At 34.9% G+C, this 72,089-nt stretch overlaps 1 protein-coding gene and 1 non-coding gene across 39 annotated transcripts; one reads left to right on the top strand and one right to left on the bottom strand.

Moving 5' to 3' along the window:
• Positions 1-24,374: 24,374 nt before the first annotated feature.
• Positions 24,375-29,032, bottom strand: LOC107888715 (protein transport protein SEC24-1). 38 transcript variants are annotated; one of them, XR_005901599.1, is made up of 8 exons: positions 28,698-29,032; positions 28,455-28,568; positions 27,419-28,301; positions 27,178-27,350; positions 26,895-26,969; positions 26,624-26,734; positions 25,392-25,491; positions 24,375-24,703 (listed from the first exon to the last, which is right to left on the bottom strand). XR_005901599.1 is itself a non-coding variant. In XM_016812901.2 (7 exons), the coding sequence occupies exons 1-5, from the start codon at positions 28,979-28,981 to the stop codon at positions 26,678-26,680; spliced, it is 696 nt and encodes a 231-aa protein (XP_016668390.2). In that variant the 5' UTR covers positions 28,982-29,032; the 3' UTR covers positions 24,375-24,581; positions 25,392-25,491; positions 26,624-26,677. The 38 variants fall into 38 exon arrangements, 16 of the variants coding, with proteins under 16 accessions (XP_016668390.2, XP_016668389.2, XP_016668388.2 ...); XR_001681464.2 differs by having other exon boundaries at positions 24,375-24,581; positions 25,392-25,484; XR_005901595.1 differs by having other exon boundaries at positions 25,392-25,484; positions 27,419-28,568.
• A 30,690-nt stretch (positions 29,033-59,722) lies between these two features.
• On the top strand, positions 59,723-59,829 carry LOC121207414 (small nucleolar RNA R71). The gene has a single exon (XR_005902505.1). It is a non-coding gene; the product is annotated as a small nucleolar RNA R71 (small nucleolar RNA).
• The last annotated feature ends 12,260 nt before the right edge of the window (positions 59,830-72,089 follow it).

Here is a 72,089-nt window from a genome sequence, read left to right as displayed (position 1 = left end):
GTGCCCCACAATGTTATGAAGATGATTTTATCCATGTCTTCAGGATGCATCTTTATCTGATTGTATCCCGAGAAACCATCCATAAAGGAGAACAACGAATATCTCGCTGTGTTGTCCACCAAAGTATCGATGTGTGGTAAAGGAAAGTTGTCCTTTGGACTAGCTTTATTCAGATCTCTGTAATCAACACACATTCGTACCTTCCCATCCTTCTTAGGAACAGGCACAATGTTAGCCACCCATTCTGAATACTTAACCTCTTGTAAGAATCCAGCATCAAACTACTTTTTGACTTCATCTTTTATTTTCAGCACAATATCAGGCCTCATCCTCCGCAATTTCTGTTGGACTGGCTTGCAATCTTGTCTTATGGGGAGACGATGTACCACAATATCAGTATTCAAACCTGACATATCCTCATATGACCATGCAAAGATATATTTGAATTCCCATAGTAGCTCAACAAGGCTTTGTCTCGTTTCCCTAGCAATACGTATGCCAATTTTCACCTCCTTCCCTTCCTCCAGGGCTACATTCTCTATTGCCTCTTTCTTACGGGATAGGATTTGTTTCTCCTCTTGTTTCACCATTCTCAACAGATCTGGAGACATATCATAATCCCTGTCATCTTTAAAATCTTGAAGTTCTTCTAAACACATGTCTTGCTTAAAAGAGAATCTAGGATTCATAGTATAAGTGCTCATGTCATTGATATCTAGAGGCCTGCGGGGTACGAAAGAATATACAAAGAATAAATGAATTTTTGGAAAGTTTTTTTTATATATGTTATGAATGAAATGAAAGAATGTGAAGGTCAAAAGAATATTGAACGGTATAAAAGAAAATTCACTTGAATTGATAACAAAAATTATGTTTTATTAAAATTTAAATATCTGAACATGAGCCTATTTTACAAATGAAATCTTACTACTCCTAGGCTTTAGAGCAATAAGAGTGTTCTGAAAATTACTATGAAGAATCTTTGAAAACTACAGGATGTTCCTTTGCAACCCAATTGTTCAAAGAGCTTCCCGGTTCGTAAGGGCAAATGCCCTTAAGGTTTCCTTGTCCAAATTCTTCATCATGCACCGCATTAATGTAAAAGCTTCCTTCTTCAAGCAACCCTCCTTTAGGGTGAATTATCCCACCTGATACAAAAGTTTGGGATATATGGGGGTACGTCATCGATTCCCACTCTACTTCCTTTCCACTTAAACGCGCCATTCTCCATCCTTGACGCGTTTCCATTTCCCTCTTCCTTTGTTTTTGATCTAACCTAAAACCCAAACCAAAACAGTCCCTCTTCTCTTTTAACTCCGGAATTTGAAACCTTCCTTGAAGATATCTTCCCAATCCTTTTCCTGGCAAGGCTACTTTCCCCATTGTCATTTGCAGACCCATCCTTGTAGTTCTAGATATCTTGGGCACCGGCACTTCATTCCCCTCTGAAATGAATGTTGCGTTGACGAATTCTAATGAACGGAAGGAGCATTCAATTGCCTCCTTGTTTGCTTCTACATAAGGTGCACTACTGGTAACCGCCGCTATAATGTCCTCCTCCACATTTATAGTGACCAACTGCCCATCAGCTACTAACTTCAATTTTTGGTGCAAAGATGAGGGCACCGCTCCTGCCGAGTGTATCCAAGGTCTCCCTAACAAGCAATTGTAAAAGGGCTTGATGTCCATCATTAGATAGTCTACCTCATAAGTATTTGGCCCTATCATCAAAAGAATATCGATTCTTCCCATGACCTTCTTTTCCTTGCCATCAAATGCTCTCACTACATTATGGCATGTTTTCATGTGAGAACTATCTATGGGCAATCTGTTCAATGTCGATAATGGCAAGACATTTAAAGCTGATCCATTATCAATAAGCACACTTGGCAGTGTATACCCCTTACAACGAGTGGTGATGTGTAAAGTTTTAGCTGATCCCATGCCACCAGGTGGGATTTCATCATCATTAAAATAGATTAAATTGTCAGCACTTATGTTATTAACCAATCGATCCAACTTGTTGACGGATATATCATTAGTAACATAAGTCTCATTGAGCACCTTCATTAATGCTTCCCAATGTGCCTCTGAACTTAGAAGCAAAGCCAATACTGATATATGAGCTGGTTGTTTACGCAACTGTTCAACCATGCTGTGCTCACTGTGTTTCAAGAATTTCAAAAATTCTCTAGCTTCTTCTTCCTCCACTAGCTCGTTAACCACTGTCTCGGTCCCTTTTCCTTTGTTTAAAGCTTTTGCTTTTGCAGGTTCAACTTTGACGCCTTCTACATCGTAGCGCTTCCCACTACGTATTGAAGAACCCTCACCTTGAGCTTCCTTGGAAGCACTAGCTATATCCTCCTTCTCCGGCATTGACACATGGCAGTTATAATTCTAGTGTACTCTCTTGTTATCCTTATAAGGAAAGAAACAGGTTTATTAATGATGACTTTCGGTACGGTTGGTATTTCAACTTCATTACTTCCCGGTAAAGAAATAATGATCCTCGGCCGGTTTTGGTTCTTCGGTGCACCTTCTAATGTGCATATATGTCTCTCATTTGAGCTAGCTTCATAAAATTCTAGCTCTTTGTTGTCCATAAGGCTTTGTACCCATGCCTTAAACTCGCCGCATTCCTGGATCTCATGCCCCTCTTCAGCATGGAACTCACAGTAGTCCCTTGCTCCTTTATTCCTCTCTTTAGAGATTACCATCTCTCTTTTCACCATTTCTTCCCAAATCATTTTCATCGGCGTTCTCACCTCGGACACGCCCTCTTTAATCCTTCTCATACCTGTATCCCCAACTGCATTTACCCCTTGATCACCATGATTTAGCAACGGGTTCTCTGTACTAGGGGTGTCGTCAAATTTTACAACCCCCCATCTTGATTAGTCTTTCTACTGCCTTCTTAAAACCAGTGCAATTTTCAATTGAATGCCCCGATATCCCCGCATGGTACTCACATTTGGCGTTTGCATCATACCATTTGGGATATGGGGGTTGTAACTGTTTCAAATGACAAGGGGCTATTACATGCGCATTGAATAAACTTTGATAAAGCTCCCGATACATCACTGGGATAGGCATAAATGAGACCTTTTCAGAATTCTGTCTCGAACCAGATCCCTGCTTTTGAGAATATTATTGCCCAACCGTAGCTACTCTGGGCTGACTAACTGTAACCGCTTTTGAATTATAACTACTCGTATTATTCACCCTTCCTTCTTGAGGCCGATCTTTTAGTAGCTTCCCCCTCTATCTTGCCACCTCTTATGACGTTCTCAATCATTTCTCCTGCCATAACTATATCGGCAAAACTCTTGGTGGTACTTCCAATCATGTGGGTAATGAATAGGGCTTTTAAAGTGTTGATGAACAGCATAGTAGTCTCTTTCTCCAAGAGCGGTGGTTGAACTTGCATGGCAACCTCTCTCCACCTCTGGGCATATTGCTTAAAACTTTCATTAGGCTTCTTTACCATGTTTTGCAAGGTAATTCTATCAGGAATCATGTCAGTCACATGATTATATTACTGCATAAAAGCTTGCGCTAAGTCTCTCCAAGAACTGATCCTTACGCGACTTAGTTGATTATACCACCTAGCCGCGGCCCCAACCAAACTATCCTAAAAATAATGGATCAATAATTGATCATTGTTTACATAACCAGTCATCCGTCTACAAAACATGGTAATATGGGCTTCTGGGCAAGTAGTCCCATTGTACTTCTCGAATTCCGGCATTTTGAACTTATGGGGAAGCACCAAATTTGGGACTAAACTCAAGTCCTTAGCATCCATTCCCTGTCGATTATCAGGGTTTTCTAGTGCCCTAAATTTCTCCTCTAACCATCTACAACGTTCCTCTAATTGCCTTGATGATTTGAGTCTCATTTCTTCCCTCTCAGCTACATCTAGATCGGGGATAACCGGATTGGCAAGATTGTCTCCAAGATTGAATCCCGACCCAGTTTGAAATTTCAGGGGTATTCTAGCATCGATTTGACCCTGTTGAGCCCTTATTGTGACAGATGGCCTTTGGGGATATGCCTCAGGTTGGGTCTGTACGTGAGGTAGAGTGAAACCAGGAGGATGATCCTCGTTATCCTCTTCAGTGGTAGTCATAGGGGCTTTTCCTTTATCTGTTGTTCCCCTCAACAGCTGAGCCATCTCAGCCATCATATTCCTTTGAGCCTCTAACATTTGATCCTTCGTCTCTTTTTGGATTTTTGCCAATTGCTCCGGTAACTGCTCTTGCATTTCTTTCTGAATCTGCTCAAGTCTTTGATCCATATTCTTTGACTTAGCGCGTGTACCGTAAGGATATGTTGCTTCCAGATTTTCTTTCTCTTACTCTCTTTTTTACCTATTAATTTTAACTAATTAGGGTCTTTCTATAAACTTGAATGCATATGATGTGATGAGATGCAAATGCATGAATGCTAAAAGATATCGATTCTGATTCAGTTTCTTTTTAGAAAATGTTATTTAAGAAACAAAAATATTTACACAAAATGGGTTACAAATATGCCTTTGCCCTCAGGCCCAAGGTTTTAACCTTATCCAACAACAAAGCTAACTCTAGACCTCTATCTAACACTAACTCATATTTTATACTTAATACATTAGCTTGTGCAGCTAGGTCTTGTAAGTGATCAGCAACTTCTCGAATCTAGACTATAGCTTCTCCCATGAGATAATCCCTATCTCCAACTTGATCCTGAAGATGGTGAAGTTCTCCCTTCCACTATTCTTCTCTTGCCTCGAGCTACTCAATCCGTAGTTCACAATCCAGTAGTGCTGCTTCCAACCCTCCAATATTGTGCTTCATTTCCTCAATCTTATCCAAGCTTGCCTTTAACTCGATCGCAGAGTTACGACTTCGGTGACGATGAAGAGATCGTCCAAGTTCAGCCACCTTAGTTTTTAATCCTTGATTTTCCTTCTCTAGGGCCTGATTACGTGATTGCATCTCTTGGAACTTCTTCTCCCAATACTCAGCTTTGGCTCTTTCTTCTTGAACCTCTTGTTGCCACTGCTCTGAAGATTTCCCCAATCCAGTTCTCTTCAATGATAGCTATGTCTTCTTACACTGTGTCTTCAAATCATCTCAGTCTTCCTCAATCTTCCTCTTTTCTTTCCTTACCTTTTCGACCTCGATTTTCTGAACGTCAACGTCTAAGCTTAGATACATCTTTTCCTCCTCGAGCCTCTCTATCTTTTTTCCAAGCTCCAAACTCTTCCTTTCGAACTCTTGCTTTATGACCTCCAACTCTGATGGAATCACTTGTAAATTCTCCTCCATTGATCGAGCAGCCTCCAAACTTGGTCTAAGGATGTTATCATTGACCCTCTTACCAAACCACCCTTTGTATTCAAGAGTTGACGTCGGACCTTTAGTCAAAATCTTCACGCAGCAAACCTTCTTCCAAGCCTCAAAAATTTCTCGCATATTCTTCTTATAGTGATCCCCTATATATGAGAAGTCACTCTGAGCTAGCCCTTGTGTTGCCGGTATAAACTGCTCTGCCTTGTATTGCCTTAGAAAAAGTAATAGTGTATAACCAACAACTCCCCAAATTCCAGGAAGAGGTACCCAATCAAAGCTTCCGCACCGATAAAGAATTTCGCCAGGGGTCATCCAAGGCGCTTTCCACATAACATCTTCTTCTCGGAGGTTCTGAAGTATTTCTATCCACCTTTCCTCTGTAATGTCATCCTTCCTTGGTGTAGCTGTTGTTTCCTTTAGCGGAGAATAGTCTTTGAAGAACACTCGGCAAGAAACTTTATCTACCTTCCAAAAATGACTGTGGAACCAAACTAACAACAGCTGTGCACATCCAATAAATCTACCTTCACCAGCTCTCCGACATGCACTCAAGGATCTAAACGTCTCGGCTAGGATTGTAGGCACAGGTGTGTTTTGTTTACTAACTCGATTGAATAAATCTACAACTGCCTCATCTATGTGCCTCATAGCTTTTGGGAAAATCATCAATCCATACATACTTAAGGCCAAGACATCAACTTTCTTCTTCACATCTGGGTGTGTCAATATCAAATGCCTCAAACTTGCCCACGGAATGCATTTGCTATCACCCTTTCGTTGGATTCGAGCTGCGGCCCACTGTTCACTCACCCCTGTAATCGTCATTAATTTCTTCACGAAAGTTGGGGGATTAGCAGCCTTAACATAAGCTTTGTTACCCTGAATTTTTGGGTAGTGAAGCAAGGTCGTATACTCCTCCAAAGTAGGTACTAAGTCTACCTCTCCAAATGTAAAACAACTATAAGCAGGGTTCCAGAACTATACCATAGCTTGAAACAGATGCTTATTCACCTTGATGTTTAGAAAATAGGGAAGATCTCCATAATTCTGATAGAAAAGCTGCTTAGCCTCGTCATCCCATTGAGCCCAAATGTCTCTCAACTCTTGAAACTCATTCTGTGTCAAATTAATACGAGTGAAGTTCCATAACTCTAAGGTATACCCCTCGGTAATACTATCTCTTTTCTCTAACTGGGTTTTCTCTGACCAGGTACAGACAGAGGCATTGTCCTCCACTTTATCAAGATATTCGTTCCCCATTACAAAACTTTCTAACCCAGAAATCGAACTGTGAATCGATACCTTTGAATGTTGAATGACATGCAATGATAGCAAAACAAAATAAATTAGTATCGTATAAAAGTATAACAAACAAACACTTATAAGGGTACTTTACTAAAAGTTATCACCATAACCCCTAGGGTAAGCGCTTAAAGTTCGCTATATGAGTTTCAGTTCTAAAGCGAGGGTACCTGAACCAGCAGATTCCTCAGTCCTCACCCATTATAGGCTCATATAAACCAAGTTCAGTTCAGGGGGACACATTTCCCTATGGCCATACGGAGATGAAAATCTCACGACAACATAGGTACAGTATCCCGGAAGCAATCCACTAGCTCATACGGAGGTGAAAACCTCACGAAAGCGTAGCTTCTCACTCCCACTTAAAGGTGCGACCACAGAGGTCATGCAAATGCAATGCGCGAAATCAAAGTAACAAACATGTGCAGCAAACACATGTAAAATGATCAATAATTTAAAATTTTCCAAACTTTTGACATTAAGACACAAAAAATCAATTTCCTGGCTTGACTCTCTTATAGGTCCCTAGCGGAGTCGCCAAGCTGTTGAAACCTCCTTAAAAACGAGTTTTTTTTAAAAAAATGAAAATGGGAGTCGCCACCAATCTTTTAAAGTGTGATTGGATCACTTTATAAAACGTTTTGGTCTACGAAATTACGAGAAAATAGGTTCGGGAGTCGGTTACGCACGAGGAAGGATTAGCACCCTCGAACGCCCAAAATTGGTACCAAATTGAATAATTTTATCTTAATGTCAAAAGTTTGAAAGAATTTAGAAATAAGATCTCTTTTAAAACCGTAATAATTTGAATTAAAAAAGAATCAAGATTCTTTTGCTTCAAAAGAATATAAACATCATATCCAGCATGATTGGACACGATATTTTTAAACTTGCATAACTAAAATCATCTTGTGATTTTCAAAACTTATTTAGAAGGATCTTTTAGGTATTTAGACAAATGGGAAATCGCAACCCAGCATGTTAGGGCGCTATTTCCCGAATTTCTAACTACCAAAAAAACATTGCCTTATCCTTTTTAAAATCTTTTGGATTGAATAAAAAAAATATTCTTTAAAGTGATGATGCATTTAACACATTACAAAGGATCAATATTTAAATAAATTAACCTACATAATACCTTCTTGAACATTCCATGCAAATATAATATAAAAACAATGAATAATGGCATAAATTACATAATATACGTTATCATTTTATGCATATGTAATCATAAATAACACAAATGTACATGCATTATCGTTACATACAAGATACAACATAGTGCATAATGAATACAACAAATACAAATTGCAATATATATGATAATATTTTATGCAATTGTAACTTAAATTAACATAAATAATTAATTTCGTGCGAATATGTAAAACAATAACATGAAATAACAAATAATCTATGAAAATTTAACCTACTAAACAATATCAAAATAAAAGAAAACAAAAATAAATAAGCAAATTGTAAATATATAAAATAGAAATCAAATAAAATAAAAAATAAAGATATTTAAAAATATTTAGAATAATATAAAAATAATAAAGGAGAACTTTTTTTAAAAAAATGATTAATAAACCATATTATAGGATATAATAACTTAATATGTTAACAAAATAATGTACTAAATATCAATATTACACATATTTATTTAATAATAAAATAAAAAACATATGTAATTAATGAGTGATAAAATAATATATATTTTATAATAAAATAAAAGTGATGTAAGAGATAATATATGGTAAAATATAACATATAATAAAATTCATAAACGAAATATATAATAATATAAGCAATATGATAAGTAATATATAAAATAATATATATAATAAAATGTAGGTAATACAATATCTAATAATATATAATAATATAATAAATAATATACAAAGAAAAATAATATATACATTTTTATATAACCAATGTTTATAAAAATATGTAGTATTTAGAATAAATTGAATTTATAAAAAATTTAATTTAATTTAAAATTTTAGGGTTAATTACGAGCAAATGAAAATATTTGGGCCAAATTAAAAGGCGCGTTAAACCAGAGAGACTCACTGGGCAATTAGCCCTTTATCCCAAAAAACGACGTTGTTCCTCAGAATAGATTTTAATGGACATTGGGACTAAATTGGCATACACATAAAAAGTTAGGGCCAATTTAAAATAAAAATAAAAATGAAATTAAAAATTTCTGAAAAATGAAGGGATCAATTGGGCAATTTGCCCATTTACCAAAAACACGCGGATCCTTCCTCGGGTCATGGGTCAACACGCGGATCCTCTACTTTATCGGTGCCGTTTTAGTGCTTATTAAATTAAGCAAAACGACGACGTTTTTGTAATGCTATATATGTCAAAATCTAAGCCAAAATTCATTACAATGGGTTTTAAAAAAAAAAGTTTTGAAATTCTCTGAAAGGGAGAAGAAAGGAGTCCCCGGCTTCGGCCTCCGGCCACTGAGCAGCACATGCCCACGCACCACACGCGCCATCACACACGGTGGTCAGAGGGTTAAAAACCCTCTGTAACACCCTGAATTTGGGCCTAGAAGTTTCCGGCCTTGAGCATGGGAGCGGTTGAAGGCAGCTTATAATATTTTGTTGTGCGTGTAAATTTCATTAATGAAGGCTTGTTTTAGTGGTTAAGTGTGCTGAGAAGTGTTGGAGAAGTCTTGGGTTCAAATCTGGACTCTAGCAAAAAATTTGGTTTAAGGTGAATCAAACCCTGGGTGTAGTAGGTAGGCCTTAAGAATATTGTTGGAGAAATTGTGACACAAAAAGCCTTGTGGCTTAGTGGCAAGTAGCGTGTGGAGCATTTAAGGGGAGGCATGAGTTCGAATCCCATGGCAAGCAAAGAGCATTTATTTTGCTAACAGGGGGCGGCAAGAGTTGGTGTTGAATTTAAACTCTAATGATGGAGGGATCCCACATCGGGAAGCTAACATAAGAGTGGACGCGAAACTGGCTTTAAATGGAGAGAACCATGAGGAGAGTAAAGGTACCTTTCTTGGCTGATCCCTTTCGCTTTACGGCGTGCTCGTTTGGGTTGGGCATCGGCTAAGAGTGCTCGGAGCGCGGATTAACTTCAGTCTCCTATCAGGTGTGTATTTTCTCACTACTCTAGCTGTAGGATGGCTACTTCGGGCCGCGATGGGCCGAAAGGGGTCATGTGGGCCTAAGGGGCCTACGGGCCCAATTGGATAAGTTGTTTGATTGTGTAGTAAATATTGGACTAGGCTAGGTGAATCTCATATCTGTGGCTAGATTTGGGCTAAAAGGGCCACACAAGCGTGTGGGCCCATTTGGGCTGAGAATAGGCTTTAGGGCCATTCGTATTGTTATTCCTGTTTAGAATACTTTACCAAATTACCAAAATACCCCTGATTTGTAAAATTACCAAAATACCTCTAGTTTGTAAAATTACCAAAATACCCCTGGTTTGTAAAATTATCAAAATACCCCTGGTTTGTGAAATTACCGAAATACCACTAGTTTGTGAAATTACCGAAATACCCTTAATTTGTAAAATTACCGAAATACCCCTGATTTACAAAATTACAAAAATACCCTTGACTTTCTAAAAATTATAGAAATACCATTTGTTTACAAAATTATTGAAATGCCCTCGATTTGTAGAATTACCATTTTACCCTCAATTTATAGAATTATCGTTTCACCCTCGATTTACAAAATTACCGTTTTACCCTCGATTTAAAAAATTACCATTTTACCCTCGATTTACAAAATTAGCGTTTTACCCTCAATTTACAAAATTACCATTTTACCCTCGATTATGAAATTACTAAAATACCCCTGTATGATAGAATTACCAAAATACCCCTAGTTTGTAAAATTACCAAAATACCCCTAGTTTGTAAAATTACTGAAATACCCATGTAGGGTAGAATTATCAAAATACCCCTATAGGGTAGAATTACCGAAATACCCCTGTAGGGTAGAATTACTAAATACCCCTATAGGGTGGAATTACCGAGATACCTTGTAATATCCTGATTTTGGGCCTAGTCGGAATATAAAGATTATTGGAATTATGCACTGTCCCAGTTAGAGAAGGAATTCTCCTTGGTAAACCGAATTACTCAGGTGCAAGGTCGAGAAAAGTGTAAATCAAAATTTATTCAGAACTGGCCTTCTTTAGTGAATGGTTTAATATGAAATTTGTGACGGCAGAACTAGTTGGGGAAATGATAATTGAAATGTGAACTATCTTAGTGTGACAGATATGACTGGACAGATTTAGCAGTCTCTTTTGAGATGTTCTATGTGTTTACCCGTTCTCAGAAATATTTTTATGGCTATTGATCTTCTGAAGAAATTCTTGTTATATGGGAATGTCTTCTAATTCTATGTGTTGGATGAAAGTATTGGTAGTCTGACTGGTTTATAATTTATATTGCTCTATTTCATCGGGTATTCTATTTCATTTCGTCTGATAAGAATTGATGAGAGAATACGTATGATATTATGATTCTGTTTCTTCTACTTGATGCTTCATCTGATATATATGTATGGGAAGATATATTGATATTGTTATATTTGATTTCAGTGGGATTAAATGATGTTTTCTTTTTTACTTTCTTTCTTTGAAGAATTATCGGGGTATTCTGTATTTTCTTTATGAATTTGGTTTTCGATTCTCCGGCATAGTATCGTATCTTGGGTTTCTTTATCCTGGATCTCTTTATTCTAGATTTCTTTATTCTGGGTTTCTCTATCTTGGATTTCTTTATTCGGTTTTCTTGTTATATTTGTTCCATAATTTGTCAATTATGACTCATGTTCGAAGTACGTTCTTTAGCTCGTGATAATCATGTCAAATATGACTATACTTCTAATTTGATCTTGGTAATGTGGTGATTTTAGTTTTGGGATTTTTTTCTAATTTCTGTGTAAGGATTTGACATCAGTAAAGGCATAGGTGATAAAAGCGCGAGTTTCATTCGGTATGGTAAATTATTTCTTTGAAAGATTTCATGTGACAATTATGTCAGGATTATTTTTCCCAAGTCTGATAATAGAATTTCATTTTGTACGGATAAAAGAGTAAATAGTTTGAACGAGAAGTGTATATTTATTAGAAAGAGTTGGATATTAGTTTAAGTCACTACGAATGATAAGGTTTCCATCTTGTGAAAGCTGAAAAGTTTATTACATGTTGACAGAGTTCGGATAGATGAGAATATTGGTAACCGAAGCGTCTGAACTAGACTAGTCTACATTGAGCAAAGACTTCCTGACTTTCAGCAATGTATTGTTGTATGAATTGTGATGTGTTTCAAGACAGTGAGGTAATGTGATAGTTTAGAGCATTCGATGTTACATAAAATCGGAGTTGTTAAAGGGGTTAAAGCCGAGCATTGGGATCTATCAAAATTATCCTTGTCAGTGTTGATATTGGGATGGAAATGAGAAGGATTATTCTTGAGGCCATATCAGAATTATTTCTATGGAGGAAAGAGGAAAATGTGATGTATCCTATTGTTAAATGTTTGGCGAGATCTATAAATCATATCTGTATTGGATGAATTCCTACTCATCAGATTCATGGAATTTCAGGTCTCTTTGATTGTTGGATTTCTTGGAATTCTAGTCTCCATTAAATCAAGTTGAGATCCGGGTTTTATGTCATGATATCATGGGAAACTGAGAAGGGTTGAAAATTTAAGAACAGTTGAGAGTTGAGACTGTAAGGTTTTAGATCATATGAGAAATTGAAGAGATGTGTTGGAGGTACATTCTAAGTGCAAGTTCTTCGGCACCGAATATGAGACTAAAAGTGAAGACCACTTTTCTGGTAAGATTTTTGGGGACGAAAATCCCTAAATGGGGGAGAGTTGTAATATCCTGATTTTGGGCCTAGTCGGAATAGTGGTTTCGTGACCACAAAATCCGATATATAAATAATTATTTTATGATTATTTTAAGGTCTATGATATGATTGCAAGATTGTGTGAAAATTTCGTGAAGAAATTTTATGCATAAAGTGCTTAAATTGAAATTAGGGACTAAATCGAATAATTTGCAAAACTTGTATTCTAGAAGTTTCTAGTATGAAATTGTTTTGAAATATTAATTAGGAGGTCTTAAATAGAATTTTACCAATTTCTAAGTCTATGGACAAAAATTGGACATGGATGGAATTTTTGGAAAGTTTAGTAGTAAGGGCATTTTGGTTATTTAGGGGTAAAATGAAAAATACAAAATTAAAAGCCAATTTTGCTCATCTTCAACCCCATGGCCGAATATAGCAAGGAAAAACCATGGCTAGGGTTTTTCAAGCTTCCAAGCTCAATTTTAAGTCCGTTCTAGCCTCGTTTTTAATGATTTTTACGTTTTTGGAGTCCCGGTAGCTCGATTTAGCTTATGCTAGCAATAATTTAACCTAGGGTTTATATTTGGAAAAATACCCATAGGTGAAATTTGTGTATTTTGGTGTTTTGTGATAGAATATGAGGTTTTAAATTATGTTAGACAACTTGTGCTACTCGGTTTTAAGTGAAAACGAGCAAAAGGGCTTAATCGGTAAAAATACCTAATAGTCATAAGTACATGTTAGAGTGAGAATTTGATGTTGCCATAGAAGGGAAAATGATTAGCATGTCATAAAACATAAAAAAAATAGGCTGAAGTTTAATTTACGAGCTTTGGGGAAAAAGTGTAAATATGTGAAAGTTTAGGGGCAAAACTGTAATTTTTCCAAAATATGATTTTTGGGTCAATTTGAATAATGTGAGTCCTAATTAGACTATATTTTAAATGATAGAGCAAGGAAAACTAAAATTCGGGCTAAAATAGGGAAAATACCAAGTTGTGGACGAAATGGTAAAAGTAGCCATTTTTGCATACGAGGTAAGTTCATATGTAAATGTTGGTAACATAGTTATTGTTTTAAATGTTTTAATGTTATTTAAATGGTATGATAATTATTATGAAATATCATACTTGTGACAATTGTTTGATAATATGTCAAATTATGTGATATACTTGGAAAATGTGAAATACTACCGAGTATCGGTATCGGCATTCCGTAGAAGATGGTTGAGACACATGATTGGGAAAAAGGTCCCATTGAACCTTAGGAATGGATTAGGATACAAGTGACATGTCACTGGGATATTTGGGCATTCGAACTCGTTGAGTTGAGTCCGAGTTCACTTATGGATGCGAGCGTCCGAACTCGTTGAGTTGAGTCCGAGTTCGTGAGATGTAACTAGGCATATGAGCTCATTGAGTTGAGTCCGAGTTCACTTATGGATGCGAACGCCCGAGCTCGTTGAGTTGAGTCCGAGTTCGCTTATGGGCGGGTTACATGGTAGCTTGGCTACATATGTGGCACTTATGTACAAACTTTCCATGTATCCGAATTATATTCCGATGTGTTCAACGGGTAAAGTTCTACTGAAATGGAAGAATACTCAAGATGAGAGGGACGTATTGTTAAGTGTTGTGAAATGGGTACATTGAACAGCTATGTACTTAACCCTTAGGTTGAAAAATCGATATAACAACAATATGGTAAGATGATAAATGAAAATGTGATATGAATGTCTTGGTGATGATTATGCAAATGATGTTTTATGTTTGCTTATATGGTTATGTTACTTGCCATTTGCATGTGAACTTCTTAAGTATTTATGCTTACTCCCTTCTTTTCATTCCTTGTAGTTTTGACAAGCCAGCTCAGAAATCGGGAACGGTCGGAGGCTCGCTCACACTATCCGTATACCATCTTGGCATAATGGCTTGTATATTTTGAGTATGGCATGTATAGCATTTTAATCATTTTGTATATATGGTCTTATGATATGGTTATTGAGTGGTATGGAAATGCTTGGTAATGATTAGCCATTGGAATGGCTAATCATGATCATATTTGGTGTTATGTATGTCAAATTGCTAGCTAATCCATGGAAACCATGAAATAGGTAAAATTTACCATAAAATAGATTCAGACAGCAGTAATGATGTGAATTTGAAAAATCACTAAAAATAGTATAAATGGAATTAAATAATGAATAAGTTATGGAATCGAAGCTTGATGAGTCTATTTTCATATGGAAGAAGCGAAAGAGGTATATGAGCTATATTTTATAAGATGTTTAAATTTTTGTGAAATAGGGCCAGAGCAATTTTTGGATCCCCTGTTCTAACTTTGGAAATTCACCATAAATTTTATAAAGATAATTAGAAGTCATGATTTATATGTAAAGATTCCAATATTGAGTCTAGTTTTATTAGAGACAAACGGTATAGTCATTGAAGCTCTGTACAGGGAGATATCTGATTTGTAATACACAGAGGTCAGAGTAGTCAAACCCTGAAACAGGGGAGACTTTAACTAATAAACTGTACTAATTGGCCTGAAAAAAATTCTATAAAAAAATTAGTAGATATATATATGAGTCTATTTTCAGGAAAAATTTACGAGATTGGATTTCGAGTTTTGGAACTCGAGATATGATTTTTAAAGCGACTGTGATGCAGTTAGCCAGCTTATCTGGAAATTTTAAAATGAATTGTATGAGCTGTTTAAGTAATGAATTAAGTCCGTTAACACCTCGTGTTCGACTCCGACAACGGTCTCGGGTACGGGGCGTTACATACCTTGTGGGGTAAAATTACCATTTTTCCCCTAAGGTGTTAAATGACTGTTTTGCCCTTGTGGCCAAGTGACTAACTTGGACTGTGTGGTTGACGAATTTGATTGTGAATATATGTTGGTATATGAATGACTTGACTGTGATTGTTTGATTCAAATATGGGCATGACATTCTGTATACATGACATGTTGCATGGGTTGGGATTTTGTACGGAGGAAGATCTGATCTGTTAGGATTGCATGGTTGCTTGACGACTGTGGATCCATCGAAGGCTTAAGAGCCGTATATTCGTACTGATTTGATAAGGTCGCACGGGTCGCCCAAGACGACTGTGGACAGATCAATGGCTGATTGCCGGTCATATTTACCCGAGGCTGTGTGCCGACTATATTACCGTCGCTGATGGCTATGTGCCTAACATGATACAGCTACCGATGGCTTAAAGCCTTCTGATTATGGCTTTGTGTCAACCTACATATGGCTCTGTGCCAACCTGATTATGGCTGTGTGCCAAACGTATTTGCCTAAGGCTATGTGCCAATATATGGTTATTGACGACTCTTTATCGATCACATTTACCTAAGGCTGTGTGCCGGTTATGTTACTCTAGTTGATGGCTATGTGCCTAACATAATGCAGTTATCGATGGCTTTGTGCCACGTATTCTGTTAAGTGGCTTTGCCACATTATCTGTTTCTGGTGGCTATGCCACAAATATCTGTTCTAGTGGCTCTGCCACAATATCTGTATCTGGTGACTCTGTCACAATATCTGATAACTGAGCAGCAATGCTGCAACTGTGGAGTGTAGGGTTGGGTGGGTTGAGCTATTCCCCACATGGAGTGTAGGGCTGGTACGGGTGGAGTGTAGCGGTTGGTTATAGGCTGGGTTGGGATTGCATTCACATTCTGATTTTGATTCTGTTACCTAATACTGATTCTGATTTTGATTCTATTACCTGATACTGATTTTGATTCTGATTCTGTCACCTAATTCTGATTCTAATTCTGATTCTGATTCTGGTTCTGATTCTAATTCTAGTTCTGATAATGTTTCTTATTCTGTAATGGGTTAAAGCCCATTTGGTACTGTCTGTTATAATGGGCTAAGGCCCAATTGGTACTAAAACTGTAGGTAAGGCTGGGGCCAGACTTTTAATTCTTTTATATGACTGAATGTTCTTTTTTATAGTAGGGGATTTCACACTGAGTTTTCGTAAACTCACCCCGTTTATTAACCTTTCAGGTAATTTCTAGCCTTAGACGGATCGGGGCTGCGAGGGGCTCGAAGGAAGCCACACACACTGTTTATGTTACAGTTTTGATTATTACTTTTTAATGTTTTTATGTAGGTTGTAGTAAAGCCGTTGTAATTTTCTGGATTCCAAATTTTGAATTTCATTTATTGTTCTTATAATTGCTAGTATTAGAACATGGTTTTCCAAAACAACTACTGTTGTTCAAAACATCACGTATCCGCAATTGTTTTTAAATTAAGTTTCCGCAACTACCAAGATTTTTACAAAGTTGTTAAGAATGTTATTCAGCTGAGGTTTTCTAACAAGGTTTAAAAAGGGTATAAGTTTTTAATTATTAAGAAGGGTTTTTAATGGAAACATGGTTTTCGAAAAACACTTCAATATGACACGCCAGATTCGAGCCAAACTTCCAAGCCGGGTTTGGGGTGTTACACCCTCGTCCTTTCAAGCGAAACACAGGTAACCTCTTCTTCCTTTTAAATATCAACAGTTTTTTTTGCAAAAATGATTCGTATACTCGTTGAAAAATAAATAACAGAGTATGAAATTTAAATCACCTTTTAAAGAAACTACTTGAACTTCTCTAAATATTCGTATATTTGTTCTCTTTTGTATATATTTCGTATGTATCAAAAAAAGCCTCACTTTTACAGTTCAATTATTCGGCTTTTATAGCCTCAATTTACAGGTTCATATATTCTCTACTCGATTCTTGCCATATTTGCATTGGTCCTTGCTGTTCCTCTTTCCTTTTTTGCAGGTACTATTGAGGATCTCACGGCTAGGAGTGGGCTGGCGTTGATCCGTGCACCGATCACGGCGCGACACGGGGCCTGGAATCTTGGCACTGATGGTGGTGACAATGAAAGTCACTGGAACGGCACAAAAAGGGTGTGACGATTGGCGTGCCTGCGGTGCAAATTCTGGAACCTTTCGTTTGCGGCGCCTAGGGTTCCAGAAACCCTAGGTTTTCCATCCTCTGTTAACAAATTAGGCCATTTGGGCTGTACCTATTTGTGGGTTGGGTGTAATAGGCTAAGGGCTTAGAGTATATCCGAGTATAGGGCTTTGGGCTGAAAATGTAATCGGGTTTTGGGCTTTGTACATGGACTGTATAAAAACTATTATTTTTTATTTTTATTTGTTTTTATTTATTTATTTACGGGCCAAGCAAATTTTGGTCATTACACATGATATAGAAATATATCTATTAGATTTTTTTAATTGAAAGATGTTATTCTGAGTTTAAGTTGTTCTGATTGATAAAGTTATCGCGCTTGTGAAGTTTGAATGGTTTGATACTTGTTAACAAAGTTTTAAACAGTTGAAAGCATTGTTAACCGAAACACTAGTTCTGGTTCAGTCTGAATCGGGTATAGAATTCGTGATTTTCAGTGATGCGTCATTGAACAGATTGGGATGTGTTTTAATACAAGAATGTAAAATGGTAGTTTATGCTTCCAGACGGTTAAATTCATATCAAAAGAGTTATCTGACACACAACTTAAAGTTGGCTACTATTGTGTTTGCATTGAAAATTTAAAAACATCATTTGTTCGATGAAAAATGTCACATACTTACTGATCACAAGAGTTTAAAGTAGCGGAAGATTGTGAGTTAGTAATTGATTATCTCCCGGGAAAAGCGACTATGGTCGCGGATGCTTTGAGTAGAAAGTCGTTGTTTGTCCTCAGAGCAATGAATGCGCAGTTTTCATTATCCGAAGATGGTTTGATCTTAGCTGAGTTAAAAGATAAACCATTATTTCTTCATCAAATTTGTAAAGCTCGGAATTATGATAGTGAATTGCAAGCTAAAAGAGTGCAATGCGATTCGACTAGTGATTTAGAGTACCAAATCGGATCTGATGATTGTTTAATGTTCCAAATAGAATCTGCGTACCGAAAAATCCAGAGTTGATTCAGAAAATTTTATATGAGGCACATAATGGTTGTTTATATGTTCATCCTAGAAGTACTAAAATGTACAACGATTTGAAACAACTGTATTGGTGGTCGGGCATGAAATGAGACATTTTCGAATTTATAGCGAGATGTTTAGTCTGTCAGCAAGTTAAAGCTGAACATCAAGTGGCTTCAGGTTTGTTTCAGCCTGTGATAACACCAGAATGAAAATGGGATTGAGTTACAATGGATTTTGTATCGAGATTACCTTTTTCTCCGAAAAAGAAAGATGCTATCTGAGTTGTTGTTGGTCGGTTGATGAAATCTGCATATTTATTCCAGTACGTATGGATTTGTCACATGGCAGAATTGCTGAGTATGTATTTCTGAGGTTGTCAGGTTGTACAGAGTGCTAGTCTTCATTATTTCAGATAGAGATCCAAGGTTTATATTGCGATTGTCGAGAAAGTTACAGGAAATTCTGAGTACGCGGTTGTATTTTAGCATTGAAATTCATCTTCAAATCGATAATAACTATAAGAGAATGATTTAGATTATTGATGATATGCTTTGTTACTATGTTTAAAATGCAAAATTTACTGGGAAAATGTTTACTGTTAGTCAAATCCATATATAATAATTTGCATGTCGAGCATATGATGACATTGTATGAAATTTTATGTGGTTGTAAATGACGTACTTTGTTATATTGGATGGAGCTCAGTGAGAAAAGATATATGAGGTTGAATTGATTTGGGATTCTAGGGAAAAACTGAAAGTGATTCATGAAAATTGAAAGCAACTTCAGATTGATATAAATGGTAAGAAGATTTGAAATGTAAAGATATTGGATTTCAGATCGGTGATAGATTGTTTCTGAAAGTATCGCTCTTGAAGAAGATACTTTGTTGTGGTTGCAAAGAGAAGTGAACTCTATAATTTATTGAGCTATTATAGTTTATTGAGAGAGTGACCAGTGACATACCGACTTGAATTACCATTAAAGTTAGAATAGATTTATAATGACCATTCGTATATAATTCCTTTGACAGATGTTGAGATTTAGTCGACATGTCAGATAACAAAAAACTGATAAGAATTTTAGCTCAAGAGGTTAAAGAGTTGAGAAATAAACGCATAAATTTAGTGAAAGCCTTATGGTAACGTCACAGTATCGAAGAGGTTACGTGGGATTCGAGGAAGCTATAAGAAAATAGTACCCTAAACTATTCATTAGTAAGATTTTCGGGGACGAAAATTCCTAAGGGGGGAGAGTTGTAACAACTCGTTTTTGGTCAAATTGGAACAGTGGTTTCGGGACCATAAATCTGAGGTTGAAAAATTATTTTAATATTATTTTAAGTGTTTACAGCATGATAGCATGTATGTGTGAAAGTTTCGTTAAGTGATTTTATCGTTTGAATGCTTAATTCAGTAAAAAGGACTAAATTGCGTAAAGCGTAAAACTTGAATTCTAATAGCTAAAGGTGTCTAATAGCTATAGAACCTTAAATTAAAGGTCCTTATGTGGTAAATAAACCATTTTAATATTAGTGGACAAAGATGGACATGCATAAATGAATTTTGATGAATTAACTTAAAGGTTAATTTAGTAATTTGGTTTATTAAAGGTTATAATAATAAAACAAATTAGGTATCATCTTCCACTAACATTTTAGCCACCAAAATTGAGGAAGAATGGCAGCCATGGGGGTTTGAATTTTCAGCAACCTTGATTTCTTTGATTAGGTTTGCAATTTTAATTCGTTTTTGATGATTTCTATGTTTTTGAGATCGTTGCAGCTAGTACTAGCTAGCCTAGGGACTATTTTGCAAAAATGTTAAAGATTTTGAAAGTTTTCATTGATGAATATGTATAATTTTTTATGTTTGATGATAGATTATGAATATTTATTATGAATTATACAAGTTTTGTTAAGTGGTTTTTGAGAAAAATGTAAAATAGGGATTAAATTGAGAAATGTGTAAATTGTATGGTTAAAAATGTGAAATAATGAGAATTATGGGCTGATATGGATATAGTGATAATTCGGCTAGCTTGGGTATGATTAAAATTACATGAATTTGCATTTTACGAGCTAAGGACTAAATTCTAAAAATGTGAAACATTAGGGGCAAATGTGTAAAAGTGGTTTAAAGTGTATTTTGGACTACATTGAATAGAGAGATTATTAAATAAGTCAATTTTGAATATGATTAGATTAAGAAAGGAGAAATAAAGACTTAGAACGGGAAAAGAACAAAGTTACGGAATAGTTGGCTCGATTTGCCATTTTAGCAACTGAGGTAAGTTTGTATATTATAAGTTCTAATATAAATGTATTTCATATGCTTTGATATTTTATAATTGTGAATACGAGACTATAGATATGATCGATAGTGATTTAATGACGATTCAATGGTATTTTGCATTTGAAATCTCGGTTGAACCTTAAGAATAGTTTAGGATACTAGTGACATGTCATTAGGGATTACAGTGAGTTGATTTCGGGCCATGATATAGAAATTTGTGTGTAAGACAAACCAATTTGGCTTCGGGCCATGCATATCGGCTGATTTGGCTTTGGGCCATGATATTAGTACTTTAGATAAGTTACATTGATTTGGCTTCGATCCATGGTATAGGTACTTATCGTGGGAAACCTTCGAGTATCTGACTTCTATTCTGAATGGTTCAATAGGTAAACGAAAGATCTGATTGAGTATGAGAATGATATGAGATGGTACAGGTGAAGAAGCCAATTAATATCATAATTGTGTATATGAAAGGTTGTTAGTTAATATATGCTAAATGTTAATATATATTCAAATTGTTGAATTATAATCTTAAGATTGAATTGAGTTTATTTTATACAAGCTTTCTAAGCTTTATAGCTTACTTTTTGTATTTTCCCGTGATTTATAGTGATATTGAAGCTAGCTCAGATTCGGGGATCGTCTGAGATTGCTTTACACTATCCACCTATATTTTGGTATCTATGAATTTTGGTAATTTTTGAGTATATGGCATGTATAGGGACTTTGGTTATGTCAGTTATGTTTTGGTAATGATTTTGGCCATTTGATTTGGCTTTGTAAATGTATATGTCTTGGTTTTTATCTAATAGCCATGAGAGTTGACTTAAATTGAGTTAATTTGCTTGGTATATGTATATGTGCTTATAGTTATTGTTTTGTAAATTGATGTTAGTTATGTGTTTATATGTGCATATATGGTTGATATTGAGTTCATGAATGGATATGTGAATGACCATATTATGAAGTTTGTGGAATTGGTATCATGCTTGTGAATTTGTACAAAATGAGGTGTTTTAGGTAAATGTTTGACTAGATGATTGGTATATGTATTTTAGTATGTTTTGGTTGAGTAAAACTTGAGTTATAAGCATGTTGGTTGCTAGTATTTGGAATTGGTATGAATTAGCCTTATTTTTGGTTAAATTGGATGTTTATTTATACTATGGATTGGTGCCATTTTGGTTGTTTAAGTGAGCATAAATGTGGGTGGCAAATTGACTTGGTAAATAGCCTATTTTGTCCACACGGGCAGAGACACGAACGTGTGTCTCAGCTGTGTGTGACACACGGTCATGTTATACGGTCTTGTGTCCCATTAGTGTTGAAATTAACATGAAGTCAGTATGCTCGACACAGTCTCACACACGGGCGTATGATTGGTTGTGTGGCATAAGTCGGTATACCCCTAATTGACACGTGGCCTAGCACACTGGCATGTGCTTGGCCGTGTTGCATAAGTTAGTATACCCTACAGGTTTGGCACGGCCTAGCACACGGCCTAGCATACAGGCATGTGTGGCCACTTCGAAGGGCACAAGGGCTAGACACATAGGCGTGTGGTTGGCCGTGTAACCCAGGTTAGTAACCTCACTTGTTTAGACACGGGATAGGACACAACCATGTGCTCCCATTTCGAATGTCCACACGGCCTGTGACACGGGCGTGTCTGGTGGTCGTGTGAGACACGCGGCTTGACCACACGGGCGTGTGCCCCCTATTTTGAGAAAAATTTTCAAAATCTGTGAAAGTTTCTTAAGTTATCGCTTTAGTCCTGAACCACTCTTAAAGCATGTTTAGGGCCTCGTAGGCTTGTAATAGGGACATATTGATTGAGATTGAATGATGAATGTTTGAATTGAGAAAATGTATACTAAAAGTATGTATAAGTGTGTTGTAAGTTCGGTAATGCTCCGTAACCCTATTCCGACGTTGAATACGGGTGAGGGGTGTTGCAGAACATGTTGAGTTGTGTCATATTGAACGGCTTTTCCCAATATTTTACCGGGGGTAAAATCGAGATGAAAAAAGATATTTCATATATAAATATTAAATTTTATTTTGGGAAATAGAAAACCTGAATCGAGTTAGATCACATTATAGAGTACTGGCTCAAAAAGGCCAGGAAGTACTCGTAATTGGACCCCATGTGAGAGAGACCCAAAACTCCTCATATAACATGAATGGGGTTACAACCCTAGTAGAAATAAAATGGTAAGTCATTCACCCCTCTCCTCTAAGTAGGATGTTGTTTTTCTATTTAATATAAACCTTTACAACTCTATAAGGGTTCTACCTTCTCTTCCTAAAAATAGATGGTACCAGTAAAATTATTAACACAAGTTTTGAGAGATTGTTATTCTACCGAAAAATAAAGAGAATTTACTCTTAACTTATAAACATATTTTTCAGAATAATAATTTTACCTATTTCTATTAAAGAAGAGATTTTTTGTTTTCACCCCAAAAGGAAAACTTTTTGTAGTTCTATGTTTTGATTCAATTGATTCGAGCCCACACTCGAAGCAATACACGGTATGAGAATAGCGGAGAAGATCGTTTGGTTGAAAGCCAGAAAACATCAAGTATCCGCTTATCCAAACGCATAGGTACAAATTCGGTTAAGGTTTGTTGCTAAAAATATCACAAACTGAGTCGATTGTTGAAATTTTAATTTTCTGCTTTGCAAGAAAACTGTTTTTAAACTGAATTTTTTCCAACAATATTTGCAATTATTACCACTTGTTGTGGGTGAACAACAAATTTGCAAATTAAACAAACCGCCACTTGGTTTGTGGTCGAACCACATATTTGCAATTACTACCACTTGTTGTGGGTGCACAACATATTTACAAATTAAACAAACTGTCACTTGGTTCATGAGCAAACCACATTGTTTGCAAATTATTAAATTCACTCACTACAGCAAAACAGACTTTTAGCGGTGTTTTTTAAGGCCTATAGCGATGCTTATAAGCGCTGCTAAAATAATTTGTGGCGTTTTTATAAGCACCGCAAAAAATGCCGCTATAGATAACGCCGCTAAAATTTGCTGCGTTTATGTAAAAAAATACCGCTAAAGAACATGACCTTTAGAGGCGCTTTCCCACAAACGCCGCTAAAGAACATGACCTTTAGTGGCGCTTTTCCCACCAACGTCGCTAAAGACATGACCTTTAGCGGCGCTTTTCCCACAAACGCCACTAAAAAACATGACTTTTAACGGCGCTTTTACCACAAACTCCACTAAAAGCATGACCTTTAACGGCGCTTTTCCCACAAATGCTGATAAAAAACATGACCTTTAAAAAATTTTTAATTAAATAAATATTTATTTCTATGATAAATATTATATTATGTTTTATTTTTGAAATTTGAACTTCAAACTATATATTTTTAAGGATAAATAAAAAAATAATATTTAAATTAAATTTTCTATGAAAATTTTAACTTTAAAACTAAATATTAAAATTGGTGAATTTAAATTTAGAATTTAAAATAATAAATTAATAACACAATTAAAATCTAAAAGTTAGAACTCTAAGTTATCTTAAATATTAAAATAAAAATAAAAATATAGAATCAAAACTAAAATAAATAATAAGAATTAGATTAAATATAAAGATATAAATAAAATACAGCAAGTCTTTTACTAACAGCAAGTCCAAATACAGCATCTTGTTTGCGAACCTAAACAACATTGAAAATTGGAAATTTGGTCTTTTATAAAAGACATTGCTAAGTTTTGAACTAGGAATTCTAATACCTCGAAGGACAATGCAAAGTTTAAAGCTTCATAAACTACACTGTCATCAGGACAAGATGCCAATGAACCTACAAACAGAGGGGAAAAAATATTATAGATTTGAATAGTCTGCAAGTGTCTAAAGGATTTTTGTACACTACTCCAGTCTGTTAATGTAGAAGTCGTTGAAAAGGCTGTGCATAATATGTACCTACAACATACAAAATAATGTAACGTGAAACCCAAATCCATTAGCTATAAAATTGCAGGAAAATAGAGTACAGCTTAATATTTCGGTTAATTTGCTTGGTTTTCATTAACGAAACAAAATTAACCTTCAACATTTTTCAATGGATAATTCTATATATCCAACCAAAATATCAGAACAAATCAAAATCTAGAAGCACAATACAATGAAGATATTAATCACGATCAGATGTTAAATTAAAACATACTTAAAGTTCAAAACAAATAAAATGAAGGTATAAAAACTTAATAGGACTAATCCTAACTAATAACCAAAATAACATTCAAATATCAAATTTTCTTAAAATGTCTTCTGTTAACCAAACTGAATTTTTTATGGTTAACCAACAAACCGAATTTCAGGACCAAAATAACATTCAAATATCAAATATCAAATTATATAGCAACAAATTATAAATTGAATTTCAGGACCATGTCAAATTCTCCTAGAAAACTTCTACTCAATAAAAATTTTGAGAAAGCAGTCCAAAAACTCCAACACTCAAATAAACTACATATGAAAACTACATACAAATTGTTTAAGATAAGGATTGATGTATCAATATCTTAACCTCAATTTTCTTCGAGTAACCAAGTTACATACAGTCAACACCTCAAACAGATTATGAAGGTATAACCTTGTAATGGCTTACCTTGATTGCAGCAGCAAAACATGACTTAGCAGTTGTACTACTCTGAAACATTGTTGGGATGTTTTCAAGCAATAGTTCTAAATTCTAGGGGCACTGAATCCTCGAAACAAAAAAAAAAAACCAAGTCAGTACAAAATACTCGAGAGGCCTTAAATATAACATCATAGTAAATTAATAATTAAGAAACTCCAACTGGTATAAGAAAAAATTCTCATATATTAATTAATATATTTAAAATAATTACAGCAACACAATCAGAGAGCAGAAACAAAGAAGGATGTAACAGACTGGTATGAATATTTAAAGTTAAAATTTAGGTATAATCCTTTGAGATGGCTAGTCCTTTGAGTGTTAACGTTGGCCCCAGATGTAAATTAAGCGTATCACACCAATCTGTACTAAAATTCTTTACAAATTAATTAATAGTAGCACATTGGGAGGTAGGATCTCAATCAATCTATACAAGACATCATTAAAGAGGTTAGAACTAGAAGTCAGACTATATGTTTGCTCTGTACATATAGGCCATTTTCCCTAATAAAATTAATTTAGAAAAAAAGACAGCATTCACAATCGTCTTCATTATTGATTGAAACTCTCAACAAATATGTTTATATCAAATTAAATAATTATATTTAAATTAATACTTACATTTAAATTAATATTTCATATATCATACTATTAAACATTTTGAATATCATTTAAATTATCTTACTTTTTAAAAATAAAATTAACTTATCTTACTTATTAAAAATAAAATTAACTTACTTTTACTTTATACCGTCATGTATAAAATAAATATTTTAAATTTTCAGAATACTTTTTAATAACAATACTAAAATCATCAAATTTCTAAATAACACTTTTTAAAAGCCTTAATCTTCTAACCCCTAAAATCAAAGTCAAAACTTGCCGCTGCTCCCATATCTGAAGTAAATTAACAAAAATCATCTTTTGCTATTCATGGGATTACTTTCCAACAAGCAACTTGTGGATGAACATAGAATTCAACATTTTTAATCCCCTTCTTCACACGATGGTGAAGGAGATGCCCTTCTTTTTTTTATCCAAAAAGAAACAAGAAAATTACAATTGCTAGCTACAAAATCTATAATTTAGGTATCACTAATCCTTATATTTGCAACAGACTGGTATGAATATAAGAATAAGTTAAAATACACAAGATACTGCAAAATATACGAGATGAGCACACAAAGCTGATTAATACTGACCACATAAATTGCAGATAAACTTCCTTTCCTGATCAATGAACTTCATGAAAGGATTTATGTAACCTTTGCAATGGGAACACTGAACAGGACCACTTTCCCTAAAATCACAACCTATAGTAAGAAATATTCAAAATATGATAAGCAGATCAAATTACAAAATCCATTTAAGAACCCGACAGATTACTGGTGGTGAAACTCCAGTGCAAACTTAATCAAAGTATATAAAAGAGTACCAAAAAAGCCACAATTAATTTATATTGCTTGTTATGACCTGATTGGTGGTGCATCTCATATAACAAGGAGCACAATTCCTAGTGTCTCTGACAATGTAATCACTAGTAGCAGGCTTCAAAAGATTACAAGTGATCAAGAGAAGAAACAAAATTCAAAATTCAGTTATATGTCAAAGCTGTGATTGCATTATGTATACATGCAATGACAACATAGCAAAGAGATCCAGAACAATGGGCCTAAGTTAAATGAAGATCAAAAGGAATAGCAAATTCTTGAGTGAATTAAGTAATTTTCTTTCTGTTCTTCTAAAATGATCAGACCTTTTACCGGAGGAGGATTTGCTGAGTTGCCTTGGCGAGTTTCATACACGATTGGTGAGGAACTTGAAATGGGCCTTGGAATTTGATTAGGGTCAATCTTCGTAGGTGGTTGTCGCATTCCAAACATTCTTGGAGGTTTGAGTAGATCCAGGAATAGGAGGAGCCTGGGCTCCCTAAAACAATTCAAAACATTCAGAATCTAATTAGTGATGGGAGTAAACAACTTCTAAACACCACTTACCATTTTAGGAGTAGCGCCTTTATCAACACGATATTCACCATTAACGAGGTAATTAGGTTCTTTGATTACAGGGAAGACTCCACCTCCAATTCTCACCATCCACAAAAATTTATTTCCCAATAATATGTAATTAGAATATGATAATTGCACTTAACAAATTCAGGACAGATTAAAAGTGGAACTCGAGAAACCCAAAACAAAAGAATATAGCGACTGCATTAGCATAGAGACAGTAGAAGACCACTTTTATACACTCAAAACAAGTATGATTTCCTATTTCTTTTTTCTCCTCTTCGTTTTGCTCTTGTTGGGAGGATTGGCAAGGGTTACATGTAAAAGTAAGGCATACAGTTGTGATTTGCAAAGAATGATTAAGTACACCTATTGATCAAAGTCCAAAAATGCATCATTCTTCATACTTTAAAGAAAAAGAAGCTATAATCATTACCGTATTTGATTTACTACTAATATATAATAAAAGAGTTTAAATGAACAGTTTGAATCAATAGAAAAGAAAAGCTATGATAATTTTGAAGACTTTCATGCCTAGATAAATTAAGTTGAGAAAATATAATTTCAAGGCAAAGTATTTCAAAGATTACTACAAAGCATATCCTGTAACAACAAATGCTTCATCCAAAATAGTAAATCAAAAGAATAAAGCACCAAACTTGTATACTGCCCAGTGCCCACCATTATAAGTCACTAAAAGCAAGAAAAACAAAATGACTTAATTCATGGAATTCACGAATGTTAAAATTAGACATGAGTTTAAAACTTTGCCTTCGGAAGGATGTTCAAAACCAGAATCCACAATAGATTGAAGTAGCTCCGGTTTCAGCAGAAAGTCACTGAATCCCGAACTGTGAATTCGAACATACCACTTACACCACATAAAAAAGAAATGAAACAAATTAAAATCAAATTGCTTTACACTAATACTTGCAGATTATATTAGAACATTGTTTTCCTTAAAAAAATGTATAAATTAGAATGATTGTTTTCCTTAAAAAATGTATAAATTAAAATGACTAACTTCTTAGCAGAATCAGCAGCCTTAGTGAAGGCAGAGTCAGGGGCTTTTTCATCTTCTTCTTCGTAGTCGAGAAACTCTTCCTCGTAGGCGTCGTTGTCCTTTAATTCCCCCATTCTAATCAACCAATAAAATGAAACAAAAAAGAATCAAGCTTTATTTCAAAAACTAAAATAATAACGAATTCATAGTTGGGTTTTTGAAATACTATAGGAGAAAGAAACAGAAATGTAGAAGAATCTGTACCTCTGAGATTCAAGAAAAGATGAGATTTTCTTTTTTGCACTTGTGATTTTGATAAGTCGAAAAACAATAAAATAGGGCAAAAAATGAAAATTTTGAAAAGGGAGGGGAAAATAGAGAGGGAGAAGATAAAATAAAACCCCAGATCTAGGGTTTGAAGAGGAAATAATTTGTTCAAGGACGAAATCAGGGGAGAGAAATAGAAGAACAGGCTGAGATTGGTTGAAAAAAAAGGGGAAATCGGGAAAAAAGAGGAAATTGGGGGGAGAGAAATAAAACGACATCATTTCAATCAAAACTAAAAACTAGTAGCGCTTATACCAAAAATACACTGTTTTCTCCAAAATAACTTGATTTTTTGTGGCGTTTTTATCATAAACGCTGCTATTACTTGCCTTTTGTGGTGTTTTTATCATAAATACCGCTAATGCTTGACTTTTTTACAATTTTTATATTGAATTATTATATCTTTTATATCAATTTTAAATAAATATTTTTTAAAAATTTAAGTAATATTTAAAAGAATTAGATAAAATTTAAAATTTTTATATAATTTTTTATTTAAGAAAACAAAAACAAAAATAAAAAATTTCAAAATATGAAAAAAACAAAAAAGATTTTTAAAAAAATTATCTTTTGTAATTATATATTCTTTTAATATTTTAGAAAATTTAAATAACTTTTTCAATTTACTAATTAATTTTGTATCTCTAAAGATGCATGGCTTAGCAATTTTTTTAATTTTAATATATATAAAATTTATCTATTATCTCTTAAATAATTTAAACTATATTGATAATTTTAATATATTAAAATTAGTATTATCTCTTTTACAATTATATAAGAAACTATTTAATATGTAAAATTCAAAACAATCAGTCAAATACCCAAAAAACAAACTTTAAAATTATTTTAAATAATAGTATTTTAATTGTTTTCACTTTTAACATACATATGAAATGGTTTAGATTAAATATTTTTAAATATAAAAGCATTAATTGATTGTATAAAATTTCATCATTTAACAAATCTCAAGTAAAACTTAAATCCTAAACCATTTAATATATATAAATCTTATCTATTATCTCTTAAATAATTTAAACGATAATCATAATTTTAGTATATTGAAATTAATATTATCTCTTTTATAAATATATAAGAAATTATTTAATATATAAATTAAAAACACTAATTAATCTAAATCCTATACCCCTAACCCCTATTCCATAAACCCTAAATCATGAAACATAAACCCTAACCCCTAAACCCCTAACTCTTAACCCTAAAAACTTAAACCTCAACCCTCAAACCATAAACCATAAAACCCATAATCCATAACCTTAAAATAGTAACTCTTAAAGCTTAAATCCTAAACCATATACTAGAAATTATTTAATATATAAATTAAAAAACAATCAATCATATACCCAAAAAACTTTAAAATTATTTTAAATAATAGTATTTTAATTTTTTTCATTTTTAACAAATATTTTTCTATGTTTTTACTTTCAAATTTTTTCTACGTGTCATTATTCTTTTTGAAAAATTTAAATATTCAATTAAAAATAAATTGTATTTTAATTAATATAAATAAACCAGTTAAATAATAAATAGAATAAAATGTTTTTTGCGGCGTGATAAAGTGCCACTAAAGCTCGATCTATAGCGGCGTTTTTCAAAAAGCACTGCTAAATGCACTAAAGCTCAACATAAAATGATGGCGTTGTGCTTAATTTTTCTGTGGCGTTTTTCAAAAAGCACCGCTAATGATTGGCCTATAGCGGCGTTTTTTTCAAAGCGCCGCTAATGCTCGATCTATAGCGGCATTTTTCAAAAAGCGCTGTTAATGCCACTAAAGCTCAACATAAAATGACAGCGCTGTGCTTAATTTTTTTTGCGGCGTTTTGTGAAAAGCGCCGCTAATGGTCGGCCTATAGCGGCGTTTTTTAAAAAATGCCGGTAATGCTCGATCTATAGCGATGTTTTTCAAAAAGCACCGCTAATGCTCGATCTATAGCAGTGTTTTTCTAAAAGCGCCGCTAATGCCACTAAAGCTCAACATAAAACGACGACGTTGTGCTTAATTTTTTTGCGGCTTTTTTTAAAAAAGCGCCGCTAATACTCGATCTATAGCGGCATTTTTTGAAAAGCTCCACTAATGCTCAATCTATAGAGGCAATTTTCAAAAAGCGCCGCTAATGCTCAATCTACAGCGACGCTTTTTGAAAAACACCGCTAATACTTGATCTGTAGTAGCATTTTTTTATCCAAACGCCGTTAAAACTGCCGCTAAAAACCTATTTTGCTGTAGTGGCTCTTCCTCCATACATATCATCCCACCCCATGCAATGCAGTATGACATGCTTTATAATAGGATAAATCAACACTAGTAGTAATCATGCTTGAACATGTATTCAATAGGGTGGTGAGAATATTAACACTAACAAATTATCTGTTTCACGATGACAGTAGCATGTAATATACACTTCACATACGATATAGCCATAACACTTCAACCAGTAAGTAAATCAAAAATTCCAGAATAACACAATATCAATGACTTAATTGAGGAAATAAAAACTCTAAAAACAATTCAAGAGTCACACGACCGTGTGGCTAAGCCGTGTGAGATGCTATTGGTCGTATGGAGAGGTTACACAGCCATTTATCTAGGATGTAGCCGTATGGTAACTGCAAAATTAACCTACAGAAAAGGCACGATCATGTGTTAGGTCATGTGAAAGGTTTTTGGTTGTGTGAGATTCGAGCTAGCCTAAGGTTTGCAAGGTACATGAACATGTGACGGATCGAGTGGTCCACACACCCATGTGGGAGACCGTGTGGCCCTAATCCTAGACACGGTTTGTCCCAATTCACTTGTAAAAGAACACATTCATTGGGAGACCGATTGACGTTCCTCACACCTGATTCTAATCTAATTCACCTAAATCAAGTCATTCAAATGACATTTATACACAAGCTAATGATTGATTTCAAGATTTATCAAGAACCAAAAAATAGAGTAATTGAATTGAAAGATTAGCATGGATCGGTGATATTGTAGAGTTTACGATTTCTATTTATCAAAACAAATGCACTTATCGAAATTTGATGAAAATAAGAAGGCTATTGACGATGAATTCAATAGCCGGTAGAAAACGATTAATTGGGGATTGATTTGATATGGAAAAGAAAATTATTCAACATCAAAAAGATGAAAAATATGATGTATAGGAAGGGAAAGAAAATAAAAAGAGAATAAATAGGAAGATGGAGAGCAAATTCTATTAGGATTTGAAAAGGGAAATATGAAAATCTAATTTGGAAAAGAAGAGAAAAAGATGGTGGAATTCTAATTCTATTGAAATTTTGAGAAATAGAAATATATGAATTCTAATTAAGAAAGAATTTGTTAATTTCCTAGGGTGGTCGTCACTTGCAATTTTCCCAAAGCTGGTTGAATTTCAAAAGAAAATGGAAGGGAAAGGCTTGAACCTAAGACAACAAAGGAGAAATACAAGCATAACCATTAAGCCTAAGGCTTATTTCTTATTTATTTTAGACGCTTAATCATATATATGTATATTTTGGGTTTTTTTTTGCCGAAATTATGAAATAAAAAGGGAAGGAAGGGTTCAAATTTGGGATCACAAGGGAGGGAAGTTAGCTCTTAAACAGTAAGCCTGTTGCTCATTCTTACGTAATCTCTATTCCCAACTGTATATATTTTAGTTGTGGTTTTTATTCTAGATTGCTAAAAATAAAATTTAAGAAAATGGGAAGAATGAGGTTTGAACCTAGGACTTTTAGAATGGTTAAACTAATTACTTAACCATCAAACCTAATTCATTTATTTATTTATTTATTACGATTAAATCCTTATATTTTGAGGCGTGATACTCTAGAGAGATAGGTAAATTCAACAACGTAAATAATTTCTTGTTTCCTATTTTCTATTGTTTATAGTAGTTTTACTAGAAGTGTTTACTTCCATTGTCCCTTATGATCATACCCTATTTCTTGCATTTTAAGTAAAAAACATTAATAGAAAACTACAACTCATTTTTGTTTAGTCTCAAACCCTGCCCTACATCATATCACTCCTATATAATTGATGTTAGCTTTTTCATTAAAATTAAAAAAAAAAAACTTTTTCCATGGGGAGATTTGACGTTATGTCACCCGCCAATAAAGTTTGTGGGGCATCGAGAAGGATTGTATATTATCTATCAATTTTAATGAAAAAGCTAACATCAATTGTATAGATTTCGTCCGTCAGAATTCCAGCATTTAGATTTTGTAGAATATATTAAGAATACTTTAATTAAAAACTTACCCACTTTGAGATTATTAAAATTATCTTAAAAAGGGTTGCTGGCACTAATGAAAATGGTCACGTTTTTATAAGTAATTGTATATTATTTAAATAAAAAAAAATTTCAACAATTACAATGTCCAAACTTTAGTCATCTTCTTCATTGAAAATATACATTTACTAGTGATATCAGGTTGATTTTTTTTTTATATTCGTAAATGTTTTTATTTATAATATTTTTTAATCATTGTATATGTTAAATAGAAAATATTATATACAACATTTTGAATGATTAGTTTACAATTTATTATTTCACACTAATCTACTTATCAAAAATTAATTCATAGCATTATTACAAAATAATTTAATATTATACAAATACTTAAAGTTAAATTGGATTTATTTTTTTAAAACTGAACACATGTAATTAAAAATTACTAAGAAATAAAAGAAATGTTATTAAAATATTCTAACTTCTATCATATTTTTTGTTCACTTAAAAAATGATAAAGTTACATATTATTATCATTTTTTATTTAGTACAAAATAGATGTAACCTTTTTCTTATTCATTATTAATTTATATTGGTGTTGCTGGACAATTATATTCAATTTGTACATAAACGCATTTTTATTTATTATTTAATATTTCATCTTGTTAAATATTTATTATATAAAACTTAATTCACAAAATATTAATTTAAACTAATTTATTTATTTTTATAAAATTTAAGAAGTCATTTTAAGACATTATTAAATAAAAAATACTGTAATATTATTCCATTGTTAATTTCTTATTATGTATATAAACATAGTTATTTTATTTAATTATTTTTATTATTAAATTTCAGGGTTAAATATGTTTTAAATAAAATAATCTTATTATTGACTTTTTCTTTTAGTAGACTCTTTCAAACTTTTTTACCGCCTTTGTCTTAAAGCATTAAGAATAATGATGTACATACTTCTATAAAATTTAAATGTCACCGTATTTAACTTCCCAAAGGTTTTGATTCTTTTGAACATCCTCTTAGGGTTGTGATTGTGACTCTTGCACCTTAACATTTAAAGTTCAAACTCTTACTTTTTCTTCTACCTTTCTCTATTTTTGTAATTGTACCAAAAAGATCTAAAAATTTAAAGACAATAAAAACAATTAGTTCACCATAATTAATTATAAAATAATAAAAGCAACATTGAAAATTTAATTACATCAAAAATATATATTGATATTAGTGAATAGCTTATCTCTTCATATTACCTTAATAGATTTATTCTTAATTTAATGATTTCTGTTATGAATATCTTATTACGTGGATGTTCATCAAGATCAATATAAGTTTTGATGTACTTTAAATTTTAATAGTCATTAGAAGTAGATCTCTACTTCATTTATACTTTTTATGTCTATAAATAGAGACTTTGGAGAAACTTTATAAATATTACAATTGATCAATAAAATACGCTCTGTTTTGCTCTTCCATTTTCTTTGTTCTTTACTCTCTGTCTATTTATTTTATAACATGTTATCAGCACGATTCTCTGTTAATTGTTTTTCTCCATAAGTCACAATTTTTGTCCCTTTCACCAAACCTTAGCAACAACCAATGCAATAGCCGATCACTCAAATTTCCTACTGAAGCTGTTGTGGATTGCCTTCTAGAGCTATTGTTATTTTAGTCTTCAATTGAGGCCTATGCATTATGGGTAATAATTATGCAAAGAAATTTATATACGTGGTATGTTTTCGCCTTTGTTGATTGATTTTTGTTAAAATTATTTTATGAAAAATATTATTACTTTAAGGTTTCTTTTAAACTATGATTTTTTTATTAAATTATAGTATGTATGATATTTGGATGATTAAAATTTTTTATGATTAAATTATTGTTATTAAATATGCTTGAAGTTATTGTATTATATCTTTTAAATTGAATTTATAAATATTTGATTATAGCATCATAATATTTTATAAAATATATGTGATACTGAAATTTGGTACAATGCGTATCGGAACTTTCAAGCATCATACTTGAAAATTTTGATTTTGTTTATTAAACGATTTTTTTACTATTAGATTATAAATGTTATTACAAAAAGAAAAGTTTACTACTTGTAATAATGCTCGTGATAATAGTCAGGGTGATAACAATGATGTTAAAGAATCTTAGGTATATTTTTCTATGATTTATTTATTATATAATGTTTATTATAATTGGAGACTAATCATTACAACATAAATAGATAGATTTTGATTTGAAATCACGCATGTTTGCAATGGTGATTATGAAATAAATAATTAATGGAAGGGTTTAGAAGTTTGTCATACTAGATTTGTTGCATTCCCTGAAGTGAATGCAAATATAAAAAAAATAAAAGATATAATCATGGACCACTAAAAATGGGAACGTAGTGATAAATAAGAGAAAAATGAGAGTTCTCAAGATAAGTTTTCAAAGGTTAAAGATAACATTTGTTATCAATGTGATATGAAAGATTATTGACCACATAAGTGGCATATGCCCAAATATTTTCTTTCTAATAATCTTCTTTGAGGAATGATATGAGAATGTAGTAATGAATTCTATCATTACAAATAGAAAATATTTATCTTATTTGGTATTGAAACAAACAAATATTATTCCAATATTTGACAGTACAAAATTAATTGGAAGCTCTAGAAGAGCTAATATTTCAATTTCTAAAAAGTATAAAATTTGTGATGGTTAATGCATTAGTTTTAAAGGATATTCGTTATAATAGATATCATATTGAGATTGTGAATGAAGAAAATATTATATTTCATATGAATTAAAAGAGGATTGGGTTATTGATTTATATTTATTACTTTTGTTATAAATTGAATTGATTTTGACTATATTTGTGATCTTCTTTTGTCATCATCCCCATTAATAGGTTGAAAGTGAAATATTTGACTATGAAAGATCTATTTATGAGCAATAGAATATGATAAATTTATCTAAAACTCATTATGGTTGGATGCACCTGAAGTTGCAAGTTTTTTAGAACTGTGAGTATAAACTCTACAGTATTCAGATTAAGTTCTCAATTAAAATTACGTGAAAAAATATTACTGATGAGAACCTTGCAAGAGAGAACTTATTCAACTTTTCATGATTCAAATGTGCTCCTACGGTACTAATATCATGAAATAAAATTACTTATGATTGAACAAAAGTTTTTAACCACAAAACCTAACAATTCCCTAAAGAGAATGTAACAATATGTAATAAATTCAAAATACATAATCTTTAACGTGGATGTAGTAAATTGGACTATAATAATATCATGGGGGATTGTCGTAATAAATTTTCTCACAACCAAAAGTGGAAAAATGAAGAAAGCAAGAAAAGAACAAGAATTTCCAAGAAATTTTTAAGAAGAGAGATAATTTATTTATGAAGAGTCATTAGTTATGTACCTATTGTACACTTGGATAATAAGATCTACTCTCAAAGTTTGCTATTAATAAATTTTGGTTGGATTCAAAGTCTACTACTGAAGTTTAATTTGCTTACTTATTATCGTCAAGACTCAACGTAGAACCAAAAAAAAAAACAAGAAAATAAAAAAAAGGGTACGTCTTTAAATATTAAATCAACTTAATATATGATTTAAATATTTTGAGATGATCTTTTTAAGTTTTGATTACTTGTGTTACATATTATTTTAAGCATCTCATTTGTTCATGAAAATGAATATTAACTGATTTATTTATGTTGCTATAGTAGGTTTTATAATTAAATAATAATTTAAACATATCTAGTATGCAAATTTATGTTAACAAACCAAAGAATTTTATGGTTATTCAGATTTGATTTAGTTCAAAGAATTGTTAAAGGTAGTAGTTAATACGTTTTTTATTATTCCATTTGTTAAATATTTAGAGAAATGACATGAGCAATTGTAAATGAAAAGTTCCATGAGCTTGAATGGTTGGATTTTGAATTAAATTTCATTCATGTTTTTGATGATGATTATGAAAAAATATTGCTAGTTTTTCATTATGTCATATGTAGACACTCAATTTTGCCCGGGCCCAGAAATAAGTCCCAAAACAAAAATATAATAAACCCCCCAAAAAATAAAGTCCAAGTTCAGTCCAGAATTACAAATATAATTTGGCCCGATCAGAATAGCTCATTACTTGAAAAGATTTAAGGTCCATCTACAAGCTTGACTTATATGAAAATATAATCTTTAAGGATATGCAATCTTAGATATGATATGATATGATATGCAATCTTGAAGATATGATTTTGTAATCTTGGAGATTTAATTTGTAGATATCCTTTAATCTTAACCATTGATGTAATTGATCTGTACCGTTGGATTTGGGGAGGCTCAACTATAAATAGAGGCCTCTCCCTTCATTGTAAAGGACTTGAGTTTTGGGAAGCAATAAGAATTCTTGAGAGCATTCACTCAAATTTCTCTCCCTCTTGCGTTCTTACTCTCTGTGGTTTGTTCTTATTTTATTCTTCGTCTATCTTAGTTTTTCAACCTTTTTTATTTTAATTCCTTCATTTTTCAAATATGTATATTTATTCCTATCTTTTATACATTTGATTATGTATTTTATATATTATAATATTTAACCTTTTTATATAGTTTATTTTCAAATATATATTTTCTATGCATGTATATATATTATATTATCATTTCATGTATTTTGAATTATTGCATTATATTTTTATAATTTGTAAATGTTCTATTTATTCATTTTTTTAGTGTATGTCATTTATCTTATTTGTGCATAGTTTCATTTTTTTTATATGCTATGTTTAATTATTTCTTTTATGTGCTATTTTATGATATATATTGTTGTATAATTTTTGTATGTATTATGTTTTTTCTTAGTTTACTCATGTTTTTATTTGTTTATTATCTTATATTTACCCTAGTATGATTTTTTCATTAAATGTATGTTCATGTTATTTAGTTTTGTCTTAATGATATTATTTATGTTTGTATGGAAATGTTAGAATATTTTGTACGTCTATGCTTCATGATGCATTAATATGTCATCCTAAAACGCCATTTAAAATAATATTCCAAGGTTTTTTTAAAAAAAAATAAAAGGCAATGCTTGATGTTCGGAGGCTTCGAGAAAAGTAGTGCCCTAACTTATTGGGTTGCAATTTTTCTCGTTGAGCTCTCAAGTACCCTTCTAAGTTTTTAAGATTTTCAAAATACGAGCAACTGTCTTAGAATTTCAAAGCGTTGTGTCCTAACTTACTGGATGTGGCGTTTTGTCGTTTCGAGATAGGGATTTCCAAAAGGCTAACTTAGTATCAATATTTTGATACAAGTGAACCCCAATTTTCAAAAACCAAAATATTTTAAAGAGGATTGCATCTTAAAATTTTTAAATTTCTGATCTTAAAGATATTTAATAATTAATTAGAGGTACCAATTTTTGGGCGTTACGAGGGTGCTAATCCTTCCTCGTACGTAACCGACTCCCGAACCCGTTCTTTTTATTTCGTAGACCAAAACTAATGATTTTAAAACAAAAATGTTTTAAAGGTGATCCAATCACACTTAAAAAGATTGGTGGCGACTCCCGTTTTCGTTTTTCTTAAAATCGATTCTCATTTTCCAAAATTCGATTTTAAAAATGGTTTCGACAGCTTGGCGACTCCACTGGGGACTAATAAGAGAGTCAAGCCGTATAATTGATTACCTTTTGTCTTAATGTCGAAAAGTTAAAAAATTTTAAAATTCAATCCTCTTTGCATTACACGTGTTTCTATTATTGCATGTGTTATATATTCTGATACGCATTGCATTTGCATGACCGTTGTGGTCACACCCTTAAGTGGGAGTGAGAAACTACGCCTTCGTGAGGTTTTCGCCTCCGTGCAGGATAGTGGATCACTTTCGGGATACATCCGTACCTATGGTTTCGTGAGATTTTCATCTCTGTGTAGCCATAGGGAAATGTATTCCCCTGAATTGAACTTGATTCAAATGAGCCTATAATGGGTGAGAATCGAGGAATCTGTTGGTTCAGGTACCTCAACTTTAGAACTAAAACCTCATATAGAAAAACCGTAAGAGCTCAACTTAGTTAGAATTATACTTTAGATATTACCTTCACATATCATTCTTGAGTTTATTAATATTATGTGATACTGACTGTTTCTTTTTTTCATTGCATGTCATTTCGCATTTAAAAGGTATCGATTCACGGTCAATTTCTAAGTTAGAAAGTTTTATTATGGAGAATGGACTTCTTGATAGAGTGGAGGGCAACACTAACGTCTATAGATGGTCTGAGCAAACTCAGCTAGGAAAATGGGGTAGCATAACTGTGGGATATATGTCAGAGTTGTCAGACTACACTCGTATCAGTGTCATACAAAATAATCTACTGGAGCTTAACGCAATTTGGGATCAATGGGGCAATGAGACCAAGCAATCATTCTACAGTAAGTATGAAGATTTGCCTTATTTGTTTGATATTCAGGTTGATGAGAACTTGTTTCGAGCTCTCGCTCAGTTTTGGAACCCAGCATACAGTGTTTTACCTTTGGGGAGGTAGATTTAGTGCCTACTATGGAGGAATACACAGCCTTACTTCGGTGTCCTAGATTTGAGTGTGATAAGATTTATTCTCGAGCTGCTTGTGTCCCAACCTTTAGTAAGAAGTTGATGACCATTACGGGGATGAGCGAGCAGTGGATCATGGCTAGAATTAAGGAAAAGGGTGAGAGTAAGTGCATTCCGTGGGGAGCTTTGAAAGATCTGATCCAGACACATCCAGATGAGGCGAAGAGGGTAGACATTTTTGCCTTAAGCTTATATGGATTGATGGTTTTCCCCAAGGCCTTGGGATATGTGGATGAGGCGACCACAGATCTCTTCCATCGACTTAGCAAATTGGACACTCCTGTTCCTGCGATTTTGGCAGAGACATTCAGGTCCTTGAATACATGTAGGAGGGCCAGTGCGGGCAAGTTTGTTGGTTGTGCTCAGTTACTTTTAGCTTTGTTCTACAGTCACTTCCGTTTGATAGATAGGGTGGTTTGTCGGGTTTTCTTCGAGGATTACTCCCCGTTGAAGGACATAGCAGCTTCAACTAGGAAAGTTGATGTTCTTGAAAAAAGTTGGATAGCGCTACTTCAGAACTGCAGTCAAAGGACGTAGAGTGGAGGGCTCCATGAATGATTCCTGGTGAGATTCTTTACCGATGTGGCAGTTTTGATTGGGTCCCTCTGTTGGGAATTTGGGGTGCCATTGGTTATGCCCCTTTGCTTATGCTGAGGCAACATGGATTGAGACAGTTCATACCGGTAACTTACGTTTTGGTTCAGAGTGAGTTCATGTATAGAGGAGCTGACTACAAAAGGAAGGTCAGTGAGATCTCTAGTGATCGGAACAAGACTTGTCGATTAAAGGGAGTAGTTATTAGCTCTGCTACGACTCTAGAGTACGTCGAGTGGAGAGGTAGAAGGATTAATGATAACATCCCTAAGCCAAGCGTGGAAGGAGCTCGACCGATAGAGGAATATTTGCAAGTGACGCCCTCGGAGTTAGAAATTATGAAGCAAGAGTTTGAGAGAAAGAACTTGGAGCTCGAGAAGAGGATAGCAAAGCTCGAGGAAGAAAAGTGTAACGCCCCAAAAATTGGGCCTAGAAAGAATTGGGCCTTGAGTCTAGGATTCAGATAGAAGAAAACTTGAATAATTAAGAAGTTTTAAGTATTATTATTTAAGAAAAAAATTTGAATTAAATTACTACTAGAAAATTTTTACTATATTTATTATTACGGATAATTAGTATTATGAGATAAAATTATTGTTCTTAGAAAAATATTACTGTATGTATGTTTGAAAAATTTTATGAAAATTTTTATTATTATTTACTGTATTATTGATATTTGAAATTTTTATTATTAGATATATTTATAAAATTATTATTATTATAATTATTATTATTAGATAGAAAAAAATAAAAAAGAAAATATATACTTATAAAAGTATTGTTGTTTTGGTGTTTAAACTCTAGGAAAAAAATTGTTTTAATTTGGCCTCTTAAGGGAATCTGGGCAGTAGGCTTCATTAATAAAATAGGGCTGAGTTTTAGCACAGGCAGGCATCTGGCCCAGTGGCTAAGGGTCCTAGGAGGGCGTGGGAGGAGCCTGGGTTCAAGGCGCGGCGTGCGCAATTTGGGTTTATTTTTTTTAATATGCAGATCGCGGCTAGAATAAGGTTAAGAGGAGTTGCGGGTATAATTTAACACAAAGAGCGCCTGTGGCGCAGTGGTAGCAGCGTGTTGGACATATGAGAGGGCGCAGGTTCGATTCCGTACGTGGGTGAATTTTGTTTTATTTTTAAAGTGGGCCAGAACTGAAGCAGGTAAGGTTTATAATTTATTGCGACCATATATTGGTAAGAAAAGAAGCCTGGTGCAGTGACCAGCAACACGGGTGTGGGCGCAAGACGGACGGAGGTTTGGTGTTCGCGCACGCAACGTTTGGATTTTTGCTGCACGTGGGGATGGTATTTGAACTGGACCGAAACACCCAGACCTTGATTGAATTTGAATTAAGCAGGTTACTAGGGGAAAGAATTTGGGTGTAATTCAACTTAAAATTTTGGCAAAAATTAAGGAAGGAATTTTAATGGAATTCAAATTGGAAAGAGGTGGGGTAAGTATTTAAGCCAACTATGGGGTGTTAGTTGGGGAGTTTTTTCGGCTAGTCTCTTGGATTTGAGTAAATTAGCCATTGCTGATTTTTGTTTCCTTTGATTGTTTTTTTTCTTCAGTATATATTTGGGGTATTTTAGAATATTTCCTTTGGGTTTTGATATTTTCTCTTCTTCCATTTTCTTTCCTTTTTCTTTTCTTTTATTTTTCTCTCCATCTACTTTCTCCTCTTCTTTTTCTTTTTTCCTCTATAGCCGAATCTTCCTATCATCTTGTACATCTCTATCTTTTATCAGTCGTTTCTAAACCTTCATAACCATTTGCCATAAAAAGCCGAAATCCCAAAAGCCTATATTTTCTTCTGTGCCGATTTTTCCTAGCCAAATCTTTTTACTTCTCTTCATCATTCTTGACCGATTCTCTAGTCCTCTAAACCCCAAGTTTCTGTCGACAAAGCCATTAAAAAATCCTCATCTTTTCTTCACTGTTACAAAAAGCCGAAAACGCATAGCATAGCCATAGGGACATAGCCAAATATTAAGATCACTAAAGGCTCGACTTTTGTTATCATTTGAGGGCTTAAAACTACATCAGAATCGAGTAGGAATTAAGGGGAATCGTTGATTGAAGGAATCGGTGGTAAGTCTTTCCAACCTAGTCTTTATTTCGTATTTTAGAAAAAACCGAAACCCCTAAAGGTTAGGGAGGCTGTCGATTTGGGTTTATAGCCCTAAGGGTTGTGATAATTACTTTATTTTGATAATAGTGTGATCTAGAGGCTGTTGATCAAGGGTTTGGACAAGTGGAACAACTGGATCTAAACCTAGTCACTAACTTCGGCAAAGGTAGGATCGCTAGTGCCTAAGGTGTTATTGGCTGAATATGGTAAGGAGTTAATATGTAGTTCGTTTTCGATAGTTAGATTAACGTGGTAGTAATAAAATTGTAGGCAGTTCGTACGTGGATCTCGTCAACGAATCGTCATAAAATAGGTGTGTAAATGACACCCATTCATAGACTAGATCAGTAAAAGCCGAAAAGCCAAAAAGTCGAAAAGCCGAAAAGCAGGCATTTGTAAACTTGCGAGCGTGCGAGCGCTCGTGAGGTGGTTTGGTTGTTAATTTTGGTAATCTCAAGCAGTATGATTGCAGAGTGCGCAATTTCGTGCACTTCGGTATATTTGGGCTTAATAGGTCGAAAACGGGTTAGTAGGCCAACGGGCCTAATTCGGTAAAAACGCTCGGTAAGTGCTTCTGTTAATATGTTAATGGTTAGAATATGTATGTAAACTCTAAAATAGTAAATTTTATTAAACTACCCCCTAAGTATGAAAATTACTGTTTTACCCCTAGGTGCAAAATGACCGTTATACCCCTAGGGTTAATTTTGACTGAAATACATGATATTTTGATTCTGCTTGTTATATGCCATGGCATGTATATCTGTTGCATAGGGTTGGGTTTTGTTATGGAGGAAGAACCCGTTCTGGTGGCTGTGCCACATATTTTGATATAAGCAGCTTTGCTGCGGATTATAGTTAGTGCCGTAATCGGTGCTAACACTGTAAGTGTAGGGATGGCGTGGGTGATTTATTCCCCACAAGAAGTGTAGGGATGGACGGAGACAAGTGCAGGGTTGGATGGGGTTATCATGCATTAATCATATGAGACTGTTCTGTTATGGGCCAACTGTATTGAAATGGGCCCAACTGTGTTAATATGGGCAAGGCCCAATATATCTCAACTTGTAATAGGGCTACGGCCCAGATTGATACCGATATGGGCTAGGCCCAGTATACTCTGTTACTATAAGGGGCTATGGCCCAGATTAATGTTAATATGGGCTAAGGCCCAGTTAACACTAAATTCTGAATAGGGCTTAGGCCCAATAAAGCTTGAACTGATTTGGGCTCTGGTTGGGATACTTTACACACTGAGTTTTCCAAACTCACCCCCCTTTTTCCCATCTTTGCAGGTGAGCCTTAGATCGATGGACTTGGAGCTGGGTGGGATTCAGAGTGGCCACGAAGATTAAGTTTTGTTTTTTTTAAAATAAGTTTCGCATTTATTATTTTGATTATTTTTATTCTGGTTTAAGTTGTAATAAGGCTGCTCTTTTTATTATTTTTAATATTTTGGGTTATTAAATTGGTTAGCTTTAGGGCACGTTTTATAAAAGTTACTTATTTTTAAAATATCACGATAACCGAGCAAAGCTTCCGCAACGTAAATGTTTTTAAAGGAAATAAATATTTTAAATAGACTTAAACTTAATTTGTTGTTCGTGGACAAGTAATAAGCTTTAAGTGTGGCAATGGATGTGTGCATGTCTAGGATTGGATCTTGGAAGAGCTAGGTACTTAAGCAGTCTAATTGACTCACCTCCTCTTTTCTTGAATCCTACCTGGTGTGTAGTATCCATTCACTTTAAGCCATGACAAAGAAGGTTTGATTTTTTCGATACTTAACTATTTTTTTTAAATAACATGTTTTTGCCACTACAAAGGTTTACAAGTTTTCAAAGTTTCCCATAAGATTTTACAAGGTTGTTAACAATGCCTTGATTATTACAATGAATCACGTTTTGGAAAAAAAATAAGGCTAAGGTTTTATTCAAGTTTAAACGGTAAAAGTTTCTAAACATCAAGAAGGGTTTTCAATGAAAACATGGTTTTCGAAAAACACTTCAATGTGACACGCCAGATTCGGTCGTAACGTCTGGGCCGGGTTTGGGGTGTTACAAAAAGATATACTTGAGCCTAGACGTCGATGTGCAAAAGATGAAGGTCGAGAAGGTAAAGAAGGAAAAGAGAAAGATAGAGGAAGATCGAGATGATTTAAAAGAGCACTACAAAAGGGCACAAGTATCCTTGAAGAAAGCGGGAATAGGAGGGTCTTTAGATCAGTTGCAGAAAAAGGTCCGAGGGGAAAAGTCCAAAGCCGAATATTGGGAGAGGAAGTTCCAAAAGGTGCAATTACGAAATTTGACCTTAGAGAAAGAAAATCAAGGGTTAAAAATTAGGGTGACTGAGCTTGGGTGATCCCTTCATCTGCAACGAAGTCGTGATTCCACGGTAGAGGTAAAGAAGCTAAAAGGCAAAGTTGAGGAGTTGGAATCAGCATTGCAAGATAGTAAGCTTTTTATCGAGCAGCTTGAGGCACGAGAGGATCATTTAAAGGGAGAACTGCGCCAGTCTAAAGAACAAGTCAGAGAAAGAGACCTTATTGGAGAAGCCATAATTTAGATCCGAGAGGTAACTGAACACGTTCGAGACTTGGCAGTACGATCTGACGTATTGAGTATGATGCCTGAGTCATCGTCAGATGTAGGTCGAGAGTTAGCCCTTTTATTAGATAGAGTTAAAACTTTGGGCATTAGGGCGAAAGCGTATTTGTAATCCATTTATATGTAAAGATATTCTTTTTCTAAATAAAGTTTTCTAAATGAGATTGAATCGAGATCGATACCTTTTGCATTCATTTGCATCTTATAGCATTTCATTGCATCATTTGCATTCAAAATTATAAAAAGACCCTAATTAGTTAAAGTTATTAAAAAGAGAAAGAAAAAAAGAGAAAGAAGAGGGTCACGACAGAATGAAAAGAAGTTGAATGGGAATTAACGACGTTCCCTTACATATCCCCGACTTTTGTGTCAGGAGGGATAGCTTACCTGGAGAAGGGGGTGTTTAGAAATGAAAAATCATCCCATCAATGTCATACATGAGGAAGGGACTGAACAAAGAAACCTTGAGGGCATTCGCCCTTACGAATTGGGAAGTTCTTTAAACAATTGGACTACAGAAGAACTTCCTGTAATCTTTAGGAATTTTACAGAGTAATATTCAGAACACTCTTGTTACTCTAAAGCCTAGGTGTAATGAGATTTCTTTTGAGAAGTGGGCTCATGTTCAGACATTTTTATATTCAATAAAACATACTTTTATTATTTATTCGAGTAAATATTCTTTCATTCTGATTCTTTTGACCTTTGACATTCTTTATAAATTTTCATTTCATGTAAATAGTCACTCTTGAATTCATTTATTCCTTGTATATTCTTTTGTGTGCATATCATAGATCCCTAAATATCAATGACACGGGCAACGATACTACAGATTCAGAGTTCCTTTTGAGTGCGATATGTGTTTAGAGGAATCTCAGTACTTTGAAGGTGACAGAAATTGTGACTTGTTTCTGAATTTGTTGAAAATGATTTTTACCCCATGAAGTGGTGGTAGGAAATATAGCCTTAGAGGAAGGAAAGATTGCAAAATTGGAATTAGCTGAGGAGACAAAACAAGACCTTGTTGAGACTATTATGGGAATTAAAAAATGTGGTCCAATGACGCATGCAGGAGGATTTGCAATTGCCAGGATAAACATGAGGTTTTGGGGCATTGTTAGTCCACCATGGAAACAGATCGCATCAGTTGTACAATGAATGCCAAATTTAAAGGAGTCAAGACTTATGGGGCATGTATGTTATGGGCCCGAGCTCGTCAAAAGTTTCAAGCTGACAATGACTTATCTTTGTGGACGTCAACTACTCCATTTAGAGGGGGAGATAGCTTCATATGCCAATATTACAAAGTCAAAAGTCATCCATTTCAAAAAAAAAAAGATTATATAACTGTACAATGCCAAAAGTTTGCAGTCTTTTCAAAGATAATGCACCATACCACAGTACAACAAAGGTTGCCAAAAGAAAAGAAAAAGAAGAAAAAAACAAATTACAGAAGATGACCGAGACTGGTAAAAATTGGCATAAGAAACTACCGCCTACTCTCTATGCTTACGCTGGGGAAAACACCTTCAATTCCAGTTGTTTCAAAGGTTCCAACCATCATCCTTAGAATGGATGCATTGTTTGGCTTTCCTAAGCAGTCTGATGTGCCATCAATAGCTGCGATGGTTAGCTTCAGGCGGTGGCCATTGATTTCCAGCTATGGGGCATCAGGCTGTATACAGTCCCTGAAGCTTAAAATGATAGATTCTTTCTTCAAAACCAGTTTCTGACAAAGTGAATGACAGTATCATAAATGAAGCTCTCTTAGACTTCTATACAAGTTCAGGGAAGAGGAAACCTGATCAAATCATTATTTTTAGGGATGGGGTTGGCGAGTCTCAATTCCATCAGTTTTTAATCAAGTTATTGAGGCTTGCAAGTTCCTTGATGAGAAGTGGAACCCTAAAGATTGTGGTTATTGTTGTACGAAAAACCATCATACCAAGTTTTTTTAGCAGGGATCTCCTGACAATGTGCTACATGGTACTGTCATTGACAACAAAGTATGCCATCCAAAGAACAATGATTTTTACCTTGGTACCCATGCTGGAATGATTAGAATCACGAGGCAGACCCACTATCATGTTCTCTTAGACCAGGCTGGGTTTTCGGCTGATGATCTGCAAGAGTTTCTTCATTCTTTATCCTATATGTATCACCACATCCATATTTTGTTGTGGCTCCTATTTGCTATGCTCATTTGACAGCTTCACAGTTGGGGACAATTTATGAAGATTAGGGATGCTTCAGAAACATCATCGAGTCATGGTGGGATGTATGCTCCGGGAGTAATCTCTGTACCTCAGCTTTCCAGGTTGAAGGATAAAGTCAGCAACTTCATTCTTGTCTGCTGAGAATCATTGAACCATATTTTTGTAGGGTTTGACAAACAACAGCCAGGACTGCTGCTGGGGCAATCCCTTTCTCATGGGTTTATGAATCAAGATTTTTCCTCCAAGCTTTGATGGAGTCAAGAATTGAATACCTCTAGTAAACTTAACTTGAAAGTATTCATCCGAAAGGGCAGCTCAAATTTGGAAAGTCATGCGTGACCTTGCTATACCGGATTCGACGAGAAGTGAAGTATGTTACATATCAAGGCATCAACGAATTACTTTGGATCTTTTAAACACATGTTGAACTCAAGAAAGTCTTCATGGAGCTGGTGTATAGACGCTCAAGCGGCGATATGTAGGGCATCTGATTTCTGTCCTATTTACTATCTTTGGATTCTTTTTCTTCGCAAAGATATGTTCTCAGGGTAATTTTTTTCATTCCTTCCAATAATGTGTCCAAATCTAATTATCCTCAGGATCAATTTATTTGTCCCCCATTATTTATAAAGCATGTTGCATTGAAATAATGATAGATGAACTAAAATATCTTCACAAAAGAAGTTTTGCATATTACTCTGGAAATTTCTAGATAATACAAGAAACTGAAACAAGACAATTGTTTAAGGAATTCTCATATGTATGGGTTGGAGATTCTCGAGAGATTTTCTTCTTCAGTCCAAAAGGTGGTTGGACGTTTTAAGCAATATTGATCTTAAGAAATGATCATTTCATAAACATCTTCAGTGGGTCGTAACATTCGGGGAATGGTACGGTAGACCAAATTGATGGAGAAGATTCGAGGCATAAGAGCAGAGTATGATTGATATGTTGAGAAGAACGAGGTGGAAAGCTCGATAGATGAATGAGTGGTGACATCTAGGATAGCGGTCATGTTCACAACATTTTGCATCATGTTTAATTAGGAATATTCGACTCACTTCGATCATAGCATCCCAATTAGCAGGCATAATCATTCTACAGGTTATCAAAGATGACACGCATTAATCCCCTAAGCGGTAGGGTAATAGGCCGCAGCATAGCAGATCTGGCTGAAGCAAGATCCAAGATGGTTTGGCATCCTTGTGCTTACAAGGAGCAAATCGAAGACATAGCTGATTTGGTTTTCGCGTGCTTACGCTGAAGCAAATCTAAGATGATTTGGCATCTCTGTATTGTCAGAGAACAAATCGAAGTATGGCATCTCCATTTCGACGGAGAGCAGATACATAGCAGATCTAACCTTCAGATGTTTATACTGAAGCAGATCCAAGATGGTTTGGTATCCTTGTGCTTACAAGGAACAAATCGAAGACATAGCTGATTTGGCTTTCACGTGCTTACGATGAAGCAAATCTAAGTTGATTTGGCATCTCTGTATTGTCAGAGAACAAATCGAAGTCTGCCATCTCCATTTCGACGGAGAGTAGATACATAACAGATCTAACCTTCAGATGTTTATACTGAAGTAGATCAAAGATGGTTTGGCATCCTTGTGCTTACAAGGAACAAATCGAAGACATAGTTGATTTAGCTTTCATGTGCTTACGATGAAGCAAATCTAAGATGATTTGGCATCTCTGTATTGTCAGAGAACAAATCGAAGTTTGGCATCTCGATTTTGACGGAGAGCAGATACATAGTAGATCTAACCTTCAGATGACTGAAACAGATCCAAGATGGTTGGTATCCTTCTGCTTACAAGGAACAAATCGAAGGCATAGCTGATTTGGTTTTCGCGTGCTTACGCTGAAGCAAATCTAAGATGATTTGGCATCTCTGTATTGTTAGAGAACAAATCAAAGAAACAGATTTGGCGTCTCTGTATTCGACGGAGAGCAGATCGAAGATATCAACAGGACAGTCATAAGTTTACAAGAAGCAGATTAAAGACATAGCAGATCTGACCTTCAGATGATTTTACTGAAGCAGATCCAAGATGATTTGGCATCCTTGTGTTCACAAGGAGAAAATCGAAGACACAGCAGATTTGGCTTTCACGTGTTTATGCTGAAGCAGATCTAAGATGATTTGGCATCTTTGTATTGTCAAAAAACAAATCGAAGAAGCAGATTTGGAGTCTCTGTGTTCGACGGAGAGCAGATCGAAGATATCAACATGACAGTCTTGAGTTTGCAATGAGCAGATTGAGGACCATGATCCGATAAGGCCGGGCAAATTTGGCCTTTCTATGAGTCTTTGCTCGATTCCTGTTACACAGCAATGAGCAAAGAGGGGCAGCCGTAGACACTCAATTTTTCCCGGGCCAAGAAATAAGTCCAAAAAAAATATAATAAACCCCAAAAAAAATGAAGTCCAAGTTTAGTCCAGAATTACAAATATAATTTGGCCCGATTAGAATGGCCCATTACTTGAAAAGACTTAAGGTCCATCTACAAGCTTGACTTATATGGAAATATAATCTTTAAGGATATGCAATCTTAGATATGATATGCAATCTTAGATATGATATAATCTTAGATATGATATGATATGATATACAATCTTGAAGATATGATTTTGTAATCTTGGAGATTTAATTTGTAGATATCCTTTAATCTTAACCGTTGATGTAATTGATCTGTACCGTTGGATTTGGGGAGGCTCAACTATAAATAGAGGCCTCTCCCTTCATTGTAAAGGACTTGAGTTTTGGGAAGCAATAAGAATTCTTGAGAGCATTCACTCAAATTTCTCTCCCTCTTGCGTTCTTACTCTCTGTGGTTTGTTCTTATTTTATTCTTCGTCTATCTTAGTTTTTCAACCTTTTTTATTTTAATTCCTTCATTTTTCAAATATGTATATTTATTCCTATCCTTTATACATTTGATTATGTATTTTATATATTATAATATTTAACCTTTTTATATAGTTTATTTTCAAATATATATTTTCTATGCATGTATATATATTATATTATCATTTCATGTATTTTGAATTATTGCATTATATTTTTATAATTTGTAAATGTTCTATTTATTCATTTTTTTAGTGTATGTCATTTATCTTATTTGTGCATAGTTTCATTTTTTTTATATGCTATGTTTAATTATTTCTTTTATGTGCTATTTTATGATATATATTGTTGTATAATTTTTGTATGTATTATGTTTTTTCTTTTAGTTTACTCATGTTTTTATTTGTTTATTATCGTATATTTACCCTAGTATGATTTTTTTCATTAAATGTATGTTCATGTTATTTAGTTTTGTCTTAATGATATTATTTATGTTTGTATGGAAATGTTAGAATATTTTGTACATCTATGCTTCATGATGCATTAATATGTCATCCTAAAACGTCATTTAAAATAATATTCCAAGGTTTTTAAAAAAAAAATAAAAGGCAATGCTTGATGTTCGGAGGCTTCGAGAAAAGTAGTGCCCTAACTTATTGGGCTGCAATTTTTCTCGTTGAGTTCGAATAGTCAAGTACCCTTCTAAGTGTTTAAGATTTTCAAAATACGAGCAACTGTCTTAGAATTTCAAAGCGTTGTGTCCTAACTTACTGGATGTGACGTTTTGTCGTTTCGAGATAGGGATTTCCAAAAGGCTAACTTAGTATCAATATTTTGATACAAGTGAACCCCAATTTTCAAAAACCAAAATATTTTAAAGAGGATTGCATCTTAAAATTTTTAAATTTCTGATCTTAAATATATTTGATAATTAATTAGGTACCAATTTTTGGGCGTTACGAGGGTGCTAATCCTTCCTTGTACGTAACCGACTCCCGAACCCGTTCTTTTTATTTCGTAGACCAAAACTAATGATTTTAAAACAAAAATGTTTTAAAGGTGATCCAATCACACCTAAAAAGATTGGTGGCAACTCCCGTTTTTGTTTTTCTTAAAATCGATTCTCATTTTCCAAAATTCGATTTTAAAAATGGTTTCGATATCATATTTTTATGTTTGAGATGTGACGTTTATTGATATATTTAGTATAGGCTTGTTTCTGTACATGACCTATGCAATTATTCTTGGTAGTTAACTGATCATGCAAAACTCTTGTTAAAAGGGTTTTAAAAGTATTTTGAATCGAATTTGGGACTTCTAGCATCTGAAGCGAGAATCATACCACTAGACTAAATGCTTGCATTTGAAGATTTTGGCATATTCCCTAAAGAGAATATTGAATATAATTATTTAGAAATTATATTTATTGACTTAGTGGCATTATAGATTTCACATTGATTTAGACAGTTCCAGTAGTAAATGTCACAATAGTAGTTATATGTGAATACAAAGTAAAAGGAATGATAGTAAAATTATCAATTTGTTACAATTTAGTACAATTAAAACGCATGTTAAAGTAAGCTAGAAATTTACTGATACAAATGCATTTACTACTTGGCATGACCAGTTAGACTATCCTAGATTATATATGATGTGAAAATTAATTGAGAATTCATATGGACATTCATTAAAGAACTAGAAGAATCTTTAATTTAAAGAATTCTCACTTGCTGCTTGTTCTCAATGAAAATTGATTGTTAGAAACTCACTAGGTAAAGCTAAGATTTAATATCTTGCATTTCTGAAATTAATATGGGCTCATTTATCCTCCATGTGGATGATTTTGATATTATATGATTTTGGTAGATGCATCTACAAATAACCATGTATGTGTTATCAACTTGCAACCTTTCATTTGCAAGGTTGCTTGTTTAAATAATTAATTTCAGATCCTGCAATTAAGACAATTCATCTTGCTAATACTGATAAGTTTATATCTCAGTCTTTTATTGATTGAGTTTGAATTTTTTTTGTAAAAGCTTGTCAATTATGCGCATAATGGTTTAGAGAAATAATTGATTGAACGCCTCTGATTAATGTCTAAACCATTACTTATGAGAAATAAACTTTCTATTTCAACATAAGATTATGTTGATTTACGTATTGTACACATCAAACTGACAAGTTATAAATACTCCCCATTACAATTGACTTTTGATCAAGAGCTAAATATTTGTCATCTTCGAATTTTTGTGTGTACGAATATATTCCAATTGCTCTATCACAATGCACAAAGATGAGTGAATCCTTGATACGTGATATTCAAGACAGGTTCTAAAAATTTATAATTAATTGCTCTTGAAACTAACTATTATCACGATGAAGGCAAGTGTACCTATCGAACAATAGTATAGCTTTAGCAAGACCAGATTGTCGAACCCAAAGGAACCAAGAGTACTAGTAATTACTTTCTTTTTATTATTTAGCCTAAAAATTAAGGGATTTGTTTATCTAAACTAATTAATTAAACTAAGGGTGCACAGAGAGAAAATTAGGGAAAAGCTTTTGGCAAAACTCGATTGATTAAGACAATACCCAAGGAAAAATCCACCTAGACTTCACTTGTTATTTAACTCTGAATCAGACGATTTATTCATCTGACTTGATCTGTAGAAATCCCTAAGTTATATTATTATCTCTCTCGAGACTAATAACGTCTAACCCTAGGTTAATTAATTGAAATATCTTTTTAATTAACACCCTAGTTTTGCATTAACTCGATCTATGGGCTCCCTTATTAGGTTTCACCCTAATTCGGCAAAATCTTATCACCCTATCTTTAGGCGTGCAATCAACTCCGCTTAATTACAACAAATTTACTCTTAGACAGGGACTTTTTCTCCTCTGAATAAGCACATTAACTTAAATCAATATCCTGGAACATTAAAATAAGAATTAAGAACACATAATTGAGAACAAGTCAAATATTTATCATACAATTTAGATAATAATAACAAGATCCGTCTTAGGTTTCATTCCCCTTAGGTATTTAGAGGGTTTAGTTCATAATTATGAAAGAAAACATCTCAAAAGAGTAAAGATAACAAAACATAAAGAAAACGCAAAACTCCTGAAGGAAATTGAAGGGAGATCTTCAGTCTTAACGATGAATCCGGCTTCTGAGATGGATCAATTGGCTTTCCTTGAATAATTCCTTGCCTCCTACTCTGTGTCCACTTTTCTAGTGCCTCCTCAGGTGTTTAAATAGGCTTTAGAATGCCTAAGAGCCCTCAAAAGTGGCCTTTTCCGAATAGGACTATACTTGTGCTCGATAGGGGCACGCCCGTGTCATACGCCCGTGTACAATTGCTTCAAACCGTGGTCAAGTCAGTTAAATCGGCAAGGGCGTGTGGTCTACCCGTGTAAGTTGTGCTTCAATTCTGCCAAATGGACACAGCCGTGTGGACTACCCGTGTGAGGAAGTCCAGGCCGTGTTGATTTCTCATGTTGGTCCATTTTCTCCGTTTTCGGCCCGTTTCTCGCTCTTTACATTCTCTTATGCTCACCTAAGTATAAAACATGAAATTAAAGGATTAGGAGCATCGAATTCACCAAATTTAAGGAGAAATCATCCATAAATGTGCTAAGCATGGGATAAAAATATGTATAAATTATGGTTTATCAAAGACCCCCATACTTAAGCGATTGCTTGTCCTCAAGCAAAATTCTCAACTCACAATCAAAATAAACTCTTCTCAACTTATAATCCTTATCTATAATATCTCAAAATAAACCATAAGTAGTCATACATTGAGAATTCAACTAGAAGAACATCAAAGTTTCAAACATTCCAAGTTGACCATTTTATCACGTAAGCATTGGGGTCTCCCCTCATTTAAGTGTTTACCTTTGATTCAAAATATCACAAAGTTTAACATCCTCACTAAAGATTCACTCAAATCACTCGAGGTGTTTAAGGATCACTCATTAGTCAATATGAAATGTTATTACCATAGGCTTGCATGAAAATCAAATCTCCACCACTATATATTGAAATGATATGTCAATCAAAAGGTTTTTAGAGGGTTGTAACATGGCTTTAGTTAGGGGGTGTGGTCACAAGGTAAAAGAAAAGGTTAGAATCGAGATTGAATTGAAAAATTACCTAACTAGAAAAATAACTAATCATTAATTGAATACAAGTGAGCTTCAATTAACACTTAAGCTCAAAAAATGATGAATAACTACTAATATATATGTATGTATTGTATTTTTTTAAAAAAAGTCAAATAACATAGGCAATCTATATAAATAATTTATTCAAATCAAATCTCGACAAAAATAGGGATCAAATTAATTTAGGGGATTTCAACATTAATGGGTTAAGGGTTAATGTTGAGGGAAATTAAATGATTGGGTTGTTAAGCTCAAGGGGGTTCACTAAAAGTTAATTGTGAAGGTAGGCTTTTATGGAGTGAGTGGTTTAAACCTAAGTGCCTTTATCATCTCAACATATCAAATCAAATGATGTGGTCTTGACATGCATAATCAAGCAAGTTCTAGAATGACAATTCAATATTGACGCACTCAAAGCAACAATAAAAGTGAGCATGAAAGAAATAATAAATGCTCTACAGGTTCAAGATCTCACAAAAATTATGGCTTTTTGATGTTTAAACCTGTGAATTTTAACTCAAGATAATACCTAAACTTGGGAAAACAACCTAAAAATTTTTAATTCTCAAAAATCAACTTTATCATGCTTGATTCTCTAATTCCTTAAAGTTTGAATAGTCAATGCATAAATGCCTATGTTTTAATTCAAGACATATTAATAGAAAATCAAATCATAAATCAATCAAAATTCATTCTAATAATGATATGAGAAGATCAAATGAGAATAAGACAAAATTCAAGGATTTTTCTGATAATGATATAAAAGACCCCCCACACTTAAGATGTTCATTGCCCTCAATGTACAAAGTTAGATTTACGACGGTATAGATATAAGATCATAAGATAAGGAGAGAAGTGAAACTTCCTAAATGATGAATGGATTCCTTGAATTGGAGTTATGGAGAATAATCGGCCAAGGCCCTGATAAGAGTGGAGGAGGATACTCCGGTGGTGGTAGAGGTTCATTAGGCCATAAGTCCTGCGCCAAAAGAATATTATATCTGGTAGTAGCTATGGTCGTGGTTGAGCAGGACATGGCAATCATGGAGAACCTTTTCCAATGAAGGTTTGAGTTCCTAAGTAATGATGAGCTTTGGAGCTCTTTATAACTGTGATAACATCAAGAACTCTTTAGGAAATATAAAGAGGCATAATTACTCATAAAGGAATAGCTAAAACTATAAATTGTTTAATAGAAATTATAAAACCTAAAAATGAAATAATATTAAAGGAAGATAAAATAAAAAGTACTTAAATAAGATAAATAAAGATAAAGATAAAGGTAAAAATAAAAATGATAATAAAAAAAGTTCTTAAACATCGTCATCGCCGAATAGTTCGCGAGGTGGTGGTAGCGATGAGATGTGAAGGTGTTGACAAATCCGATGAAGAGTAGCATCAATGTGATCAAAGCGCTGAAAACACTACTACTCAAATTGAGTAAGGCGCTCAGAAATGTTAGAGTATGAAGCCGCCACATGAACTGGATGATGGATAGGTGGTGGTTGAGACGGTGGGTCCTCATGACATGGAAGGACATCATCAGTAATGTTCTCTGGGTCTTCCTCCTCGGTGGATTGGATGAGGTGGTACTGAGGAGTGTAGGTTCCACATCATTTCTTGATCATCCTTATACGTAGCATACTCGAGATGCCCTGTGTGGACATTTGGCCGATGAGGGTGAGGGAGGATGATTGTGCTGCTGTGTTGAAGAGCCCGAAGTACCGTGCCAGTCTAGTCATATAGGGGCCAATAGAGATGACTCATCTCCTATACCGCTCCGTCTAATGGCAGATGGCGAGGGCAATGAAATAGGCAAGGTCGAAGACGTGCCCATTCGCCATACTACATAAAAAGTAGGCGTCGTGAGTGTTGACGACGCCGGTGCTCTCCCGCTGTCCTGTCAGGGTGTGAGCAAGGATAGCATGCAGGTATCTCAAGGACGGTGCGAGAGCCGATGCCTTGGAGCAGCTGGGGTCATAGGTGGCCGAGTAAGGGACTAAAGCTCTCCAACACTTCGAAGGAGAATAGTGGATATGGCGATGAAGGGTGTCGATCTCGTTGTCGTCCATGAACTCCTTCGTATACAGCCCTAGTGCAATTTCAAACTCGGGTACGCTTAACTGGCGAACCAAACCACTGAGGCAGAATTGGACCATTCCTGAATCATCAAACTCCGTCATAAAGGTTTGGAAGTGAAAGGTCGAACAGAGTTCCAGGGTGAGCTCGAGGTACGTCGGCTCGATGATCCCAAAGAAGAGCTCCCACGGGTCAGTCGTTAGAATAGCTTAGACCGCGTCAACCAGTTAGACTTGTTCAAGTGCGCCCAGTCAATGTAGCAGCCCACACCTAAGGGTCGGGCCCGAAGTATCTGAAAGTGTTCTTCTTGGGGTCCTAAAGGGAACTGAAGGAAAGGATGGAAAATCTCAGTGGTAGGACTCGAGGATGACGTTGCTCTTTTCCTCTTCTTTGAAGTGAGGACGGCAGTCTTTTTGCCACGTGAGGTTGACATGGTATACCTGCAATGAAAAGTCAAAGTTAAAACAATACTCCCCAAGAATGGCATGGAGAGGTATGCAAGTATCTTAACATTAAAGAAGAATACTTCATGGCCATCACATGTAACAGGTAAGATGAAAAGTAACTAAATCCTAATGGAAGTCATTATTAACAATAGGAGCATGGGAATAGTGCTAAATGGAATATCTAATGAATGAATGCATGTGGGTTTGATAATATGAAATATGGTGTGGGTAAGCATAAAAGCCATGTAAACAAGAAAAATGGATGAATGTAGCATAGTGCAGTGACTAAAATGGCAAATTTCTAACAAAGAGCATAAGTACTACTATCATTATAACCATAAATGTTTACCCAAAATAGTCAAATAAAATAATAAAAAATCATGAAATAAGTAAAATATTTGAAGAGAATAGAGAGAAAAGAGTAGCAAATGCAAGATGGAAGAGATTGGGTCAGCACACGGGCGTGGTAAGAAGGGCGAGGCCAAGAGTTGGGGCAGCTAGGGTTAGGGATTTTGGGGAAGGGGATGATGAATAGTGAGGGATTTATATAGATTTTAGGCACACGGCCATGTCGCACAACCGTGTTCTGCTTCGTTCGCTTCTCCCACGCCTGTGTATATAGGTGCACACCCGTGTTATTTTATCAAAGACACACTCGTGCTAAATTCTCAATTTCAACCACGGTTTCAGGACACGGGCGTGTCTTACGCTCGTGTTGTTTTGACAGGCTTGCCCACGACCACATCGTACGGTTGTGGCAACTTATCGCATCTTATGTTGGGAAAATTTTGCATGTTTTCACACGGCCGTATCGCACGGCCATGTCTCCGCCCGTGGTGTGAGCACAGGCTAAGGCACACCTGTGTGCCTAGCCGTGTGGATTAGAAAACCTGTGTTTCAAGGACTTAGCTAGTGATTAGATGTTAAGAACTAAAATTTTAAAGCAGTCAATACTGTTAGCGCTCGAGTTGCCTCTCAAAAAGCACTTATTTATAGTCTAAGCTCGACTTACTTTGATCTTGCATAGTCATGGTGGTTCGAGGAGTTTACACTCCTCATCCCTACTATCAATTTTTTCAAAATAAGGTTTTAGACGAGTATTATTTACCTTGAAAGTGCCGAATTTAGGATGAATTACCTCAACTGTATCGTATGGAAAATATTAAGTATCGTGAGAGGAATTTCTCCATTAGATTCAGAAGTGGCAATACTCTGCTGCATCCAGTAGTACTTTGTCTCCAACCTTAAGTTGATTTGGCAGAATATTAAGCTCATCAAGTCGTGGTTTTGGTTTATGTGTCCACACATTCATCTAGTTCCTTAACTCGCAGCCTTCGTTCTTCATAGATAGGTCCTTTGTTGTTGCTTGAACACAGCTCATGTGCGCTCTTCAAACCTGTTTTCTATACAAAGGCTTTCACCACATGATCAGTACTAGTAGTATGATTTATGCAATCACCCTCGATTTTTGAGGTGTTACTTGAATTACGAGCTTGAAGAGTGATTGTTTCATCACCCACATGAAGTGTGAGTTCACCTGTACCAACATCAATTATCATTCTAGCAGTTGCTAAAAAGGGCTTCTCTAAAATTAAAGGCACGTTACTATCCTCCTCTATGTCTAGAACAACAAAATCAACTAGGAATATAAATTTTTCAATTTTAACGAGTACATCTTCAATAATACCCCTAGGAAATCTGATTTTTTTATCGGATAATTGAATACTCATCCTAGTTTGTTTGGGTTTCCCAAGACCTAGTTGCTTAAAAATTTTGTAAGGCATGACATTGATACTAGCCCCTAAATCAGCCAAAGCATTATTAACATCTAAGCTACCAATTAATCAAGGAATCGTAAAACTTCCTGGATCTTTTAATTTGTTGGCCATCTTATTCTATAGTATGGCTGAGCAAACCACATTTAGCTCCACATGCGACACCTCATCCAACTTCCGTTTATTTGTTAAAAGCTCCTTTAAGAATTTGACTGTGTTTGGGATCTGCAAAAGAGCTTCTATAAATGGTAAGTTAATATGTAATTTCTTTAATAATTTAAGGAATTTACCAAATTGTTCGTTTGTACGGTCTTTCCTTGTCACATTAGGGTATAGCACATGAGGTTTGTACTCTTTAATTATCGATGTTTGTTCATTGTGGTCTTCCTCACCTTTGCTTTTACTTACCACAATTCCTTGCCTTGGTTCTGGTTTAGGTTCCACTAACCCTTCCTTGTCTTGGATGGTAATTGCATTAAATTGCCCCCTTGGGTTGGGTTCAATGTTACTAGGTAAACTTCCTGGTGGTCTTTCAGAAATTAGTTTGACGAGCTGTCCTATCTGAGTTTTGAGCCCTTGGATCGACGCTTGTTGATTCTTAAGTGCTGTCTCGGTATTCTAAAAATGAGTTTCTGACACTAAGATGGATTTTGTTAGCATCTCCTCAAGGTTCGGCTTTTTCTCTTGTTGGTAGGGTGGTTGTTGGAAGCCTGGAGGTGGTGGTCTTTGATTCCTTTGGCCTCCCCATGAGAAATTTGGGTGGTTCCTCCAACCTGCATTGTAAGTGTTACTATAAGGATTATTTTGAGATTGAGGATTATTACCCATGTAATTTAACTGCCCGTTCTCCATGTTGTGGCCATAGGGTGGGTATTCTGAATTGCTTGATCCACTTCCATTTGCTTCGTATTGCATTACTGGGTGAACCTGTGAAGAACCAAGAAAACCATCAATTTTTCTATTCAAAAGTTCTACCTGATTAGAGAGCATGGTGATCGAATCGACGTTAAAAACACTGGCTGTTTTCGTTGGTTTTTTCCTCATGACTTGCCACTGATAATTATTCAGTGACATCTCTTCTATAAATTCATAAGCATCCTCAGGTGTCTTATTATTGACAGTTCCACCAGCAGCTGAGTCAATCATCTGTCTAGTCGAAGGATCCAAGCCATTGTGAAACGTTTGAACCTGTAGCCAGAGTGGTAACTTACGGTGAGGGCATCTTCTCAAAAGGTCCTTGTATCTCTCCCATGCATCGTAGAGTGTTTCTAAATCCATCTACACAAAAGAAGAGATATCATTACGTAATTTAGCCATTTTAGTCGGCGAAAAATATTTTAATAAAAACTTTTCGATCATTTGTTCCCAAGTAGTGATTGACCCTCGTGGTAACGAGTTCAACCACTGTTTAGCTTTGTTCCTCAATGAAAAGGGAAATATCCGAAGACGAATGGCATGATCAGAAATGCCATTGATTTTAAATGTATCGCAAAACTCCAGAAAATTTGCACAGTAAGCGTTAGGATCCTCGTCCTGTAAACCATCAAACTAAAGAAATTGCTGTACCATTTGAATTGTGTTAGGTTTCAGTTCAAAATTATTTGCAGCAACAGCAGGCCTAACTATGTTTGATTTAGTTTCTGATAAAGAAGGTTTAGCATAATCATACATAGTACGCGGAGCAGGATTCTAATTAGCAGCAATCACAAGAGGTAGCAGATTTTCCTAGTTTTCAGCCATCTCCTTGGTTGTGGTGTGATTATAGTCCTCTTGCTCTTCCTCTGTGTATCTTAAGCTTCGCCTTTTTTCTCTTTGATTTCTGCGAACTATGCGATCGATCTCACTATCGAAAAGTAATGGTCTTGACGGGTTTCTTCTGGTCATAAACTAGAAAAACCTATCAGAAGAAAATAAAATAAAAGTTAGAAAAGTGAAATTAAACTAAAAATAGATTGCACTAAAAGTAAATATGGCTAAAGTAATAAAAATCGAATGTTCCTAATATCTTAGTTCCCCAGCAACGGCGCCAAAAACTTGATACGTGATATTCGTGACAGGTTTTAAAAATTTATAATTAATCACTTTTGAAACTAACTATTATCACGATGAAGGCAAGTGTACCTATCAAACAGTAGTATAGCTTTAGCAAGATAGGATTGTTGAACCCAAAGGAACCAAGAGTACTAGTAATTACTTTCTTTTTATTATCTAGCCTAAAAATTAAGGGATTTGTTTATCTAAACTAATTAATTAAAGTAAAGGTGCATAGAGAGAAAATTGGGGAAAATCTTTTGGGAAAACTCGATTGATTAAGACAATACCCAAGGAAAAATCCACCTAGACTTCACTTGTTATTTAACTCTGAATCAGATGATTTATTCATTTGACTTGGTCCATAAAAATCCCTAAGTTATATTATTATCTCTCACGAGACTAATAACGTCTAACCCTAGGTTAATTAATTGAAATCTCTTTCTAATTAACACCCTAGTGTTGCATTAGCTGGATTTATGGACTCCCTTATTAGGTTTCACCCTAATCCGGCAAAATCTTGTCACCCTATCTCTAGGCGTGAAATCAACTCCGCTTAATTACGACAAATTTACTCTTAGACAGGGACTTTTGCTCCTCTGAATAAGTGCATTAACTTGAATCAATATCCTAGAATATTAAAACAAGAATTAAGAACACATAATTAAGAACAAGTCAAATATTTATCACACAATTCAGATAATAATAACAAGATCCGTCTTAGGTTTCATTACCCTTAGGTATTTAGGGGGTTTAATTCATAATTATAAATGAAAACATCTCAAAAGAGTAAAGATAACAAATCATAAAGAAAGCCCAAAACTCCTGAAGGAAATTGAAGGGAGATCTTCAGTCTTGACAATGAATCTGGCTTCTGAGATGGATCAATCAGCTTTCCTTGAGTAATTCCTTGCCTCCTACTCCATGTACACTTTTCTAGTGCCTCCTCAGGTGTTTAAATAGGCTTTAGAATGCCTAAGAACCCTTAAAAGTGGCCTTTTCCGAATAGGACTATACTTGGGCTCGACAGGGACAGGCCAGTGTGCGATTACTTCAGGCCGTGGTCAAGGCTGTTAAATAGGCACGAGAATGTGGTCTCGTGCTTCGACTCTGCCAAATGGACACGGCCATGTGGACTACCCGTGTGAGGAAGTCCAGGCCATGTTGATTTCTCATGTTGGTCTATTTTCTCTGTTTTCAGCCCGTTTCTCGCTCTTTTTATTCTCCTATGCTCACCTAAGTATAAAACATGAAATTAAAGGATTAGGAGCATCGAATTCACCAAATATAATGAGAAATCATCCATGAATGTGCTAAGCATGGGATAAAAATATGTATAAATTACGGTTTATCAATCCTCAAAGAAAGTTGAGAATGTATATTAATTACAAGTTTCTTTGTATTATCAAATGTTTTGAAGGTATTGGAGATTCAATTATGATGTGATTTGTGATTACAATTTTGATTTGATAGTTTTTCTGACATTAGGGGGAGAAAAATAACTTGTAACAAGAATTTGTAGTAGTTTTTCATCCTGATCTATTCTAAAACTAAGTCTGAGCATGATACTCACCTTTGCATTGTACTTCAGATACTCTGAGAAGAACAATTGTATGCTAAGTTGATGCGATCATTGAGAGCACCAAAAATATCCTATTCCCTATAAAATAATAAAAATAACTGTAAAGGGGAAGTAGGGTCGAATCCTCAGGGACCGGATTGTACGAATGCTTGTTTCTTGAAATATTGGACAATTTCTTGGCCAAGAAACTTGCGTTCCTGAAAAAAATATAATTAAGAATTTCAATCTGGAAAAATAAAAATAGTATTTAAATTAAATTGAAATTGTGAAATTAAATAAATGACAGAAATTGAGATGGAGAATATATAAAAATAATAAAGAGAGTTAAAGGAAAAGAAATTCTTATTGGTAGATTCCAGCCTCCAGTTGTCTCATTCCGCCTTGGGTTCAATCCTCGGCTTTTAAATAACCCTTCTCAACTCAGGTAAGCCAGTTATAGTGGAAGAGGATGTCTACGACCACCAGCTCCAAAGATTAGACTTACGATTTTTAGGGAACCTGACTCTAGCCAGTAATCTATGCTAGATCAACGCTTCTTAATGGTGAATCCCACGCCATTTTGTCTCTTTGGCTTGCCAACCTCTGACGTAGTAAGTTAATGAACCGACTGTGTAATCCTTCCAAAACATACAAAGCGGCCGCCTTTGCATATGCTGAAAAGCTTACTTCTTAAGGGCCATGGACGGAAGCGTCAGCCCGTAGTGCGGAGAAACGATGAATACTTGGCGAGAAGGCTAAGTACGGATTCTAGGCCTCAAGAACCCTTTTTGGGGAATATTGAAAACTTTCGGCTAGATAGGTTTTAGTGGCTCATGATAATGGTGGAAAAGAAAATAACTATAAAAATGGAAAAGGGGATTTTATTGAAAGAAAATATGAAGAAACAAAAAGCCTAGACTTTCAGGAGGAGAGTGTTTACAGAAAAGGATGAACCCTAAATAGAGTCACTTTACCCCCTATTTATAGTGCTAAGGAGATTCTAATTGAACTTAAATTCTAAAAAGATAAATACATTTAATTAAAGATAAATAAAGATAATTAAAATAAAATCCTGAATTTGAATAATCCTAATAATTATCTTAATATTAATTATCCTAATATAAATAAAATGGAGTCTTATAGAATAAAATCTCTTCTTTTTGCGTTTTTAGTCCTTGTGTCTTCCACGCTCGCACTTTTGGCACAATCTTTTTCCTGTGTCGCATATCAGCCCAATGTGTCTCCAAATTCGCACTTTTGTCCTTTAATTTTGCTTTTTCCTCCTAATCAGTCCCTAAAAGATAAAAAGACATAAATAGCTCAAATTAGTAGGATCAAGCTCAGAATAAACACATGATTAATACATAAAAATACGTTATTCTAGAGCATTATCAAATTCCCCCTACTTAGTCCATGCTTGCCCTCAAGTATGGTTCCTATCCACTATGAAAATTAAATCCTGCCATAAAAGAAATTCTACTCCAAAGTTTTATAAAAATTAGTCAAAATGCATACGAAAAATAAAGAGAACCCTTAGCTTGATTTAAGTAAAATTTGAAAAAGTGTTCTAATTAACACAAACAAAATTAAGATCGACTTGGATTATTTCATGAAAATTAGGTAATTGACCAAACCTATCAAGACACCCTATTCGATTTTACCTTTAGTCCTCACATTTTATTAATATGACTTTTTTTCCTTTTTTTTCTTTTTGTTATAGAATTTTAATTTAATTTATTTATTTTTACTTAGGAATATACTGTACCTTTTGACGCGAAGAGAGATGACAACCCAAGCACCCCACCCCGGTTACTCAGCCCAGCACATTCCTAATTTTTTTATTATTCCTAGGAACATATCGAACCTTTTGAAGCGAAGAGAGATGACAACCCAAGCACCTCACCCGGTTACTCAGCCCAACACATTCTTAGAAATTAATTCCGGTTAGCGGAGTTTTACCTAACACGTCACACAACCTTTTGACGCGAAATAGGATGACAACCCAAGCACCCTACCTCAGTTACTCAGCTAGTCACGTCTTAAGCTGCACTCATAACCACAGAAACATTATTAGTATTAAACAAAATTTTAATTTTGGAGGACTTAGGAAAAACAATCAAGTGTCAAAAACAGGTTTCAGTAACTACCTTAATAGTCATGAACATATTTTAAGCATGCAATTAAGTGACCTCTTTGTATTTAGACTTAATCAAATTTACCAAAATCAAGATAGGGTTAACTCCATTAATCATAGTTATTTAAACTAAAAGAAATAAAACAGTGGAGATGAAATCTATCAAGCAAAATCATAATTAACTCAGTAGATAAGAATCATGCATGTGGGTCAAACAGTGGGCAAGTCGTGGTCAAATTCTTGGGCATGAAAAGAGGCAAAATATTCTTAAAAAAAATAAATTATATGGGCAGCAACAATCGAATCAGCAGCAACAACAAAGATTCAGCATCTAAAACGACAGAAATAATAAGGAATGCCTTCCCCCTACTTAAACCACATAGTCCTCGATGTAGAATAAATAAATAAATAGGTAGAAGAAAAGTTTAGAAGAACTCCCCGTGTAGTTACTGCCGTTCGCGCATTATGGTAATAAGTTCTCCCTATTGTTGCTTCGGTTTTCCTAGACAAAAGAAGAGAATTTTTTAATATCTGAAAATAATAAATAATAAGATAATAAGATAAAATAAATAAAATTAAAATTAAAATTAAAATTAAAATTAAACAATTGGGTTGCCTCCCAACAAGCGCTTGTTTAACGTCGTTAGCTCGATGCCTTGAACGGTTTTATGGTGGTTCTAACTAAATTTTCTCGACCATGTGGGCCTGGAAATTCTCGTAAAATGGCTTCAGCCATTGACCACTAACTGTGAACCACTTTCCTGATTCTTCACTTTCTATTTCAACTGCGCCATGCGTAAATACTTCAGTCACAATAAAAGGTCCTTGCCACCGAGATCGAAGCTTACCTGGGATTAGCTTTAATACGGAGTTATAAAGGAAAAGTCTTTATCCTACCGAGAAATGCTTCTGAACTATATTCTTGTCATGAAACAACTTTGTTTTGTCTTTATAAATTCGAGCATTCTCGTAGGCATCATTGTGAATTTCCTCCAATTCTTGAATGTCCAATTTCCTTGCCTTCCCTGCGGGCTCTAACTCCATGTTACATTGTCGAATAGCCCAATAAGCTTTATGCTCCAACTCTACTGGTAGATGGCATACTTTGCCAAAAACAAGTCGATACGGGGTCATGCCAATTGGTCCCTTATACGCCATCCGATAGGCCCAAAGCGCGTCATTGAGCTGAAGACTCCAATCCTTACGGTTGGGTCGAACCGTTTTTTCCAAAATTGACTTGATCTCCCTATTTGAAACCTCTGCTAGGCCATTCGTTTGGGGATGGTAGGCTGTTGCTATACGATGATAAACTCCATATTTTGATAATAGTGCCCCCATGACCTTGTTGCAAAAGTGGGTACCACGATCACTGATCAAAGCTCGAGGTGTGCCAAACCTAGAAAAAATAGTTCGTTTTAGAAACTCCACAACAATTTTAGCATTATCATTGTGAGTAGGCTTTGCTTCTATCCACTTAGAAACATAGTCTACTGCAAGAAGTATATATACGTTTCCAAACAAAGAAATAAAGGGGCCTATGAAATTAATGCCCCATACATTAAAAATCTCACATACATGAATCGGGGATAGGGGCATACGATTTCGTTTAGTGATATTACCTGTATGCTGGCATTTATCGCAAGACTTACAAAAGTTAAACGCGTCGCGAAAGATTGTGGGCCAATATAGTCCACACTCTAATACCTTGTGAGCTGTCCGCTTAGGGCCAAGTGACCTCCACAAGCTTCTGTATGACAAAAAGTAAGGATAGAGGTTACCTCAGTTTCTGGAACACATCGTCGTATTATCTGATATGAGCAATGTTTCCACAAGTATGGGTCGTCCCATATGTAATTTCGAGCTTTGTGTCTAAGCTTGTTTTTTACAGATCGAGCTAACTCAGTGGGCAACGATCCTGTGGTTAAGAGATTAACTATGTCTGCATACCACAGATAGTGAGCCTCGGTTGAGAATAAGCTTTTGTCAGGGAACTCATCCTTTATGGGAGCATCATCAAACGGTGTTTTTATCCTACTCAAGTGGTCGGCCACCAGGTTTTCACACCCCTTTTTTTCACGAATCTCGATGTCAAATTCTTGGACCAGTAAAATCCACCTAATGAGCCTTGGCTTTGCTTCCTTCTTTGAGATCAAGTACCTAAGAGCTGCATGGTCAGAAAAAATAATCACCTTAAATCTCAGTAAATATGATCGAAATTTATCTAAAGCAAACACAATAGCTAAAAGTTCTTTTTCTGTGGTTGTGTAGTTGCTTTGTGCAGCATCTAGGGTCTTTGAGGCGTAGCAGATGACATGAGGCTCCTTGGCTATCTTTTGTCCCAATACGGCTCCCACGCTGCATTCGCTTGCATCGTACATAATTTCAAAGGGATAGTTCCAGTCTAGTGCTTGTACTATAGGGACGGTTACTTAAGTGTATCAAAAGCCTCTTTGCATTTTGGGTCAAACTCAAATTTCTTGTCATTCTGTAACAGCTCGCACAATGGTTCAACTATTTTTGAGAAGTTTTTTATAAAACGCCTGTAAAATCCTGCATGGCCAAGAAAAGAACATATCTCTCTAACAGTAGAGGGATATGGCAGAGAATTTATAATGTCAATTTTGGCATTATCAACCTCAATTCCCTTAGATAAGACTATATGACCTAGAATCAAACCTTTGTCTACCATAAAATGACACTTTTCATAGTTCAAGACAAGATTAAATTCTATGCACCTGTTCAAAATTATCGTAAGGTTTTCAAGGCATTCAGTAAAATAGTTTCCATACACAGTAAAATCATCCATAAAAACTTCAATAATTTTTTCTACATATTCGAAAAATATACTCATCATACATCTCTGTAAAGTAACTGGTGTGTTGAAAAGTCCAAATGGAATCCTTCTGTATGCAAATGTGCCAAAAGGGCATGTAAAAGTGGTCTTCTCCTTGTCTTCTGGTGCAACAGGGATTTGGAAGAAACCTGAATATCCATCAAGACAACAAAAATGAGTTTTACCAGCAAAACGTTCAAGCATTTGATCTATAAAAGGAAGAGGGAAATGATATTTTCTAGCATAAGTACTCAACTTCCTGTAATCGATGCAGACACGCCATCCGTTCTGCACTCGGACTGGTACTAAGTCACCCTCAGCATTTTTCTTTACTGTCACGCCCGTTTTCTTAGGCACAACTTGTACCGGACTTACCCATCTGCTGTCAGAAATGAGAAAGATGATGTCAGCATCCAGCAACTTAATTATTTCCTTTTTTACCACCTCTATCATATTCGGGTTTAAACGTCTTTGTGTCTCTCTCCTTGGTTTCGTGTTCTTCTCCAAGTAAATCTTGTGGGTGCATGTCAAAGGGCTTATCCCTTTCAAGTCAGCAATGGTCCAGCCAATCGCCTCCTTATGACTCTTTAGTACCTGGATCAAAATTTCCTCTTCGGGTTTAGAGAGTTTATTTGAAATTATAATGGGTAAGGTATTACCTTTTCCTAAAAATGCATACTTAAGATGCGCGGTAAGCGGTTTCAATTCCAAATTTGGATCCTGTACAATAGAAGGTAGAAGTTTAGTTTCTGATAGGGACAATAATGTATTAACAAATTCATAATCATCAGATCTATATTTAGATTTGTCTTCATAAGTTGACTCAAAAGTCTCGTCTACTAATGAGTCAATCATGTCGACACGGTTTACGCTCAAGATTTCGTGTGGATGGCTAATGGCATCGTAAACATTAAATTTCACGATCTCCCCATCAAATTCCATCGTAAGAGTGTCGTTTCAGACATCGATCTTGGTGCTAGCAGTACTAAGTAAGGGTCGGCCCAACAGGAGGTTCGAAGATCCAGCAGTGTTGTCCTGCTCCATCTTTATTACCTAGAAATCTACCGGGAAAATATTCATTAACTTTTACCCAGACGTCCTCGAGGACTCCTTCGGGATGCACAATAGACCTACCCACCAATTGAATAATAACACCTGTCTTTGTCAAAAAACTCGCGTTAAGTGATTCATAAATAGAATAAGGCATTACATTTGTGGAGGCCCCTAAATCACACATAGCCTTTTTAATTCCTAAATGGCCAATTTTGCATGGAATAGCGAACATACCCCTATCTTTGCATTTAACCGACATTTTCCACTGTAGCACTGCGGAAACATTCTCACCAATACTTACCTTTTCATTACCTGTTAGTTTTCGTTTGTTGGTGCAAAGTTCTTTGAGGAACTTGGCATACCGTGAAATCTATCTGATGGCATCTAACAGTGGTAAATTGATCTTGACATTCCTGAATGTTTCGAGGATCTCCTTGTCTTCCTTACTTTTTTTACACTGATTTAATCATCCTGGGAATGGAGGTTGGATTTTCGGCAGTGGGGGTTTCGCTAGGACCTGTTCATCATTTTCGGGTTTTTCCTAAGCACTTTCTTGGCCACGATTTCTGCCAAGAATTGGTTCCAGCACCTTTCCACTTCTCAGAGTTACTGATTTTGCATTTTGCCTCAAGTTTGGTTCTGTTTGCGATGGCAGCTTCCCTTGAGAGTTCATCTTCTCAATTGACGTGGTCAATTATCTTATAGACACTTCGATTTTCTGTTGAAAATCAAGCATGTTAGTTGCTAATTTATTGACCAAAGTTTCTAGAGAATTACCTGAATCTCGTGGCTGTTGTGGAACTCGGTTCTCGTATGGTTGGTTATATCGTGGGTTGGCCCCATAACTTAAGTTAGGGTGATCCCTCCATCTTGGGTTGTAGGTATTTGTATAAGGGTCGTATCGCCTTTGTGGTAGCCCAGAAAAATTTCCCACAGCATCTAAATGGGCCATAGTATCATCATTTAAACTGGGACATGCATTAGTTGTATGTTCAGGGGTAGCACATATTCCGCATAACCGGGCTGTCTTTGCTTTTTCTGCAACAAGAGAATTCAAAATATTAGCAATTCTATCAACTTTATCTTCTATGGTTTGATTACTTAACTGATGAACCTTTCTAGGGGGTTCAGGATTAGCTCAGAATTGTTGAGAATTTGCAGCCATCGTGGAGATCAAGTCTCTTGCTTGTTGTGGAGTCATATTGACCAATGCTCCTCCACTTGCGGTGTCTACCATATTCATTTCCATGGGTTTTAGGCCTTCATAAAAGTACTGGAGCAAAGACTGTTCCGTTATACTGTGTTGTGGGCAACTTGCACACAACTTCTTAAATCGCTCCCAATAGTCGTACAGAGTCTCTGCGTCTTTTTGCCTTATGCCCACGATTTCTCTTCTTAACTCAGCCGCCCATGATGCAGGGAAAAACCTGTTAAGAAATAAGCGAGATAGATTAGCCCAAGTTGTAATGGATCCAGGAGGTAAATAAAATAACCATTCCCTAACCGAATCTACTAGGGAAAAAGGGAAAGCGAGCAATTTAATTTGATCCTTAGTTACCCCCTGAGGTTTCATACTCAAACAAACCAATGGAATTCTTTTAAATGCTTGTGGGGGTTTTCATTTCGTAACCCACGGAAAGTTGGCAGTAGCTGAATCAAGCCTGACTTTAATTCGAAATCAGTATCCGTAGTAGGATACGCGATGCATAGTGGCGATTGTTTTGTTGGTGCTTCAGCCAGTTGCCGAATTGTCTGAGCCATAGGTTGAGGTGCTAAATTAGGGTTTCAGTCAACCCTAGTGTTAAGCACTTCTTCAGGGAAATCGACTTCGACTTTTTCGCTTTCAAAAGTTTGAGTAGGGTTTTCGTTAACCCTAGACTCTGTTTCGTCGTCGATTCTGATTTCTGGCGGTGGATTGCTTTGAGTTCTAACCACCGTTGACTGCTTTTTTCTTAGCTTTGTTTCCTTGCGATTAGCTCTCGCAGTCTTTTCAATCTCCGAATCAAACACAAGAGTTCCTGGAGCAGATCTGGTCATAAGAAACAAAAAACAAGATTAGTACGTTACCATTCCCCGGCAACGGTGCCAAAATTTGATGCGGTCATTGAGAGCACAAAAAATATCCTATTCCCTATAAAATAATAAAAATAACAGTAAAGGGGAAGTAGGATCGAATCCTCAGGGACTGGATTGTACGAATGCTCATTTCTTGAAATCTTGGACAATTTCTTGGCCAAGAAACTTGCGTTCCTGAAAAAATAAAAAATAAAAACAGAATTAAGAATTTTGATTTGGAAAAATAAAAATATTATTTAAATTAAATTGAAATTGTGAAATTAAATAAATGACGGAAATTGAGATGGAGAATATATAGAAATAATAAAGAAAGTTAAAGGAAAAGAAATTCTTATTGGTAGATTCCAGCCTCCAGTTGTCTCATTCCGCCTTGGGTTCAATCCTCAGCTTTTAAATAACCCTTCTCAACTCAAGTAAGCCAGTTATAGTGGAAGAGGACGCCTACGACCACCAGCTCCAAAGATTAGACTTACGATTTTTAGGGAACCTGACTCTAGCCAGTAATCTATGCTAGATCAACGCTTCTCAATGGCGAATCCCACGCCATTTTGCCTCTTTGGCTTGCCAACCTCTGACGCAATAAGTTAACGAACCGACTGTGTAATCCTTCTAAAACATACAAAGCAGTCGCCTTTACATATGCTGAAAAGCTTACTTCTTAAAGGCCATGGATGGAAGCGTCAGCCCATAGTGCGGAGAAACGATGAATACTTGGCGAGAAGGCTAAGTACGGATTCTAGGCCTCAAGAACCCTTTTTGGGGAATATTGAAAAGTTTCGGCTAGATAGGTTTTAGTGGCTTATGATAATGGTGGAAAAGAAAATAAATATAAAAATGGAAAATGAGATTTTATTGAAAGAAAATATGAAGAAACAAAAAGCCTAGACTTTCAGGGGGAGAGTGTTTACAGAAAAGGATGAACCCCAAATAGAGTCACTTCACCCCCTATTTATAGTGCTAGGGAGATAGTCTAATTGAACTTAAATTCTAAAAAGATAAATATATTTAATTAAAGATAATTAAAGATAATTAAAATAAAATCCTAAATTTGAATAATCCTAATAATTATCTTAATATTAATTATCCTAATATAAATAAAATGGAGTCTTATAGAACAAAATCTCTTCTTTTTGCGTTTTTAGTCCTTGTGTCTTCCACGCCCGCACTTTTGGCACAATCTTTTTCCTGTGTCGCATATCAGCCTAATGGTGAAAGGTGTATCATTTACACTGATCACAAGAGCCTTAAATATCTGTTAACTCAAAAGGAGTTAAACCTTCATCAACTTAGGTGGGTTGAGTTACTAAAAGATTATGATTGCACGATAGAGTATCATCCAGGAAAGGCTAATGTGGTAGCTCAGCCATAGAGCGGTTACTGATCTGAGAGAAATGTTAGCCCTTCTGAGTTTGGTTGATGATAGTGGGATGGTAGCTAAATTACAAGTTAAACTGAGAGTCCTTAGTTTAGCAATTCAAATGAAACTTTTGATTTCAGCTTGAACAATGATAATGTTTTGTATTTCAAAGGTCATATTTGCATACCTAATGATAAAGAGTTAAAGTAGTCGATCCTACAGGCGGCACATAGTAGTACCTATGCTATTCATCATAGTAGTACCTATAATAGTTCAGCTCGGATTGAAACTGGAAGTAGTCATTTTTGTGTCCCACTGTCTGACGTGCCAAAAGGTTAAGGCTAAACATTAGTTGCCCTCTGGTTTGCTTCAGCCAGTTAAGATTCCTCAATGAAAGCAGGAGCAGGTAACGATGGATTTTGTTAGTGGATTGCCTTTAACACCCACTAAGATAGATTTAGTTTGGGTCATCATTGATCGATTGACCAAATCAGCTTACTTTATCCCTATCACAACAGATTATTCA

This window comes from Gossypium hirsutum, chromosome A09 (genome assembly GCF_007990345.1).
Source record: "Gossypium hirsutum isolate 1008001.06 chromosome A09, Gossypium_hirsutum_v2.1, whole genome shotgun sequence".
Lineage (NCBI taxonomy): Eukaryota > Viridiplantae > Streptophyta > Magnoliopsida > Malvales > Malvaceae > Gossypium > Gossypium hirsutum.
Note: the sequence above shows the minus strand (reverse complement) of the source record. Positions and strands in the feature narration are given on the sequence as shown.

Coding starts and splice junctions, on each gene's coding strand:
- LOC107888715 (XM_016812896.2), bottom strand. CDS start 28,981: ATGATGTCGTTTTATTTCTCTCCCCCCAATTTCCTCTTTTTTCCCGAT. Junction 28,569..28,697: donor TCTTTTCTTGAATCTCAGAG/GTACAGATTCTT, acceptor TTGGTTGATTAG/AATGGGGGAATTAAAGGACA. Junction 25,485..26,623: donor GTTTATCTGCAATTTATGTG/GTCAGTATTAAT, acceptor TCGAGGATTCAG/TGCCCCTAGAATTTAGAACT.